This window comes from Hevea brasiliensis, chromosome 7, assembly GCF_030052815.1.
Source record: "Hevea brasiliensis isolate MT/VB/25A 57/8 chromosome 7, ASM3005281v1, whole genome shotgun sequence".
In the NCBI taxonomy this organism is placed as follows: Eukaryota; Viridiplantae; Streptophyta; class Magnoliopsida; order Malpighiales; family Euphorbiaceae; genus Hevea; species Hevea brasiliensis.
This window is the reverse complement of record NC_079499.1, coordinates 5,200,087-5,272,175: the sequence shown is the minus strand read 5'-3', so window position 1 is coordinate 5,272,175 and position 72,089 is coordinate 5,200,087. Positions and strand designations below refer to the sequence as shown.

Sequence of the window (72,089 nt, the reverse complement as noted above, 5' to 3'; positions counted from 1 at the left end):
ATAATCAAATATTTTATCATATTATTCTCATTTAATTTTTAAAATTTTATCATAAATTTTATTTAATATTTTTTTAGATATTTTAATTATAAATATACTTATAAGTTATTTTTTTTATCAAATATATTAATCGTTTATCAGTCAATTATAAATATTTTTAACTAAATATTTAACTGTTTAATGTTTATATGCTTAAATTAGCTTATAAAGTTATAAACACTTATAAGTTGATTTTTATAAGTTAAACCGAACATCATCTAAATTTTTATACAACATTTTATAAAAATAAAAATTGATGATCTCCTTAAAACTTTGTACTCTTAAATAAAATTTTAAAACTTTTCATATATTCAATGATATATTTAAGTCATATTTTCTTATTCCATTAAAATCCTTAAACTATTGAAAGCAAGCTAATATATCTCAAGTCGATCTTTACATTTTAAATATTGATATTTTCATTAAATTTTATTATCATTAAATTTAAATAATGTGGCTATTTAACAAATATATTTAACTTTGAGTTATTATTTAAATAGAGAGATAAATAAAGAGAATTCCATAGAATTTCTAAATTACAACGTCATCACCTCACATTCTTGACTGTTTGAGACGACTTAACCTCACATGTATTTTATATACTTGCCTCTCTAAATTGTCTCCATTGCCCTTCCTCCTTTGGTAAGTATTTTCATGGCGATTATTTTTTATTATTATTTATATATATTTTTAAATAATTTCAAAATTTTTATCATTTTCTCTTGGGATGATTTATTGCCTATTTTTATGAGAATTTGATATGCCTTTTTATTATGAAATTATTAGGCATTCGGTTTTATTATTTAGATAGGAATATAACGATAAAAATTAAATATTTAATAAGATATCAAAATTTAATGATTTTCAAAATATGCTCATAGAAAAATTAAGGAGTACAATAGAGATATATTATTACCGAGTAAAGCGTATTGAAAATGTTTTATTAACACGATTAAATCTTTTAAATTAAAATAATTGTTATTATATTTTTTTATAAAATATTTATTTTAATTTTTTTAATGTAAAATTATAGCATAAAATTTTATATTTCGATTTTTTTTCTAACTCTATCTTTTATTTTCTAAAAAAAAAAAAAAAAGTTGGATTGCATCCTATTGGACTCCACTATGGCACTTTTAATAATAAGTAATAATATATTATTGTATAATTAATTTCAAGAATTCAAAATTGGAAGACTTTCTCTCTATATTTAACAATACAATATTAAAATTGAGAAAAATTAATTAGATATACAATGAGTCAATTGAGTTCAAAAATAATTGATATCCCATGCAAATCGAAATCAAATAACTAAGAAGTAGAGCTGAAACATCACAAATTTAAACTAAATAAAACTAAAATATTCAAGAATGAAATGAAAACCCAACTAAAATTTAACTATATTTAATTTAATTCTAATCCTTATTGGAACCAAAACTAAGCCGAACCCCAACACCCCTCATTTGTTATTTCTCCCACTCCCACAACCAACAACTTTCTCTCTCTACTCTCAGCAATAACAAGCATCCAGACCAGAGGCAGACCAAGAAAAAAAAAAAAAAGAAAGACTAAATTTCTATTGGTTTCACTCTAAAAGGCTAGCCAGGATTCGCTGGGTAAGCGGCGGAGAGAACAAATAGGCGCTACGTGTCCATGCAAATCTGACGTAACTCTTTTTCTGTCCTTCATCTACCAATAACCGCAGTCTTTATCTGCTGCTTCCAGCTGGCTTAGGTGCACACTGCCCCTTCAACTAAGCTATCTGACAGACTGCTCGCTCAGCACCACCTGTTCTCTACGTCATATTCTATTCGTCGTCAAGCTTTCTGCTTTCCGTACATTAATAAAGCGCGTTTTGGTGGAATTTTCTTATATGGTGGCTCTTCACATGGCTCTGCGCCTCTTGTTGCTTATTGTGCATTCATGTTTTGCCACGTTCGCCTACTTCTGCATCACTTGTTTGAAGGAATCATCATTCATGAGCTGTGCCTCCACGTCAAAACATGCCCATGAATGTGTGTTACTATTACATAAAAATAAAATAGGGGCATTTAGATGATTATCCAATTACATAATTTAAAATATTTTTACATCAAATTTAATATTTAATATATATATATATATATAATGTAAGTATATTATTTATATTTTATCATTTTTATTTTATAATTTTGTTGAGCTAGATTATATGCTAATTAAAATGCCATATGATATAACACGATTTAATTTTTGAATCAAATGGTAAGCGATTTGAATATTTGAGTCTTAAAAAATGATTGAATATTTATAAAAGTAAAGTAATCAATTAAGAGACAAAGTACTCAGATAAAATACTTAGTATTCGGATAAGTCACAAAATATTTAGAATAATTGAAAAGTATTTGAATAAAAAAGAATGATCAGGTATGCCTTAAGAGTTGGTTACATGCTAAAAATATATCTAATATTTCCGCCTGGAATATCGTTACATTTTAAGTGGCACCTCCATAAAATATAAGGAAAAATGATTTGATATGAGCTGGTAAAATCCCGATCAAAGTGGAAAGCATACCATCCTTACTCTATAAATATGGCTCACAATAACATTTAAGGTGCGCATTTTCTGCACATACATTTTTTTCATTATTTGCTCTCTTATTATTAGTCATTTGTTAACTTGAGCGTTGGAGTGGTCTTAGTTTGGCCATCGAACTCACTGTCCTTTTCTGTTATAGACAATATTTGGATCATTCATTAACGGTAGAATATCAAGTAACACTATTAAGCTAAAATTAGCAAAATTTTCAATTAAATAAAATAAAAGAGTGTCGTTAAAATAATTTGATTATATTTAATAAAATTCTTATCTAAACTTGGCTCATTATAAATTTAAAATACAAACACACGGAGCTTATCTAATAAATAAATTTTATCATATATTTTATATCTTTAGTCTATAATAAATTGAATGCTGGGAAGAATTTCCCTTGCATCTTATGTCATCATCTTACAAAAACTTATGTATACCATATATAAGCCAAGTACTTAATTGGTACAAAACAAATTGAGGATGAGAAGAACTTGCGTATATAATATATGTGTGTGTGTGGATCAAGCAACAAATTTGAGCTTCAAAAGCGCATTATTTTTTGCTGTTCATGCTGCGCTTGACTGACTCTGCATTTTCTTTCACGAATTCCTTCGATTCTTCAGCTTTTCCTGAAACTTTGTCCTTAATCTTCTGTGTGGTGTCTTTAACTGTGCCCCAAGCATCTTGCATCGTTTGCTTTGCTTTCTCTGTCACATCTTGTGCCCCCTTGGATGCCTCTCCCACTGTTTGTTTCGTTTCCTGGCTCACCTGCAGTATTATTTGTCACATAATTGATAAAAAAAAATTATAATTCAATAGTCTAATTCTCCCAAGCATTACTCTATTAATCCTAACTGATTATTATCATTATTACTTCTTCAGCCGCAGAAGTAGCGTCGTTTTTCACATCTTGGCCAGCTTTCTTTGCCGCGTTAATTGCTTGTTTTGCTGCCTGAGAAGCGGTTTCAAATGCTTTTGATGCCTCTTTACGTGAACATGCCTGCGAAATATCTACAAAAAATTAGAATACAAATTCATTACAAATAATAGAAACTATTTACTTGAAAGGGTTTACCTGAAAATGCCTCCTTGTGGCAGGGACAAAAACCATGGAGCTCAATGGGCTCTTAGTAACTACTGCACCGATTCGGCAACACTTGGGAAGAATGGATGCTAACGCTAGGCTTGCCATTTTCAATTATATATATTGTTTATGTTCCTTCTCAAAAAGGGTTAGGAAATATGGGTTCTAGTTTTTGGATTATGGCATCCATTTCTATTTCAATATCCGATATATATATATATATATAGAAAGAGAGTGAAGTATGCAGATCAATGACATGTGGGTTCTTTGTTGGTTCTGTGATGCGAAGCTAGCGATATAGTCTCCAATGAGTGGTTGTTAATTCTTGTCAAAATAGAGCAGGACCCAGTATTATAGGTTGGTTTGTTGTGATCAAGTGATTAATTAATGGATTGGGTTGAGAAAATTGAGCTGGGATTACCCTTCTCCATTATTGGGCCAGACTAGTAAATTATATCTTACTCCCTTGGAAAGCTTTCAATTTAAGTGCAATGAAACCAGAGTTTGACAATTGTAGCATTTAGTTCTCCGATTATAGTTCTGGCAATATAGGTTGGGCAAGGTTGTCAAAAGAATTGATAACATTTAGCATCAATTATTCATGGATATAGATCCTTTAAAGGCCAACAGCTGGATTCCTTGACAGAACTTGGTATCAATATCATGGGCATATATGGATTTGTCAGCTTTGCTGACTTCAAACGAAAGCCCACATGACAAATGTGATTCTTTGCTCTCCTGGTGTCAGGCTCTGTGTGTCCATTCCCCACTAGGCTCACACTTGATTGGATAAGTTCAAAATTAATTTTCTCCATCCTTAGTCAAAATCAATACACCCTTCATTCACATCCTTGATTGGATAAGTTCACACTGCTAATATGTAACGCAAACATCTAAATAAATAATTTGGCACATCTGTATCAAAATAAATAAGTTAAAGAGATCTGTGTGCGTCTATCTCTAATAAAGAAAAAATAGAGGCAGGAAAGAGAGAAGGTGGTTGGATAATAGTTTGTCAGTCCTGAAGACTAATTAAATCTTTTTACAAGAAACGAGACTTTTTGCATCAACAAGCTTCATAGATGCTTGTCAACTTTTTACAAGTGTTCCTACACTTAATTTTCTCCCAAGCTTCATAGAAGTGCTTGACAATTTTCACAACACTTTTAAATAGGTTTTGGTTTCTGATTTAAAGTCAATCTTCAACTTACAATCTTGAATAGCTAATAAAGTTAAAATAGATGACTTGTCAAGAAATTACATAACTTGTTTCCCTCAAGCTCAAAATAATTTCAAAAATTCTCACAAAATAAATAATTTTTAATATTTTAAAATAGTAAAATTCATGTATTTGGTTGTGAAAATCATACCTAATACAAAATTTGATGTGATTCGGCATAAGTTGTAACGCCTTCACCGTAGGTAGTCCGTACATTTTACTGTTCCGAGGACTAATGTCTGTTCAGACAGGCAGGATGTTTGAAACTATACTTAAACTATAGTGAGGAGGTATAAATTAATGAAATAAATATTAAAAAAAATATAGAAAAAATTTTGAGAAATAAAATAAAATTTAGAGAATTTATTAATTGGTATAAAATAATAAAAATAACCCGATGAGCACCATGAAGAGCATTTTGGTCATTTCACCCCTAGAGATGAATTTTGACCTAAATGTCAAATTAAAATTAGGAAATAAAATAATTAACATAAATTAAATTTATGAATTTGAATTTGGAAAATGAGAAGAGAAAGAAGAAGAAAAAAAAAGAAAAGAAAAGCAAAGAAAAGAAAAAAAAGGAAATAGACTTATGGCAAAAAAAAAATTAAAGTACAATAATTATAGAATATATATAAACACAAGAGACAAAAAATTCACCAACCACAAGTCTTCTTCATCTTCCTCTTCTCTCTCTTTGAGCCGACACCATGGAAGCTCTCCCTCCCTCCATTTTCTTCTTTCTCAAAGCTTGATTTCCCAAGCTTTTTACACATAAAACCTTAACCTCTCTTCACAAATAATTCTCCCCACAACATAAGGAAACTTTAGATACCCATTTGAAGAAGAGAAATTGAAGTTTGCAAGTTGGGTCATAAGGTAAGTGCAAAAATACCACTCTCTCTCTTCTTTAAATCTTGTAAGAATGATGAGATAAGTGAGTATTCCATGAAAATGAAAACAAATAAAAAGAAATTGAAGAACTCTAATTTTGGCAGCCATGAATCTTGTGAGGTTTGCTATTTTTAAATGATGAAATATGGTTCCATAAGGATATTTGAATAGTTGATATGATAAGAAGTGTAAAAGAGTTGAGTTTGTGTAAATTGGGTGATTGGAATTAGGGTTTATGCATATGATGTGGGGACTTTATGTAAATGCTTGAAATTGACTTGGTTGAGTTGAGATTGATGCTTATAGAAGTGCCATATATGCTTATTTGGAGTTTGAAAGAAAGAGGAGATTGAAATTGAGAGTGTGAATTTTGTACAGATTGTGTTATTGTTGAATCCAGTAGTTTTTTATTGCCATATCTCCCTTTGTGTTGCCCCAATTGGTATGAGGCCAATTGGAGGTATTTTGGAACATCCAAATCTTCATTTTTCAATAAGGAACCCTGCCCAAATTCTGTCAAAATCATGACTAATTCTCTACCTAAACCCGGATGACCAAACATTGAAACCTAGAAAATGACCAAATGAACATACGTGTTCATTTGGTCATAACTCTCTCTATATTGGTCCAAATGACCTAAAATTTACATCAATGGAAAGCTTAGACATAGGGCTACAATTTTCATAAAGACCACTAAACCCAGAAATGCCAAAAACTAAACCAAATTGCTGGCCCAAGTTGGGTTACAAAACTGCCCAGAATTAGGTTACCAAGAAATTGTTGGACCTAACCTCACCCAACCAGTTTTGGCAAAATAACCATAACTTGGTCTACAAGAACTCAAATATAATGAAACCAGTGGCAAAATGTCCACAAGACACAGACTTACAAAATTGGTGTTTTGACAAAAACCCAGAAAATAAGAGAACTAGGTCAAACAGTTAGAATAAGTCACTACATCAAAACCTGCAATCGGACCAAACCTCACTTGACCCTAGAACAGTCTTTTAGTCATAACTCCCACTAGAAAAATCCAATTGAGATGAGCCATACCTTTCCAGAAACCTAAGAAAAAGGGCTACAACTTTTTTTTAGGAACCATCCTCAAATTATGAAATTAAGAATCTCAAAAAGCAACCTGTAATCGTTGTCCTGAACTGAGTACATGAACCTAGGTCAGTTAATTGGCCATAAATAATTTCACAAAACTTGAAAAATTATGAAATTATTCCTGGGAGTCCCTAAGACATAGAGGAATATATCTTGTGAAGGAACCTAAGTCTAAAAATGACCATAAAATAATCAAATGACTGGTCAAATTTTATTGATTAGGAATTGTAAATTCTGGACAGCTTAGAGCCAAAGGGATCAGTTATGGTATTTTGACCATAACTTGAGTTCTATAACCCTAAATTCAGTGATTCAAAAACTAAAATTCAAGTTTAAACATAGAGGAGCATTTGTTATGAAGGAAGTGTGATCAAATAGACATCCTAACCTAGTCAAATTCCTAGATAAAGATAACACATCAAAATGAACCTAAATAAAGGTTTATGGAAAAAATGCTATACATCGTGATTAAAATACTCATAAGGCTAATTAAATATTAAAAATGATATGAATATGTAAATTGGGACTAATGTCCTATTAATGTGAAATTAATGGTACCACTAAACAGTACCAGAAAATAGTAATAGTGAATAGTACTAAAATAATTAAAAATGTTTAATTGCCCATAGTATACTTAGACTTATTTATTTAGTTTGGATAAATTGGTATACCAATTAGGGACTACAGATAGCAGTACTGCCTTCCAAGAAAATTATGAACTAACAATATATGTCTGGTATGATTGTTCTATGTGACGCCTCTTACCCGTCTACTGTATAGCCGAGCAAGAAGTGCCACATTTGATGCCGGAGCACCCTATCTTGTTTTATCATATCTATTGTAAACTTTTGATGTCATTTAAAACATGTATTCTATGTGTCGAATTTTTTTTTTTTATGACTTATTTCTGTGAAGATCCGGACAGAGCCTCCCCTGTTTTATTAGCATCTGGCGGTTTCCACTATCACCTATTAACATATTCATAGTCATCTCACATATTTCCATATCATATTCTCTTTTATCATATCATTCACAACTATTTATGAGATCTCAAAATGAAGTATCATCTATTGCATTTATATAGAAATTCATAGATAATAAATTACAAGTTTTCATTTCAATCTCAAGTTAATTTCAAGTCCAAAATGAAATACATCATAAACTAGTAATTACATCATGACTAAACATAATGAACCAAAATACTAGTCTATACATGGGCCTTACCAAAATACAACTGTAGAGGTGACTAGTAAACACTGGCAGATCTGATCGATCTCTGTGTGAGCACTACTACTGCTGCTGCTGCGGCTGCTGGGACTGATCTCGCGATGGAAAGCCAACGCACTAAGCATAACGCTTAGTGGTACATAATTTATAATAACAATAATTTAACAATTGAAATAATATCTGCAAATCATAATTTCTTGGTCTTTTACTTTTTTATTGCTCATTGAAAACAATTTACATTATCGGGATCTTTTATGATTACTTATTGTATTTTAAGTCTTAATTAATTTTTATCAGTGCCCAAGAAACCTATAACAAATTATAAAAGCTGGATGCACAGGTGTATACTGGTTAGACAGCCGTATGTCTATCCAAAGATACGCCCTGTGCACGGCCACCACAACCACGAGACCCACTGTCAGGCTTGTAAAACCAGAAATAAAGTAAGCACAATGGCCAGTAAGTATTTATATAACCTGTAGAACAATCATAACAGACATATATTATCAGTTCATGATTTTCTCGGTAGGCAGTACTGCTATCTATAGTCCCTAATTGGTATACCAATTTATCCAAACTAAATAAATAAGTATAGGTATACTATGGGTAATTAAACATTTTTAATTATTTTAGTACTATTCACTGTTACTATTTTCTGGTACTGTTCATTGGTACCATTAATTTCATATTAATAGGACATTAGTCCCAATTTACATATTCATATCATTTTTAATATTTAATTAGCCTTATGAGTATTTTAATCACGATGTATAGCATTTTTTCCATGAACCTTTCTTTAGGTTTATTTTGATGTGTTATCTTTATCTAGGAATTTGAATAGGTTAAGATATCTATTTGGTCACACTTCCTTCCTAATAAATGCTCCTCTATGTTTAAACTTAAATTTCAGTTTTCGAATCACTGAATTTGGGGTTATAGAACTCAAGTTATGGTCAAAATACCATAACTGGTCCCTTTGCCTCTAAGCTATCCAGAATTTACAATTTCATGTCAATAAACTTTAACTAGTAATTTGATCATTTTATGGTCATTTTTAGACTTAGGTTCCTTCACAAGATATGTTCCTCTATGTCTTAGGGACTCTCAGGTACAATTTCATAAATTTTCAAGCTTGGTATAGTGAGTTATAGTCAGTGTATTAACCTGGACTCTCAGTCCTATAAGGGCAATAACCAACTTCAGGGCAGTATGTTTGACCCTCTTTTTAGGGTCTTTACACTTAGAATTTGAAAAAAGTGTCTAAATCAATGTTGTAGCCCTAAGTATCATGCTTACAGATCATATTGGCACATCTCAAATAGAATTTCCTAGTGGGAGTTATGGCCAAATGAACACACGGGTATCAAATGGCATTCTAGGTTCAACTTAACATTTTCCAGATTTCAATTCCTAACTTTGGCTAATATTTTCCCTAAGATACAATGATTTCTAGAGCTTGGTCAAAACATAAAAATTATTGTGCTATGTCTTATAAAATTTTTGACACTAATTTCACTCAATTTGCAACTTTGGAGACCAAGTTATAGCATTTTTGCCAAAACTGGTCAAGCATACCAAAGGAACAGTATTTTGGACAATTTCTGGGTTGGCAGTTTTAGTGACTCAATTTATGCTAACAATTTGATTTTGTTAAAAGCAAAACTGGGTTAAGTGGTCCTCATGAAAAGTGTAGCCCTATGTCTAAGCTTTCCATTGATGTATTTTTAGGTCATTTGGACCAGTATATAGAGAGTTATGACCAAATGAACACGTACTGTTCATTTGGTCATTTTCTGGGTTGGCAGTTTTAGTGACTCAACTTGTGCTAATAATTTGATTCAGGTAAAAGCAAAACTGGGTCAAGTGGTCTTCATGAAAAGTGTAGCCCTATGTCTAAGCTTTCCATTGATGAAAGTTTAGGTCATTTGGACCAGTATAGAGAGAGTTATGACCAAATGAATACGTACTGTTCATTTTGTCATCTTCTAGGTTTCAATATTTGGACATCCAGGTTTGGACAGAGAATTGGTCATAATTTTGGCAAAATTTGAGCATGGTGACTACACGAAAAATGGGCTATTTTGAGTCTATTTTTACCTCCAATTAGCCTCATACCAATTGGAGTCACACATTTTCAGTTATGGGTCAATAAACCCACTGGATTCATTGAGTCCAAACCTGTAGAAAATTGAACACTCCCAATATCTCAATTCCTTCAACTTCCTTACTTCAACTTGCATGTAATACACTTCTATAAGCAACAATTTCAACTCAATAGGTCAATTTCAACATTTACACCAAGTCCTCAAGCATTTACGCAAACCCTAGTTTTCAAAGTTTTAAATTTTTACAAACACTATATAATCAAACACCCAAACATTTCAACTCATCATATGCTTGGCTAAACATACTTTTCATGTTTAATAAAGAGAAGAAGAGGAATTAGTGTATTAACCTTACTTGAGCTTCCCTAACTTCAAATTTCTTGCTTCCAATGGGTGTCTATAGCTTCCTTATGGAGTGGGGAGTATTTTTTGTGAAGTGGGCTATGGGTTTTGGTGTGTAGAAGCTTGGGAAATCAAGCCTGAAAGCTTGACAACAATAGAGGAAATAGGGGACAAGGGTACTAGAGGAAGAGAGAGAGAAAGAGTGGAGAAGAAGATAGAGTTGGTGGCTTTTGTCTTCTAATGGGTATATATATATATATTCTATTGTGTACTTTAAATTTTAAAATTTCCATAAGCTTTTTTTTTCCCCTTTTCTTTTCCTTTCTTTTCTTTTTTTTTCTTTTCTCTTCTCATTTTCCAAATTCAATTTCATAAATTTAATTTATGTTAATTATTTTATTTCCTAATTTTAATTTGACATTTAAGTCAAAATTCACCTCTAGGGGTGAAATGACCAAAATGCCCTTCATGGTGCTCATCGGGTTATTTTTATTATTTTATACCAATTAATAAATTCTCTAAATTTTATTTTATTTTCTCAAAATTTTTTCTACATTTTTTTAATATTTATTTCATTAATTTATGCCTCCTCACTACAGTTTAAGTGTAGTTCCAGACACCTTGATTGTCCGAACAGACATTAGTCATCAGAACAGTAAAATGTATGGACTACATTTGGTGAGAGCGTTACATTGTACAGGCTATATGCCTACTTACTGGCCATTTTTCCTACTTTATTTCTGGCTTTATAAGCCTGACAGCGGGTCTCGTGCCCGACAGCTGGCCTCGTGCCCGACAGCTGGCCTCGTGCCTAACAGACGTATACTGGACAGACATATGGCTGTCTAACCAGTATACACCCGTGCATCCAGCTTTTATAATTTGTTATAGGTTTCTTGGGCACTGATAAAAATTAATTAAGACTTAAAATACAATAAGTAATCATAAAAGATCCCGATAATGTTAATTGTTTCCAAAGAGCAATAAAAATGTAAAAGACCCAGAAATTATGATTCACAGATATTAATTCAATTGTTTAATTAGTGTTATTATAAATTATGCATCACTAAGCGTTATGCTTAGCGCGTTGGTTTTTCATCGCGTAGGTATTGAAGATCAGCAGCCATCATAGCAGCAGCTGCCACAATAGTTTGGTTCATTATGTCTAGTCATGATGTATTTCATTTTGGACTTGTAATTAAACTTTGAGATTGAAATGAAAACTTGTAATTTATTATCTACGAATTTCTATATGAATGTAATAGATGATATTTTTTGAGATCTCATAAATAATTGTGAAGGTAATGATACAATAAAATATGATATGAAAATGTGTGAAATGAATTTGGACATGTTAACAGCTTATTAGTGGAAAAACCCGCCAGATGCTAATAAAACAGGGGAGGCTCTGTCCGGGTCTCCACAGAAATAAGTTATATAAAAAAAAAAATTTCTACACATAGAATACATGTTTTAAATGACATCAAAAGTTTACAATAGATATGATAAAACAGGATAGGGTGCTCCGGCATTGAATGTGGTACATCTTGCTCGACTATACAGTAGACAGGTAAGGAGCTTCACATAAGCTTACTCCACCAACAAATTCACTATCAAGAAAAAATAATTACAACCACTAATTATTTTTCTCACCCTCAAAATCACTCAAAAAAAAACTCACATAATTCAATACAACTTTTTACTTTGTGAGCTTTCTACAATACGTCCCATATAATGATCAACCAACTACACATATATATAGGCCACTAAAACCTAGTCCTTTTAGGGCTCTAATTATTAAATTTTATAATTTAAATTCTACTAAACTTCCTAAACTAATTATACTTCTTAATTCTAATTGGACTTAGACTCTAACAATCTCCACCTCAAAGTCAAATGGAATTAGTTTTCACAATTTCTACAAAAGTCAATTTTTTCTAGGGTACTTTCTTGCATTCTTGATTATTGATGTTGCCTTTTACTTCTACTCGTATTCTTCTAATCAATGTGTTTTCTTCCAATTTGTAGATATTTTTTGCACCAATCTTCTCATCCTTTATGATCACAAGAGCAACTAGGCTAACACTCATGGCTCCACCATGAATCGAACACCCATAACACAAGGAAATTAAATTCTTTGGGGTATTTGATTCATGATGGAGTCATGAGTGTTAGCCAAATTGCTCTTGTGATTATGAAGGATGAGAAAATTGATGCAAAAAATCTCTAAAAATTAGAAGAAAGTACATTGATTGGAAGAATGTGAGTGAAAGCAAGAGATAACATCAACAATCAAGAGTGCAAGGAAGTACCCAAGAAAAAATTGACTTTTGCAGAAATTGTCAAAACTAATTCCATTTGACTTGGAGGTGGAGATTATTAGAGTCCAAGTCCAATTGGAATTAGGAAGTATAATTAATTTAGGAACTATAATTAGTTCAGAAAGTTTAGTAGAATTTAAATTATGAAGTTTAATAATTAGAATCCTAAAAGGACTAAATTTTAGTGGCCTATATATATGTGTAGTTGGTTAGCCATTATATGGAATGTATTATAGAGAGCTCACAAAGTGGAGAGGTGTATTGAAGTATGTGATTTTTGTTTTAGTGATTTTGACATGTACAAACTTTTCAATTTCTTTCACAGAACAACTGGCAAAGTCTCATCCAAGACATTATACTTCACATCTAGGGCTAACGTTAATATAATTGTACTCACAGCCTTTTGTTGAAACTCCTCCCCATCATCATCTTTTATGGTTGTCAGTTGCTTCTCGTTCAATTCTTTAATTAATCCTTGTTGTACAAGAACATCCTTCACAGTGCTTTGCCATAAACTGAAATCATTTTCCCCATTTAACGGCTTCACCTCAAATTTTATACTCACCATTTTTGACATCTCGAACCACAGCTCTGGTACCACTTGTTGTGAAAATCACACCCACACAAAATAAAGAACATAAAATTTAACGTGTTTTGACATAAGCCTACTTCGTCAACAAATTCACTATCAAAGAAAAATAATTACAACCACTAATTATTTTTCTCACCCTCAAAATCACTCAAACAAAATTCACAGAATTCAATACACCTCTCCACTTTGTAAGCTCTCTATAATACATTCCATAAAATGGCCAACCAACTGCACATATATATATATATATATATATATATATATATATAGGCCACTAAAATCTAGTCTTTTTAAGACTCTAATTATTAAACTTTATAATTTAAATTCTACTAAACTTCCTAAACTAATTATACTTCCTAAACTAATTATACTTTCTAATTCCAATTGGATTTGGACTCTAACATATTTACTATGTCATTTAAAAAATCAATCGGGTTTTTTTTTTCTTGTCTAGTTCATCATAGATTTGTATGATGGGACCCACTTATTAAATACATAAATATCACATATTTACGTATATGGATCTATGATAGACCGAATTTAGGCAAGAATTCCTTAACTTTAAATTAGAAAAATAGTAAGAATTTACTAAATTAATTGGTTGTGAAGTTTCGACAAAGATATATATAAAGTTAAATGGCAGGATACCATGTCTTGCACTAGGTGTATCAGGATGTCAAAATAATCAAGAGAACACATTCATTCCCTTCCTTTTTCACTCTTGAAGAAATGCAAAAACATTCTTTTGTTATATATCAAATTCTGAGAATTTTAATCGCTTGCCTTTTAAACATTTTCAAATACTGTAAATTTTTGTAAAAATTTCCCATTTAATTGCTTGTCAAGCTCAATTCCTAAAACTATATATAGAACATCCTAACTGGTTTAGAACAGACAATGCCTGATATATATCCTCAAATGGCCTCTTCAAGTCTCACTTACTTTGCTGGTACTACTGTTATTAGCTTCTTTTAGCACAAATCCCTCTCCAAGGATCCCATAGCAACGAGACATCAGCAACTATATGCTCCAAAATAAAATGCCAAAGCAAATGTTGAAGTATTTTAACAAGAGAAGGAAGAGGAGGAGGAGGAGGAGGAGGAGGAGGTACTCCCATGCGTAAGAACTCAATAAGATTAGTTCAATAGGTTCTTGGCAAAGCAAAAGGAGAAGGAGAAGAAGAAGGAGAAGGAGGAGGAGAAGGAAGGAGAAGGAGAAGGAGGAGCAGGAAGGAGAAGAAGAACAAGAAGGAATCATAGTTTAGAGAAATAACATTTTTACTCCCATGCGTAAGAACTCAATAAGATTAGTCCAGTAGGTTCTTGGCAAAGCAATTTTCTATAGTCCTTTTTCTTCTCTAAATATATAACTAGGCCATCTGCAATTGCAATGCTAATGGAAATATTACATTAATTAATCAGCTAAGTCAAGCATATTTGAAGTCGTAATTTTTATCAGATGACCTGATTAAGTAAATGCCATCGTCTTGAGCTCTCCAGTAGCAATCCGTCCACCCCACACACATATGGACGAAACTATCTTCAGGGGAAGGCATAAACACATTAAATTAATGTTCGATCTCCACCTTTCTAAGAAAATGAACAAAAGAAAATTGTGGAGCATTGGAAGTTTACCCTGAAACTCCAGTCTTGTTCTTGGTTAGGAGAAAGATACGATGATGAAGTCCAATATCATTGTCTGCTGATTTACAATGGGGTGTGGAGAACATCTCTACTTAAACCCATTCACTACGCGTAAATGATACTTTGGAAACGGTACATATTTGGCTTTGCTCCTTCCACAGGCTAATGGAAGCGCAAGCAGATGGAAGACTACTAGACATTGAAATTGTGTCATTTTTCTCCTTTTTTTCATTTAAAAATAGAAAATTTGTTGCTAAATCTTTTATGATACTCATTATATAATATATTAAATTATCATTAATAACTCTTAATAACAAAATATTTATCACTAAATACCTAATAATTTTATTTTTTAATATTACAATAATTAAAATTTTAATATTATTGTTGTAATAATAATTCTACTTATACTAAAAACATATTATAATTCTTAATATAATAATTTTATAATTATAATCCTATAGGTATTATTACTTTTGAACTAATAAAAATATTCTTATAAATATTAATAAACTAATTTGCATTTTTTATTTTAAAAATTTTATATTTTAAAAATTATTGTACAAAAATTTTGTTATAATTTTTATTTTTAAATTAAAAACTTAATTTTATATATATATATATATATATATATATATATATATATATATATATATATATATATATATTCAATTTTAATTAAAACATGCATGATTAAATTTGAATTTATATTTTAATCAATAATGTGTTTATAACATATATAATATAATCTATATTTTAAAAATAAAAATACTTATTAAATATGTTAAATAATTAATATATTAAATAGGTTTTAATTTTTTTTTATTAAATAATATGGCAATATAAAATTTTAATATATCAATATAATAAAAAAAATTATAATAATAATAATGCAATAAACAAACAAAAACTTATTTCAAAAATTATTATATTTGCTAATTTTATAAATAATTTTCTTTCATATATTAGATATAAAATTTCATTATTCAAGTTAAGATTATTTTAAATTATAAAAAATTAAAATAAGGTATGCAAATCAAACTTTTTTAAAAAAAATAAAATAATAGAGTCTAAATAATTAAATTCAATGAGTTAATTTGTATGTATTATTTATTTTATTTTAATTTTTAAACATTTTCACTTCTTTATATTTTTAAAACTTATTATTATATTTTTTATTATATTACATTTAAGTTTATAATTAAATTAACATTATAATTAACATATAACTTTCATAAAAATATAACCAAATAAAAAATAACTTTTAAATTGATAAATATATTTATTTATATAATTAAATAAAATGACATTAAAATTAATATTTTAATTAAATAATATAATATTTATAATATTATGATAATATTATATAATATATAAAAAATTAATAGAAAATTATATAAAAAAAATTAAATCACAAATATTATAATGAGTATAATAACGTCCAACGTATGTTAGCAAAAAAAAAAAAAAAACTAGTATTTGTAAATATAGGAACATAAAATGATTCATATTAGAAAATTATAACTTGTGCAACAATATGCAAAAATTTATGTTTAATATCAAATTATTAGGAATATCACATTTAGGGTTAATTTAGAAATATTTCAAATTGTTTATCTCATAATATATAAGTTCAAAATTCAAATCTTAAAAATCTCATTTAAATATTTAATATGCAATAATTTTTAGTGATATTATATTTCTAATTTGTACTTAATTCTAATAATTTATTTGGGGTAGAAATTAACTAAAATTTTATAAAAATCTAGGAAATGCATATCAGATAAAAATTTGTTCTATTTTGTCCACTCATTAAACTTTTATTGCCATTTTATTTGAATAAAAAAATTTTCTCCTCTACCATACTTTTTTTTATATGTTTTTATAAGCCATTTTTACAAGGTTTTTTATGTCTTAATTATAAGTTTATTTAAAGGCATAAAAAATGTATTTTTTTTAATTAAAAGATTAATTAGTCTCTCACGAAGCATGACTTTTTATTAAAAATAATCCGAAGCAGAGTGCAAAGAATTAAGAAGATATTTATCTTAGCTTATAAATGAGTCAACTAACTCATAAGCTTAAAAAAAAAATGACTTGTTGGTCTATAAAATTAGAGGAGAATAGCTTTTCATTTAAATGATTTATAAGTCTTGTACTTATAAACTAATTTAACGAAATATTTTTCTCATATTATTTTTATTTAATTTTTAAAATTTCATCATAAATTTTATTTAATATTTTTTAATCATTTCAATAATAAATATATTTATAAGATATTTTTTACCAATCACATCAACTATTTATTAGTCATTTATAAATATTATTAAGCACATAACTACTTAAAATTTTCTATTTTTAATTCAAATAAAGTTTAATAATTTAATAATAATTAGGAGATTATGCAATGAAAAGTAATTATCTTTCTCTAAGAATTTTTATAATAAAAATAATAAGTCTTACAATTAATAAATAAAAAATTTAAACTCAAACCTTTTTATTTATAATAATTTTTAAGAAAAAAAATCAATTAATTAAACTATCTCTTATCGTTATATATTTATATAAATGGTCTCTACTTTATGATTTATCTTACTAATGATTTTAATACGAAAATGAATTTACATAAATACTTATTCAATGATTAACATAGTTTTTATAGTTTTATTTATTAAAAAGTAGTTTTTTTAATATATTTCAAATAAATATAAAGAAATGTTTACAATTTGCATTTCAATATAACAACTAATTAAATAATAATATTAATTAATTTTCTTATAAAATATTTTCTAACAAAAATATACAACTTAAATATAAAATTAATGTATAGAAATACATTATATTCTTATTGAAATTAAATTTATTATAAATTTAAAATATAGATATATAAAATTTATATATTTAATAAATAATTTTTATTATATATTTTATATTTTACATTCATAATAAATTAAATCTGCAAAAAAAATTCATCCACCTAACAAGTTCTGAGAGACTACACAGATCATTTTCATTAATTTGATTCAAATAATTACATAAACATCTCTCGAGACAAGGAATGAATTATGATAGTTGAGGCAGTAATAAACGCTTAGCAAACTCTGACAAAGCATTTAACGAGAGACACTCAATATTGCGGGGGTTTTTTACCGTACGAGAGTAAGTTAAAAATAAAAATTATAAAAAATGGGTGCGATATAAAAAATTTACGAGATCAAGATGAGAAAAGTTAAAAATCCTAAAAATACTAATTTTAGTAATATTTTAATGTCCAAAATACTATTAATAATAACGTTTTGTGTAAATTAAAAAAAAAAAAAAAAAAATTGGACGCTACTATAAATAGCGTTCAGCTTTGTTTTAATTTTTTTAATATTTTAAATAAAATATAAATATTATTTTAATAAATAATATTATAATAATTAATATTATATGTTATAATATTTTTATTATAAAAAATTATTTTTTAATTTAAAATTAAATTAAATTTTAATTAAATAAAAAATTAAAAATATAAAATATTATTATAATAAAAAAAATTAAAAAAATTAAATGAAAACCTGGACGCTACTGTAAGTAGTCCAGCTTCTTATTTAATTTTTAATTATTTTATTTTTATATTTTAAATAAAAATATAAATATTATTTTAATAAATAATAGTATAATAATTAAAAAAAATTGGATGCTAATATAGGTAGGGTCTAATTTTTCTTTTAATTTTTAATTATTTTATTTTATATTTTAAATAAAATATAAATATTATTTTAATAAATAAAATCATAATATTTAATAATATATATTATAATATTTTTATTATAAATATTATTTTTTAATTTAAAATTAAATTAAAATTTAATAAAATAAAAAATAATAAAAAAATAATTAAAAAATTTAAGAAAAATTGCACAGAGCATCTTAGCCTTAGCCTTAGCCATAGCCTCCCAGACTCATGTCAGTTTGCAAGCTGCCTCTCCCTCTCTCTGGTCTCTAAATGTGATCACAAATATGGCCGTGGGTACAGCTCAAGGTTTGTAGATAGATAAAGAGATCATCCTCACCTCGCAGTCTTTTTTTTTTTTTTTTTATTGTTATTATTATAAGGACAGAGAGTGATATTTAGCTAAAATCCTCCTATAACTCCAGAATTTAAACTCTGATATACAGGTAATGTCTGGAGATCAAATCCAATCACTGGTTGGATCATGCTCCTTGCTTTTTTTTGGAAATAAAGGCTCCACAATCTCAATAAAAATGAATCTATTTAAAACAAATGTAGCATTACTATCTCAGATAAAATGGTGGCTTGTTGATCCATTTCTTCTTCTATTTCTTTGACGGTGTCTCCATAATAAACTCTTCGGACAATATTAAGACACCTCCATTCTTGCAGAGGCGAGCTACGAAGCATATGGGTTCATGCAGTGCAATTAATACAAAGAACTGTCCACCACAACTAAATCTTTCCTATAAAAGGACGTCTAATTCATGGCAATATTGTAGCAGCTGATACATGCGTACTGAAATCTTTCAGAAGTACGATCCAGTGAGAAATAGGGAGAGATAAGTCTAGGTCGTTCTGTATGCTTGTACTTTTTCTGGTAATTGCTCCCCCAATTGCTAGAAATGTGCCAAAAGACACTGGTCTAGAAGCCCAAAAGAATTTTGTCGCTTATGGTGGTGTAGGTGGCTTCATTGGAGGTGGAGGTGGTGGTGGTATTGGAGTGGGTGGGCTGCCCAGTCTCGGTGGCGCTATTGGTGGACTGGGCGGTGCATCTGGGCTTGGTGGAGCTCTTGGTGCCAGTATTGGTGGACTTGGTGGACGCAAGAACTGATGGTGGTCCTGGCGGCAGTCAAGGAGTTGTTCTGATGGTTGTGTTGAGCTATTTTTCGAGTCATCGCGAAAGAAAAAAAAAATTTATCTATGCAGAGAAAATTTTCTGCATCTTGATTGGCCAGAATTAATTTTAAAATTTATTTTTTATAATAATATTATTTAATTAATATTAAATTAAAATATCTCAATTACCTACCATCAAATAAAATTAATTTATAATTAAAATATAATAAGAATAAACTTATATTACAATAAATTTCTAAAATTAAATACATCTAGACTAAATAATTACAATTTCAAATTAACACTTTAAAATAATTTCAAAAATGCATTAAAATAATTAAATTTATAAATTATTTATTTCTTAAATTTGTACGATATTACAGGTGACCTAACAATATGAATTAAAATCTTAACAATAAATATATATATATATATATATATATATATATATATATATATATATATATATATATATATATATTAAGAGAGATGGAACCAATTTTAAAATTGGATTTCTTGTACAAACTTAGCATAATTTATACATTCGGTCAATTAAAAATTATAATTTTATATATATAATAAATTTTATTATGTTTTTAAATAAAATTCATCTTAATTTAATTATTTATTAATTTTTAATTAAATAAATATTTACAAGTAAATATTTTAAATTTTGTTTACGAGTAAATATTCTATATTTTTTATATTTTACGAGTATTTTCAGCCTAATGAATTAAGTCTAATATGTTCATATCAGGTTGTCTCGTAAAGGAGTAAAGTGCTTCCAATGATTTTTTTACTATCCATTAAGATCTAACATTCGACCTCACTTAAAGTATAAGAGTGTCGAACCATTTGTATCAAACACCAATGAATAATTAAATATTCTAAATTACGACTCCATTTGCTAAACCCTTCCATGCTTGCGTCAGTGTCGGCTTGCAAGCTGCCATTTTCAATGTTGGTTGTGTTAAAAAATTTGCACTTTTATCAGAATTTACTCTGCCATTTTCAATGGAGAAAATTTTTTTTTCTTTCACCATGAATTGGAAAAATGCTCGTTGTTGGTTCTCTCCTTCACCCTTTATTTCGTGGGTCAAGCGGTTGTATGTGTTAGTTATTTGCTGTCTGTCTTCCCTGTAAAGAGTTATTAATTTGATTGATTTTAATTTCGTTGCTAAATTGTCATTTCTTCATAAAAAAAAAAACCAAAAATCTTGATTGAATTTTCAATAAAGCTTGTTTTGCAGCTTCTAGCCCTCATTTTGGACTCATATGAGCATCATACTATTGATCAATAATTTAAATTTGAATGTAAACTTTATCCATAAAGTTAAAAGAAAAACATTCCATTTAAACTAATGCACTGTTTATATTACGAAAAATAATTTTTATATAGCTCTATGAAAATATTTTTTATTATTTAGTTATAATGTTAAACCAGTAATATATGCTTATGTTATGTATATATAAGTACTTTTACATTTAATAAAATTGTCTAAGTTTTGAAAATGACTCAATTTTTTAAAAGAGATAATCATTTTCTTTAAAAATTAATTAATTTTTTTATCGTGAAAATATTTTTATTAATTAATTTTTAAATATTTTAAATATTAAAAATTATAAAACAAAAATATTTTCACAAAATAAATAGAGTTTAATTTAAAAAAAAAAAAGAAATTCAACTCAAATCATAAGAGTTAATTAAATTGATAAATGGGTTGACTGATCGCTTTATTAAACAGGGTTGAAATTCCAACGCAGGCTTGGCCACCCCAAGATCTTGACTAATTGAAGGGAAGGTTGGTCCAACTCAATTGATCCTGTAAAGCTTGCAATTTATTAAATTAAATTAAATATGCGTGACTATATTTTAAGTAGAATTTTTGTTGATTATTTGGATTACATCTCTATCAAATATTCAAAATTTTCAGTTCTCTTTTTATTTTTAAAATTTTTATATAGAAAATATATATATGTGCGTCATACTATATATACGTATATATATATTTTATCTTTTATTTTTATATTATGAATAGCTTTACCTTTACTTTAATTATTAATTATTTTTCTAATTTTTTTATTAAAATTCAATTTTAAGACTTTATATAGACAATTTTAATACTATTAATTAATTAAAATACGTTGATTTTCTTTTAATTTTTAAAAATAAATTTGAATAAAAAATTATAAATCAACTTATGATTCATGATACGCAGGACTATATATCTAGAAAATCTAATTAGAGATGGCTACAATAAGCAACACATCTCATTAAAATTTAATTCATAATTTTAATTAATTAATTTAAATTCTATTTAATAATATTAATTATTTTAATATCTGTCACCTATTTTATTAGTTACTAATTATTACATATAAATAATAAAAATATTAAATAAAAATAATTATTAAATTAATAATTAAATATTAAAATAATGATATATCTTTTTTATTCTAACTAAAATGCTCTATCGAAATAGTAACAGTTTAAAAATTACTTTTTTAATTTTTAAAAATTAAAATAAATATTATATTTTAAATAATATAAATAAGAGTAATGTTTTGATTACGGTGAAAAACAATGGATAAATTATATATACGAGCAAATGTCGTATTTTTTTAAGAAAAAAAATTAAGAAATTAAAACCTGAGGATCCATGGTAAAGATTTGATTGAAGAGAAGGGGTCCCATATCCCAAGTCACAGTCCTGTATTTCAAAACGGGTAATCAATTACAATCGGTCCAGTAGTAGTTTCCTCCAACCACTTGTCTTTATTGCAGCGACAGTGGAAATTTCATCTCCTCTTCTCTCTACAAAATGTTGTCCTGCAATTCCCGACAGATCTCTATTCACCACTCAATTTTTTTATTATTTTTGGTAAATTTATTTTTTTATCAAATATTTTAGAAACTAATTTATAGATGATAGTAGTAAAATTAAAAAATAATAATAAATTTCCTGTAATGTTTGTTAGAATCTTGCTTTGCTTGATATATTTGCATTGTTCTTCTTTTACTTAGTTTTAATATTTCTTTCTGCCAACCTATACATATGTAAGTAAGCCTGGCTCTGTTGATAACTTCTGATTTCTCTGTAATGTTTGTTAATAACCTAATCGAGACACTCAAACCAGTCCCCAAAACCCCTTAATTATATGAATCCATAAAAGGACGGTAAACGTAAACCAGCCTCGAAACTTGGAGAGAGCAAAACTATCTGAACTTGTATTTAACTCCATTTACTGCTCACAGCTGTTCCCCAACGCCCCTTCCGCCTTTAAATAGGGAGCGTCCGCGCCACATTGAGATATACCAACAAAAAGATTAACAAACAGAGATAGAGAGAGAGAGAAATGGCTAGGTGGTGTGTTAGTGTTATGGTTGTGCTCGCTTTAGTAGCGGTGCAAACTAGTGCCAGAGATGTTCCTAGCGTAAAAAAAACTGTGCCCAGTGATGCTGGTCTTAATGACCAAAAGAACTTCGTCAGCTATGGTGGTGTTGGTGGCTTTACTGGCCTTGGTGGCAATGGGCTTCCATTTGGTGGCGTTGGGGGACTTGGTGGAGTCACTGGGCTAGGTGGAACAGGTGGCGTTGGAGGGTTTGGTGGAGTTGGTGGTGGGCTAGGTGGCGGAAGTGGCCTGGGTGGTCTCGGTGGCGGAAGTGGCCTGGGTGGTCTCGGTGGCTTAGGTGGTGGCGTTGGTGGGGGTGCAGGTGGTGGAGTAGGCGGTGCTGTTGGTGGTGGAACTGGTGGTCTTCCTTACCCTTGAAATACTGGTAGATCTTTGATTTCCAGTTGTTAGTAGAGTTGATGAAGAGCTCTAGTTTATGGCAGTTAAGCTAGTTGATGGAGTTTGTGTAGTCTTTTTAGTTTAATTCATGTCTTTATCGTGAGCTTCTATTTTTCTGTCTTTAATTACTTGGAAGTTTTACTGTTATGTTTGAGTGGATAAATAGTTACATTACATAAACTTAGTAAATTTATTTATTTTGTGTTCTTGTTTAAACCCGAATTGTTATAAATTTAAGACTTATATATTTAATAATGAATTCACCGTATATCTTATATTTTGAATTAATGATAAATCGATAAAAATCCTTCCATTAAATATTAATTTTATGAAATTAACCGAAGGACAACACTAATGAAAATTTTAACATATCGGTTATACTCTTTCATTTATAAAGGGTTGAAAATATATATAAAAAAATATTTTTATTATTTATAAACTTGATCTATCATAAATTTAATGTACAAAATATATAATGAGACTTTTCTATCAAATTTAAAAATTTCATACATTTATTTTTTAAATTTATAATGAATCGAGAGTTCTGACAAAACTTACCTATGTTAGATTCTTTCAATTTCATTAGTTATTGTTAGTGAAATTCTCCTTTTCTTAAAACCTTAATTAATTTACTTTAATTCATAAAGCATGAAATCTTTTTGACTTAAGAATTTAAGACCTTCAACTCAAAATGCATGGTTAGTAAGGTCAATGCCATTAAATAAAAGGGAAAATTAAAAACATGTGATACATAGAGTTGAAATTAAAACATTTTGTAGAACAACATCTTCTCAACTTACAAATCCTGAAAAATTAATTTTGGCAAATCAAATATTATTATTACTATTATATTAAGATTCCATTTTTGTTATAATCTCATGCATTTAGTACTAAAACTTGTAAAATTGCTAGAATTAATATTTATTCCAATGGTGTATACGAAATTTAAGATTCTCATCATTTATAATGAGTAGCTTACCAGTTTTTAAGCTAGCTGGTCCTCCATCAAGATCTCACCAAAGGACATGAATGCAAACTAAGGTAAAGTCATTGTCACTCATCCATGTTTGTGAAGATATGAAGAAAGAGAGAGCAGGGTATCCGTGACAGGCTTTAATAACAATTTTGCATTAATGAGCTCACCCATGGTTAGCTTGGAGACCTGCAATAACGTTGTTGTGCAATTTACTAGAGGTGGTGCTGGGGTTTCAGAGCCATTGAATGAGTTTATTTAAGGTCTGCTAGACTGTGAAAAACAGAGCTAATTTTTTGAAAATTTTCTAAAAAATATTTAAAAATAGAGTTTCGTATTCACATATATTAAGTTTTATAATAAAAAATTAGAAAATAAGTTTTTTGATTTTTCATAGTTTTAACTAATATTTAGAAAATAACTTTATTTTCCATTGTTTTGGTTTATAACAAAAGTCATGTTTTATAACTGTTTTCTAAAGAAAAAACAATGAAATTTTTATAATTAAAATTATACTATATTTTTTTATAATTAAAATTAAATAATTGTTTAAAAAATAATTATTTATAATAATAAAAAAATTCATATTATTATAAAATATGTCAAAAATTTTAAAAATAAAATAAGTTTTTAAATATATTTTATAATTTTTTAATTATGAAAGATATGAATAATTTTTTATTTATTTGAATTATGAAATTATTTTTTATTATTTATAGATAAATATGTTTTTTTATTTTTTCTCTTATTTTTTTAGAAAATAAAAATTAAAGTTTTCATAGAAAATAAAAAATAAAAAATAAAAAACTATTTTATGTGAGTAAACAAGCCTTAAGGATCGTAAAGAGCTACCACCTACCAATTTCCATGCGTTGCTGTTAGCTTTTTTTTTTTTTTCTTTTATTATTAGGGAATTTTTTTATGTTCATTTATGATTAATAGAAGATTAATTTTTTTTTTGGAGTTCGTAGCTGTTTCTCCTAATAATATTATCTCCTATGATTGAAATTGAATTCTCTTCTTAAGAGTGTGAGTCTTACTTTTATACATAACATTTATTAGTAACTTCTCATTAATTTCGAGTTATTCATTTTGGAGTCAAAAAAGGATAATGCTAAATGGCACAAATGCTCATAAAATGAGATAATTATCCTTATCAAAATTTTGAATGGAAGATATGTGAGGATAGAGAGTGAAATTTAAATTTTTCATTATCTCTCTTCTATCTAACAATTACTTAACTAAATAGGAGAAGAGTTCCCATACTTTCCTTAAGCTATCTTTTATAATTAATATTATGTGAGTTTTAATTACCTTTTTAAAAAAGTTTAAAGAAGTACACTGTTGATTTGTTGAACAAATCCTTATTTGCATCTATCTTCATATTCTTTCTAAGAAACTCTTCATTGAACAAATCTTTTTTGATGACTTATTAGCGTTTAATTTCTTCCCCTATCACAACTAATACAATAATATTTCTGGCCCTTTGAACATGATTTTCTTACAACACTAAAAAGTTACAATCTCGCGTGCTCTTGATAAAACTCAAACATGTTGTCCACACTTGGAAACCACATACTTGGTTGTGGACCCTCATCTACAAAATTACGTTGAACATCCTCGACAAAATTCCCTTTTTGCATACATTCATTCATGGCAGTTTCACTCATACCGACACCTTCAACATCTTCATCATCTCCTTGATAAAAAATATAAAGACTATCCTTCATGGAGTTTACTTCCTCGATTCCTACATTCATGGAGTTTTCATTTATGACAGTATCTTCATCAATTATGTTATCTTCTTTATTGAAAATATTCACTACAAGAAAAAAGGAGATTTGAAACCGAATATTCGGTTTCAAATCAGTGAAAATCGGTTTCTAAATACATTTAGAAACCGATTTGAAACCGAAATATTTAGTTTTAAATCCGTAAGTTTCTAAATAAATTTGAAACGGAAAATGGCGTCCGTTTCAAATTCTGAAGCTATTTTCAAACCACTATTCCGTTTCAAATTTAGAAACCACATATTCGGTTTCAAAATCCGTTTTAATTTAAAAACTGATATTTTGGTTTCAATTTTTTTAAAACAGAAATTCCATTTCAAATCGGTTTCTAAATTCTGAAACCGATCCTTGTGTTATTGGATTAGAAACAGAAAAATTCGTTTCTAATCCGTTTAAATTACTAATAGAAAATTTTTATTTTTTTATTTTATATATTATTTCCTGTACTGAAGCATATAATATAATATTAATTTTAAATGCTCAATATCATAATATTTATAATATCAGGCTATCAAATATTAGTCAATATTATATATAAATATGACAGTGAAGGGTTATGACAATAATATACTATATGGAAAAATAAAATATTATAATAACAAAAAAACAAGCTACTTGTCATCAACAAGATCATCACTCATCACCACTATCAGCCTCTCTACCATCATCTTGATGATTCGCATCCGAGTTGGCATCATTTGTGCCATCATGTTTTGCATCATTTGATGCATGCGCTCCTCCAGTGTCTGCTCACGTTGTCTGTATCTCTCCTCTAGCATCAGCTCACGTTGTCGATCTCTCTCCTCCATTGCAACCAAACTATCCTTGAGCGTTGCAACAGTCTGATGCAATTGTTGAATCTCTTCCTCCATTGCCTCTGACTGAGCGCAATAGGATGCAGTAGAAGATGATGCAGTAGAAAAGCTATATATTTTCGAGGTCTAAATCAAATAAATTGTTGATAAGAAAGCAGCATATATATGCTGTATATACAAAAGAACTAAGGGATCAATCTAGCTTGTCACTTTCTTGAGAAACTTAATCAAATCAAGATTAAGGATGTTGATTAGTGAAAGAAAAAGGAAATAATTATTAAATGTGTTTTTGTGAACAGCATTAGTGCCATGTGAAAATCATTACCTGTCACCAAAGGATGTGGACAGTTAAGCCTGTCAAATCTTTGAAACCATAACAAAAGAGTAACAAAAACTTCAAGAAGTTTCCTTATAACTAATCAGATATCATTGGTTGAACCTACAGCCATCATTATGAGGACACATATTGGCAATCACAATATTTACACATCAATAAAAGACCTGATGATTTTCTGTTTTGTCACCTGATACTCCATGCTTCAAAAAATAAATTGTATAACCACACAACACTTTTTGGTCAATACATGGATGTGAAAGAAAAATGTGCTTGGTGAATAAGAAACAATCAAAACCAGAAAGGCAAGATAGTCCTCAAGTTCCCAATCTTGCAATTAGATTACCATTAATTTATTTCCATCTGAAAGGGAGAAAAATATCACAAAATCAAATAATATATAAATATATTCAATTTAATATTGATGAAATTTAAATTTAAAACTCCTTAATTTTAGTGTCTCAATTTTATTCAATTATTTTTTTGCTCTCCTTAACATTTAGAGAGAGAAAATCTTTTTTTTTTTCTTGGATTACAGGCATGTTCTTCTGTGACCCTGTTTCTTTCAGAAAGGGACAACCTTCCCTCCCCTTGACGTGAAATCACCTCTATCACCTTTGGATGGGTTTGTGAATAGTTTTTATCTGAGTTGTGCTAGTAGTAACATGCTATATAATTTCATACAAGTGATTTTAGTAGTGATTGTCTAAAAATATATTTAAATGAAAATTTCTAAATGAATAGTCAATATGAGACATGATGAATTAAAGTAGATAAAAATATTTAATTACATTTTATTTCATTAGGTTTTACTAAATATAACTTAAATTTATGCAAAAACTACCAGTTTAGAAATAAAATCAAGAACTATAACGTAAATAACACTTCAAATCATTTGAAATCTCACAACTCTGGACTTGCTATAAGAAAAAAAGTTGCTAGGAATCGCATCATAGCCTCGACATTGAAATTTCTAACTTCAGTTCCAAAGATGTGGGAAGACAATGGAATAAACACAAACCATGAGCCAGAACAAGCAATGCAAATAATCAGAATTTCTGGTTTAACATGAAACACCTACATTGCACAGCCAAAAACTACATGCTTAATGCCTTTGAGGCTTGGATATAGCAGAACAGCAAAATCAGCTTTCACAGTCAACAAATCAAAAATTGCAAGACCCAAACCAAAAATTTCAGCGCAGCTAAAAGTATCAAACCCATACAAAGAATTGCAGAGGGATCATTATCTGTAGGTTACCATTGTCTGTTCCCAAAACAAAAGCACAAACATCATCCAGTAATTGCAAGAATAAACCAAATGGCGGCTTCAATCAAAATGAAAAGCAAAGAAAATGAAAACCCCACCTAAGAACCAAACCCCCAAATGCGATAACAGCAAATAAAAATCAAGTCCTAAGCTTAAAAAAATTGAAAAATAATAACTTAATAAAAAAAAATTCAATCCTCCATAAATAGGGAAAAGATGAATAAGATTGAGAAACAGGCATACCTTGAGCTAAGCGCAGCTTAGAGGGAGAAGGGGAGTGAAGAAAAAGACCTAATCACGGGCAGCTGAGTGAATATTAGATGAGAGTTTTTTTTTTCTTAAATAAATAAATGGCAATTAGAAACTGACTAAAATCGGTTTCTAATTTAAGAGTTTTTTCAAACCGAAAATATTCGATTTCTAAATATACATAGTATACATAAACTTTTGAAACCGCACAAATTGGTTTCTAATTATAACAAAATAATTAGAAACCGATAAATCTCGGTTTCTAATTTCTTTTTATATTTTAATAAATAAAATAAATAATAGATTAATTTTGAAACCAAAATTAATCGGTTTCGAAATATAAATAAAAGAATTAGAAACCGATAAAAATCAATTTCTAATTTGAGTAAGTTTGAAACCGAAAATAATTGGTTTCTAAATATAATTAAATAACACTTTAATTTTTGAAACTGAAAATAATTAGTTTCTAAAATTAACAAAAAGAATTAGAAACCGATGTGAATCGGTTCCTAATTTGACTTTAAATTTAATCGATAAAATTGATGATATATTTAGTTTGAAACCGAAAATAATCGGTTTCTAAATATTACTGGAAATAGAAACCAATAAAAATCGGTTTCTAAGTTGACTTTAAATATATTAAATAAAATACACAATTAGATAACTTTTGAAACCGAAAACCATTGGTTTCTAAATTTCATAAAGGAAATTAGAAACCGATAAAAATCGGTTTCTATTTTGACATTAAATTCATAAAGAAGATAGAAATAATATTAATTTTGAAACCGACACATATCGGTTTCTAAATATAATAGAAATAGAAACCGACACATATCGGTTTCTAAATTAACTTTAAAATTTACTAAATAAAATATACAATAGATAAATTTTGAAACTGAAAGTTATCGGTTTCTACAATAAATTAGAAATTGAAAATAATCGTTTTTATTTTCACTTTAAAATTTAATAATAATTTCGAAACCGATAAAAATCGGTTTCTAAATATAAATAGAAAATACATTCATTGTGAAAACCGAATTCATTCGGTTTCTAAATTAAATTCAATGAATTAGAAACCGACGTTATTCGGTTTCTAATATGACCTAATACAATCGAACTAATTTAGATTTCGGTTTCTAAGCGGTTTCTAAAATGATGCTAATTTAGAATTTTGAAACCGATGTTTTTCCGTTTCAAATTTCAGTTTCAAATCCGTTTCTAATCGGTTTCTGATAAATTTAACTAGTTCTACTCAATTTCCGTTGCAAAAGCTGTTTTAAATTATAAACCGATTTAAATCCGTTTCTAAAGTCGGTTTCTGTTCCGATATTTTCTTGTAGTGATTGTCATCTTCACTACATCTGAATACATCAGCAACTACTCTCCTACACGCATTATTTCGTTTGTCACTTCCATTTTTAAAGAGTTATATGAATCAACAGATTCAGAACAAGATTATTGTTCTTTTAGTAATTCCATTTGAAATTATTTCATTCTGATATGTTGCTTTTATTGTAATATTAATTAAACTTCTTTCATTTAATGCAAAACGGCAGCTGACTTCGTTAATTATTCTTTTGAAACTATCACAAGCAATATTTATAAGTTAGCTGGTAGATTATTTAACTTTAATGAGTAACAATGACGCTAAGTTTGGTTTACCATTTTTCCTCCCAATATTTCCTCCGTTCATATGAAGGGTGAGTCAGACAATTTATATTCTGGCATTTTTATTTGTGCCAAAAAGCATTTCCGGTCAAAGAATATGTAGATCATCCAAATTTTTGCATATAGGTGGGGTATCAACAGATCATGTATCTAATCCCAACAAATTTTATTGGACGACTTCGGAGAGTTAACTGCCACCCCTTAGTAGTGGTCCTCATGCAATCTTTGTCACCCACATACATTGAAGCAAACAAGGGTCTGATTAAAGATTTATATTTATAATAATGGGTCATTGTTAGAACTGACCAAACATTTTGCATTTAAATGATTTAATTTGATGATCTAAACTTGATTTATTATACATTTAAAATATAAATATGTGATATTTATATATTTAATACCCATTATATATATATATATATATATATATATATATATATATTGTATTTTGAGTTTATGGTGGGCCAGAGTTTAGTAAAAAAAATTATAATGATAAATATACCTTATGTAATAAATTCATATAAAAAAAATTTAAAAATATTTACATTAAATAATAGTCGTTGGACTATGAGTTTTTTTTTTTTTTTTTTTTTTTTTCAAGAACTAGATTGGTTATTCAACTGGGGAAGATAGAAAATTAGGGATTTAAGGTTTAATTAGATTCGAACAGAGATTTTATATAATTTTAAATAAGTATTAGTTATATATTTATAAAACTACAATCTCTTAAAAATAATAATAGCGTATTGCTATTTGTGGTTTGAATTTTTTTTTATATAAATAATTAAATTTAATATGTAATATTTTTAAAATTTTTAAAAAAATTTCACTAGAATATTAAATAAAAATCTTTTATAATAAATGAGTACTTAGAATACAATTTTGATAATAACAAATTTATTTATAAAACTAAAAATATTTCTGATGTATTAAAATATTATAAAGTAATAAATAAAGAAAATATTATGTACTTTTTATGAGAAAAGAAAATATTGTTTGTTATTAACTTTTTTTTTTTGCTATTTGAAAATTCATATTATTATCTAATTATTAATTGTTTTTAGTATTTTATATTTAAATAATTATAACTGCCAAAATATTTAATATTTTTATTATATATAATTATTTCAATATGAAATTTAGATGTAACAATTATTTTATTAAAAAAATAAAATTTCATAAACTAAATTATTTCAAATTTAAAAGAAGTTAACAAAGTTAATAGAATTAATAGTCTATTTGGATGGCATAAGATCTATTAACAAAATCAAATCTCAAAAATTAAATTGTAACTTATCGTATTCTATATGACTTAATTATATAATAATTTGTTATAATTTCAAATAATATTTTTAATATAATATTTTATAAAATAATCATAAGAATTAATAGATTTACAATAAAAAAAATACAATAATTAATATAAATAAGTTTTCAAACGATCTAATTCGTAAGTTAATTTAATGAGCTCACTCGAAAGCCTATTTAATTAATCAACTTATAAACTTATTAAATAAGTTTATTCATGAGCCCTAAAATGAGTTAGTTCCCTATTTTATTAATAAAGATAAATGAATTCAAAACAAGCCTTAAATTTGTAATGAAAAAATCAAGCTTAATCTAACTTAATTCATTTGTTAAAAATATATTATTTATCTCATAGATTTATATTTGATTCTCTATTTTTTTTAATTTCTTATTAAGAAAAACAAATAAATAAGTGAGGCCCAAATTGAGCCCAAACAATGCTTCCAACAGGCTCACAGCCTCAGCCCATGGCCCATAGGAAGGATTTTCATTTTCTATAAAGAAAAGTGAAAAAATCAACCAAAGCGCACATTAGCTAGCCTAGCCTGTTTTCAAAGCCAACTCGAATCTCTCCCTCAGAGAAAACCAAGCCATGGGTCAGGGACCATCCGGCAACCGGCAAGGTCTCCCGGGAGACCGGAAGCCCGACGGAGGCGATAAGAAAGACAAGAAATTCGAGCCGGCGGCCCCACCGGCTCGTGTCGGCCGAAAACAGCGCAAGCAGAAGGGGCCGGAGGCTGCTGCCCGGCTGCCGACTGTAACGCCATTGACGAAGTGCAAACTGAGACTCTTAAAGTTGGAGCGAATAAAGGACTATCTCTTAATGGAGGAGGAGTTCGTCGCCAACCAGGAGAGGTTGAAGCCTCAGGAGGAAAAAGCGGAGGAGGACCGATCCAAGGTTGATGATTTGAGGGGATCGCCCATGAGTGTGGGGAACTTGGAAGAGCTGATTGATGAAAATCATGCCATTGTTTCGTCGTCGGTTGGGCCTGAGTATTATGTTGGGATTTTGTCTTTTGTTGATAAGGATCAGCTGGAGCCTGGCTGTGCTATCTTGATGCATAATAAGGTAGTGGATTTTTCTTGGCCTCTGGGTTATTTGTTTGTGTAATTTTTTTTGCTTTGGATACTGAGAAGTCGAGTGATTTATTAATTAGAAGTTTGATTTTGTTGGATGTATTAAACTAAGGGACAATGGGTTTTGTTAGCTTGAAATACAAAATCTATGGAGATTGATAAAGTGTATCTGATTGATCGATTGCTCACATAGCGTTACAGAATTTATTTCTTTTTTTTTTTTTTTCCTTTTTAACTTATGCAACAATAGGATTTTACTTGATGAAGTGGTATCTGATGTTCGTTGTGCAATTTAGTAAGGGACTTGTAATTTGTGTTATAATGCTAATTTATGATTTCTAGTATGAGGAGCTAGATTTCTGTCTGCTGCCACTCAAGTATTGGAGTATATATTTGCTGTCATATTGAATAGAAGGTTATGGAGGAAAAAAGAATTATGTAAGTTAATATAACGTGTTATCGATTATGTTCTGCTCTTCATTATAGAGTTGAGTAATGTGATGGTCTAGGTTGTCTCTGTATGAGATACCCATTTTAGTGAATCATTTGATGCCCAACAACATATGTTGTCACTGTTGTTTGACACTTACAGTGTGTTTGGACTTTGGATGAAATGTACGAGGTTTTTTTGAAGGTTAATGGGAAAAACTGGGGCTTTTGAAGGTTTTAAAACCTTCAAAAACTTTACGTATCTTAAAAAACCTTTGTCCCAAACAAGCATGATACTTCAAAGACCCATATCTTCTCTCAAAAAACTTCCTCCCAAACAAGCTGTTAGGTTATTCTTCATTCTATTATTTTTATCTTTGTCCAAAACTATAGAAGTTTTTGTAATGTATGTGTAGGCGTTCAAATGTTAGCGAATTTGTTGACTTTCATAATTTTTGTTTGAGTTTATTTTCTACTGTTATCTTAGTGATGAGGGTTTTTTCTTTCTTTTTTTTTTTTTGTTTTTGTGATAACTTATTTGTGGCTCCTCGTCAGGTCCTATCTGTTGTTGGGCTTCTTCAGGATGAAGTTGATCCAATGGTGTCTGTAATGAAGGTTGAGAAGGCCCCACTGGAGTCTTATGCTGATATAGGTGGTTTAGATGCCCAAATACAGGAAATTAAAGAAGCAGTTGAACTTCCTCTGACTCATCCTGAACTGTATGAAGATATTGGTATTAAGCCTCCAAAAGGAGTTATATTATATGGAGAGCCTGGAACTGGAAAAACCTTGCTTGCAAAGGTGCGTACTTGATTTTTTTTCCCCCTATTAGATTGTTGCACTTAAGTACGTCATCTCTCATCATTGACTACAGTAGCATTTGGTTTCTCTGTTTCTTAAACTTTCAATATGCTCCAATAGAGAGCTCTTCACCTGTAAAATGTATTTTAGTTGCTGTGTCTCTCTTGACATCAGAGATGCTAGCTGCAGATGACTAATTCAAAGCAATAAGCTTGTTGCTCATATTAACTAGGTTTGAATTCATCCTGTTTTTCAAGAAAACCTTGCCAAGATTAATATTTTGGCTCTGTTTCAACTACATCCAAGGTTTATACCTTAATTTGTAAAAGAGCAGCTTTCAATGCTGATCTAGATCTACCAAGTAGTTTTGATATGTAAAGTGATTTCTTGTTCTTTGCCTTTATGGTTTATTTCCAGGCAGTGGCAAATTCAACATCAGCAACTTTCTTACGTGTTGTTGGTAGTGAATTAATTCAAAAGTACTTGGGAGATGGCCCAAAATTAGTGAGGGAACTTTTCAGAGTAGCTGATGATCTCTCACCATCAATTGTGTTCATTGATGAAATTGATGCAGTTGGTACAAAGAGGTGAGCCATTGGGCAGTTATGATTCACTTCTAAATAAAATTAACAATAGAGAGGAAGAAATGGAATATTTATGGTTAAAGACGTAATATTGGTACATTTCTAATGTAATATTTTTTATAGGTATGATGCACACTCAGGTGGTGAACGAGAAATTCAGAGAACCATGTTAGAATTACTGAACCAATTAGATGGTTTTGATTCAAGAGGAGATGTCAAAGTGATTCTTGCAACCAACAGAATTGAAAGTCTTGATCCAGCTTTGCTTCGACCTGGTCGAATAGATAGGAAGATTGAATTTCCACTTCCTGATATCAAAACACGGAGACGTATTTTCCAGGTATGTGTGTGACTGTTTGACTGATCCTATAGAAGTACATTGAAGATATTCCCTCTAAATCTCCAATTTTTGCTATATTATAACTTGTCCCCATCTTTTAGTGATTAGTGAACCTTTCAAACTTTGCTTCTTTATTTGAACTGGTAATCTAATATCTGATGATTGTAGATACACACATCAAGGATGACACTGGCTGATGATGTCAACTTGGAAGAATTTGTTATGACCAAAGATGAGTTCTCTGGAGCTGATATAAAAGCTATATGTACTGAAGCTGGTTTGCTTGCTTTACGAGAGCGACGTATGAAGGTGAGGCTGAATTTTAGTTAATTATTTCTGTTAGTCTTTTTTTTTTTTTTTGGAAATCTCATGGCATAGAATATTAGATTGTTCTTTGCATGGAAGTTTTATTAGATTTAAGTCCATACCTTCGACAAGTACTTTAAATAGGAAAAAAGACTGGGGGATACCTATCAAGTTTCTGGGCACTAGACAGTAAGACTTCATCATCATGGCTAATTTTCAATGCTATTTTGTGAAGAAGGTTTGACTTGAGAGTTTATATTCTATCCCTTGGACCCTTAAGTGGTGGATGCAGAGAGCTGGAAGCTCCTTTTCTTTCCGAGTTTGAAGAATCAAACTGTTTCTTTCACCTCCAAATTTTGATTCATGTTCTAATTTTTTTAGATGGAACACTGCACAATAGTTAGTTCAATACTGTTAGCATTAGATATTGGCTTCTAGTGATGCACTTCCTTTTAAGTGCCATAGAACTGGGTATTGCAGAATTAAAGCATACAGCCATTCACCTGTATTTGTGTGCTTTCTGTGTTGTTCATCAATAAGTGCTTGTAATGCGGTTGTCCAGATCCTTACTTATTTACTTTGGTCCGAATTCTATATTTCAGGTAACACATGCCGACTTCAAGAAGGCAAAAGAAAAGGTGATGTTCAAGAAGAAGGAAGGCGTACCAGAAGGACTTTATTTGTGAAAAAGATTGGTGATCTTGTATTGCTTAGAAAATAGAGATCATTCACTATCTGGTTTTCTAGCTCTCTGTTAATTTCTTGCATCCAAAATCTGTTTTATATGTTGCAAGACTTCAAATCCGAAGGTTGTTCTTTGTGTGCTTTTTGTTGAAGTAATGATAATTTTACTAGTTGAATTTCATTACATTAAGGTCTCCTTTGATCTCTTATGAGCTCAACGGTCAACAAGTCCAGCTTCTGGGGGAATCTGAGGATCTAAAAGAACTTTTAAGTGAAAGTTTTTTTTTTTTTTTTTTGCCTTATCTGCTAATTACATGATTTAGCCATTTAAATTTTACAATTACAAATAGTGGCTCAAGAGCCTGATATAGCCAATCTTTCCCTGTCTGACGAAGAGGATGCGGCACTTCTGGTGGGCGGTGCCATCCGGGCTGAGCCTACGCCACCAGCGAACTGTGAATTGTCTTGTGCGGAGATTGTTTACGCACGGGAGGATAAATGTTAATGCCATGAGTATATGTTGGTGAATTCATGGAGGTCTGGTAGGGGGATTTTTGTGAAGGAAATTGATCTCCAATTGTTTTTATTCATTTATATATATATATATATATATATATATATATATATATATATATATATATATATATAGGTATGGAAGGTGGTCGATGGTATAACCATCTTCTAGTTCTGTATAAGATATCAGATGGGGAGGAATCTGTTTCAATTTCGCTGCACTTTGCAGAATTTTGGGTGCAAATTTATGGTCTGCCTTCTGGAAACAATTGGGTGACTTTTTAGGTTGGTTTATTGCCTATGATCCTAATAATAATGCTGGCAACTGGAGAAAGTAATGCAGATCAGAGTTAAAGTGAATATTAGGAAGCCATTAAAAAGGTGAAAGAAATTGCAGAAGCCTGATGGACCATTGGTAGCAGCTCATTTCAAGCACGAACGTCTTCCCATCTTTTGTTTTGTGTGGTCGACTGGGGCATGATGAGAAATTTTTTTTATTTCAAACAAATTCAACCAATAGAATCTCATCCCAAAATCAATGTCAACAAATTCAAAAACTAATAGCAATAATTTCACTGAGATCAACTAAAATCTAATAATAAGAGATCATCATTAATTTGCTTCGCGATTTTGAATGAGATATAGCATCAGAAACATTGGTTATAGGAGAAGTTAAAATACAAGATGGTATAAAACTATATAGGATATGAGAACTGATAGTTATTTTGAGAAACCTTGAATGGCATTTTGAAACTCACAAAAAAATAAGAGGATTTTGATCCAGAAACGAAAAGAGAACTCGCAAGCAATTGCCATCAATAAATCTTACTCAAAACCTAATGTGCAATTGGAATTGATGACTCGATTGTTATGATGGTGCTGCTTTGGCTTGGGCCATTTACAATGGTGAGCAGCGACAATTACCTCTTCAATCAGGGGTGAAGCTAAGAGATTAAGTGGAATAAAAAAAAAATATATGTTATACATAATAATAAATAATTAATTTTGAAAAAAAAAATATTGTTATAAATTTATATTTATGATAAATGACTAATTGTATTTTCAATAAATTTATTTTTTTTTTATAAATTTATTTAATAAAATATTTAATAGTATGTCTTTTTTTTTTTGAAAAATAATAGTATGTCTCTTAATATATAATTTATAAGCTATAAATAGAATTTTTTTAGTTTTATAGTGATCATCTTTTTAGATTCATGTTTCATTCATCTAATAAAATTCTCTCCATTCTCTCTATATATATTCTTAACTTTTATTATTTTATTTTATAACACATAAAATTTTCCTGAATTAATGGAATAAAATCCTTTAAAACTTTTAAATATATTTAAAACAAAATCATTTCCTCAAAAAAAAAAAATTATGAACAATTCAAACCATAAAAGAAACCTTCCTTTAAAAAATCTTGCCTTTTTTTAGGAAATTAAAAAAAAAAATGCTTACTTTATTCAAAGGGGGGGTTTTTGCTGTTTTGGCAACTACCCTCCTTACGGCCTTACTTTTATGCTCCAAAATCGAAGCTAGAAGCAACGAGCTCGACAGAGTCCGATCCGTTCTGCCATCACTATTCGATTTGAGGTTTTATAGTTGATGCGAAGTTGTTGTGTAAACAGAAGAAACGATGGCGTTTTGATTGAAATGAACAAGTGAGATGTTGAAGATTTTAGTGAGTGTAGCATTCTAATAAAAGCAGGAAAGAAGTTATTCTATTTAGGAATTGTATACGTGGCGCGAAGAGAACAGATTAGTTAGTTTTTGTAGGAAATCAATTAGCTGTTCTGCTTTGTGTAAGCTCATGTATTGAGCTTAACTCTTGTAATTGGGTTGTGATTGAAATAATAACTGTCTTCTTCTTCTGGATCTATTTTTCTTCTGTTCTTCTTCTTTTCTTCTATTAAAAAATTCTTTTCTTTGCAATATTGGTATCAGAGCTGGTCATCCTCGGCCATGGCAGAGGGTACAAGAGCGCAGGAATGGAGACGTGAAATGATTTCTTTGTTGCAAGATTTTGAGCAAAGATGGGAGCAAAAGCAATCGGTTTTGCAACAAGAATCTGAGACTCGTAACAATCAGATGATGATGGACATAAAAGCTATGGTGGCTAGATTGAGTTTGCAGAACAATGAGCTTGCTAGGAACAGAGGCTAATCAAGTAATACACCTGCAGGAAACAGGTTTAATTCACCCAACCCTCATTCTTGGCATCATTCTACAAAATTAGAATTTCCAAGATTTGATGGCAATGATTTAGAAACATGGCTGTTAAAAACTGAGTATTATTTTGAGGTAGTGAATGTGTTACCGAAGAGTAGAGTGAAAGTGGTAGCCCTACATTTAGAGGGTAAGGCTATCTTGTGGCACCAGGGGTATGTTAAAATTAAGGGACCTGATGCATATGATAATTGGCAAGAGTATGTAGGAAGTTTGAGGGCAAGATTTGGGAAGCAAGGATATGATGATCCTTTGGCAGAGTTAAAGAACTTAAAACAAACACAAGGTCTGCAAGAATATCTTGATACGTTTGATGCATTATATCCTAAGGCAGGAGTGAGGGAAGATCAAGCCCTTAATTTCTTTCTTTCTGGATTGATTGATGAGCTTCAGATGCCTGTTAGGATGTTCAAACCTCAAACCTTAGCTGAGGCTTATGCATTAGCCAAATTACAAGAAATAACTATTGCTGCAATCCAAAGCAAACCCAAACCTGCAGTTAAGACCTATACTTCCTTCACATCTCCTGTTAATTCCACTGGCAATCACAAGAATAATATACCAAACCCAAAAGACCAACCCGGATTATTACCTACACCTGACATCTCCAAATTACCTGTCACAAAGAAACCACAGGAGTTAACTAGTAAGGAATTCAATGAAAAAAGAACTAAAGGGCTATGTTTTTGGTGCGATGAAAAATTTACTCCTAGGCATAAGTGTGCTAAGAGGCAAGCTTTTGTTATGCATATTAGAGTGGATGAGGGAAGTGATGATGAGGAAGAAATGTTGGGTTGTGAGGAAGAACTTGTGACTGGGCAAGAGTTGCAAATGTCACTTAATGCAATGAGAGGCACACCTGGAGCACATACTATGTGTGTTGTAGGAACATGTGGTAAAAGGAGTTTGCAGGTTCTAATTGATGCAGGTAGTACTCACAATTTCCTTGATTCACATATAGCAAGAAAGGTGGGATGTGAATTGGTGAAAGTGACTAGAGTTGTGGTTAAGGTTGCTAATGGTCAAGAACTACAGTGTGAGCATTTTTGTAAGGAATTTACTTGGTGTATGCAAAATCAAACTTTTACTACTGAAGTTTTTATTCTACCATTGGATAGCTATGATTTGATTCTTGGGGCTAGTTGGTTAGCTACTTTGGGAGAAATAACATGGAATTTTCAGACTTTACAAATGAAATTTTGGGTTAATAATAAGGCACATGTGTTTCAAGGCTAGAATAAACAGTACTTGGAGTTAACTGTAAATAAGCAAATTCATAAATTGCAGAAAGCCCATCAAGTGTCTTCAATGCAACTTGTGTTGCATAAGGAATATTGGAATTCCTCACAACCAATTCAATTGAATGCTTTGCATGCTACTGTTTCTACCTCGTCCAAATTACAGCAAACACTCCAAGACTATGCTGATGTTTTCAAAGATCTTAAAACGTTACCACCCTCTCGAAGTCATGATTATAGAATTATATTGAAAGAAGGTGCAACACATGTTAATGCTAGACCATACAGGTATCCTGTGATGCAGAAGAATGTGATAGAAAATATGATTGATGAAATGTTACAGACTGGAGTTATACAGCATAGTCAGAGTCCATTTGCAAGTCCTGTGGTTCTAGTGAAGAAAAAGGATGGGTCTTGGCATATGTGTATTGATTACAGGGCTCTAAATGATATTACTGTAAAGGATAAATTTTCTATACCAATCATTGAAGAACTTTTGGATGAATTGGGCAAGCTACAATCTTTTCGAAAATTGATTTGAAATCTGGGTATTGGCAAATCCGAATGCATGCTGATGATGTTCCAAAAACAGCTTTCAAGAGTCATGAAGGGCATTATGAATTTCTTGTCATGCCCTTTGGCTTAACGAATGCTACTTGCACCTTTCAAAGCCTTATGAACAGTATTTTTAGACCATTTCTTAGGAAATTTGTTTTGGTCTTCTTTGATGATATTCTGATTTACAGTGCTACTAAAAGTGATCATATTTTGCATTTGCAACAGGTGTTGAATGCTATGAGAGCCAATCAATTAGTAGCCAAGGAAAGTAAATGCTCCTTTGGTTTTGCTCAGGTGGAGTATTTGGGACACTTGATTTTAGCACAGGGTATTCATACTGATCTTAACAAAATTGCAGCAGTTAAGAATTGGAAGACACCAACTACTGTCAAACAACTCAGAGGGTTTTTAGGCCTTACTGGGTATTATAGAAGATTCATTAAGGGATATGGTCATATGGCTAAGCCTCTCACAGATCTTTTAAAGAAAAGCTCTTTTAATTGGATTGACCAAGCAGAATTTTCTTTTCATGAATTGGAGGAAGCACTTATATCAGCACCTGTATTAGCTTTGCCTAATTTCCAAAAAGTGTTTGTTGTAGAAACAGATGCCTCAGGAGGGGCTATTGGTGTTGTTCTTATACAAGAGGGTCATCCAATAGCTTATATCAGTAAAGCTTTGTAACACCCCTAAGTTCGGTAGTGCGTCATTGCTCGGTGACTGTCTTTGTCCGGACAGCTAGGATGCCTAGAACCACACCTTGTTATGAGAGAGGAGACATAAATAATGAAATACAAAAAAAGAAAATACAAGAAAAACAAAGGAAAAATCATAGCAAAGAAATGTAACCGAATAAGTGAGCCGGGAAACCTAGCGATGGGTGACCGCACAGGGAAGTCACGGAGTGGACCGTTGACTAGCCGTTGACTGAGGGGAACCCTGGAAAACATTTTTAAGACTTAAATAGACCCTTATTGAAGAATAAATATCATTAGAAAGATCAAAGAAAAATTAAATAATTAGTACAAAGAAAAGTGAGAAATCGAAAAAACAGACAAAATACGGTGTTACCGAAAAATTGGTAATGCCACCCGAACAGGGGCATTATGGTCATTTGACATCCCGAATTGTCTTTTGACCTAAATTTCCATTAAAAATAAATAATATTACACTTAGAAAATGAAATGAAAAATTTGTTTAGTGGTACCTAAAATAAATAGCCAAAAATGGAGTGGAAATGGTGTAAATAACACATTAAACTTATAATATGGTTAAATAATGTGAGTGGGCCACTAAAGGAATAAACTAAAGACATAGTGGGGCAGGTGTACATCCATTATCCAAGGCAGAAACTTCATCTTCTCCATTGTACCAAAGTTGCCGTGAATGAAGGGAGAGGAAACTCCATGGACATTTTCATGCAAGCTTGATCCATCCCTCCATTTCAACTCCATTCACTTGGGTTCCTTCATGAAACTTTGTCTACTCATCACAAGGAAGAGTTTGATACTAAATTTGAGAAGTTTAAGCAAGGTTTAACAAGCTCCAAGCATAAGGTAAGTCCATAATTTTGAAGATAGCTTTGTTAAGTTTTGTGTGCATGTTATGGGTGTTGGTTTTGTGAAGGAAAATTTTGAGTTTGAAGAGTTATTGTTGTTTTCATTTTGGACAGCCATGGAGTCACGTTTTTGATGAGATATTTATGCATATAATTGATGAGAAATAATGTTGATCATGGTGATTTAATATCCTAGAGGATTATTTCACATATATATGGTGATTTATGCACTTGGATGGGAATTGGTAAATTGTAGGGCACTTTGATGTTGAAGAAGGTTTTGGCAGCTTGGGGACCCTTGAATAATTGTATGTATTGATGGAAGTATTGGCAGAATGTTGACATAGAAGAATTGATGAATGTGTATGTAAATTAGTAGTGGAAATTATATGTAATGATTAGGTGTAATTATGTACATATATTGCTAAATTTGGACTTTGTGGTTTAGGGTTGTAATTGATGTATTGAGAATGTTTGTATTCTGTCCAAATTGACCATAGTAAGAAGTGATAAATGAATATGGAATGGTATAACATCAGAATTGGGTATGGGGATTTAAGGTAGAGCAAGTTAAATGTGTGTTTGAATTGGGGTTTGAAAGACACATAGAGGACAGTGTGCAAATAGACCTATAACTTTAAATGTGTAACCTCAATTGGTATGAGACCAATTGGAGGTGAAACTAGGCACAAAATGTGCCAACTTTCATTGAGAGAACATACCAAAATTCTGCTTGCAAGGTGATGTGAAAAATGACCAATTCGGATTAGGTACAATTGAGACCTTAAAAGTGACCATTTGGGCAGCAGTTAGTGTTTAGGCGATAAGTCAATCATAACAGGTCCAATTGACGTGAAATTTTAACCATGAATTGTTATGACCCATACCTACAAGTCTTATGAATATACCAAAGCTCAGAAATGACCATAAGCAAGTCAAAAGCTTGCACAAGTTCGGGTCCAAAACTGGCCGAACCAGAGTTGACCAAATTGACCAAAAATTGACCTAAATTGATACCATTTGACCAGCAATAGTGTAATGACCATAACTTGGTCTACTTAACTCGGATTGACCTAAAATTTTGCCCGCGTGCAATAAGACATAGATCTACAAGTTTGTAGTTTTGACCAAGCCCGAAAACCGAGGAACTAGGCCGTCCGGCTAGGTCAAACCAGTATTCCGAAATCCCGCACGTTGGATTAATATGCACTAAGCATGGTAAGGACTTTGGTATAACGTACCAAACCTAAAACCCTATCGAATTTGACATGTTAATGAGACTAAAACCTAATTTACCTAAAAGCATAGCGAGGGTCGGTATATTAGGTGATTAAGTGAATAATTGAGTTCAGTGCATTATTAACTAAACACCATCGTTATAGTCAAATTAAATTAGCAATGAAACACTTAAAATTGTTTTTCTAAGTTAACAAGGACTAAGCAAAAGGGAAATAAATAATGAGTCAAAACAAGGAGACAAATATCAGATGTATGTGCAAAACAAATATTTCTCTTGAATTTTAAATTTAAATAAATATTTACTATTTTTATATTATTGTTTTAAATTGTTTTTTTTCACAATAACTATTTCTTTTGAATTATTTTAAATTGAAATAAATTATGACTACTTGTATATTAATGTTTTAAATAGTGGAAATGTGTTTTGTTGACACTTATTGATAGAAAAACATTGTGAATGGTTTGAAAGCGTGAAAAATTGTTTGAATGATATTGATGGATACTTATTGATTGAAAAGCAACGTAAATGGTTTTGTGGAAATTGAAGTGAATTACGAATTGTGTTGCCATTTTGTGAATGAAATTATAACTTTGGAAATTTATTGGATTCTTACGGATCATTTGAATAAAATGTTTGGAATTGTTTTGACTCACAATTGGCATGACACCGATACTATGTTCTGCTCCATTAATGGGGTGAGTGTGATTATTCCTCCCTCTTTGACTTATCGATGCAGGATGAGTATGATTATGTTCCTCCCTCTTTGACTTCCTAGTCTGAGGTGAGTATGGATGAGTACTCATTAGATAGCTAGCTTCCTCCCTCATTGATTTCGATTATTGGGGTGAGTATGTCTTGTCGTGGTGTACAACACGGCATATATGGAAAAATTGTGTCATGACTTAAATTGTGATATTGATTGGCAACATTGTATTCTCGATTATTTGATCGAATGGTGTTATTGATTTGCAAAGCGATATTATTCAATTATTTGATCGAATTGTGTTATTGATTTGCAAAGCGATATTATTCGATTATTTGATCAAATTGTGTCATTGATTGGAAAAAAACTGTGTTATTCAGTAATTTGATCAAATTGTGTATGAATTGGCAATACGGTATTCTTAAGCTATTTGACTAAATTGTGTTATTATGAATTTTGATAATTTGTGAATTGGAGTTTAAATTCCTTATGACATTCATTGTCTTGAAATCAACTATGGTTTTAAGTATCCACTAATGATATGATTTATGAATTGTGATTTAAAATTGTATTTGGTTAATGTTGTGCACCATCGAGACATTGTCTCAATGATAGCTTTATTCTTTATCGCAGTAGAGAGATAGGCAGTAGACTAGGTCCTACAATGAGAGATTTTGGGTATAGTGAGTATACCATATGTGGCATTTTGTATTGTAATGTATATTCACTGTATGTATATTTTGTTCTTGGTTTTGGCGATTGTAAATTTAAGTTGTACAATAAAGTTGTAAAATAATTATGAGTTATTTGGCTTGTAAAAATTGTGTTATATTTTTGTATCTTAGTCTTTGAAAATCACTGTGGATTTGACTTGAGAAATGTGTTGTGTTGATAAAAATGTTGGAGTTGAGATTTGAAAATATATTGAAGTGCTTTTTACAGGTTTTCTGAAGAACTGTTTTGTCCAAAATACAAATGGCACCTTGCCAAAATTTTTACAGATACTCCAAATAAATCAAATGAGTAAGTTGATTCACTTCAGATAACCAAAGACTTTCACACATGTAAATAGAGCTCACCACTGTAAAAGAAGAAAAGTTTTTAAAATCCCTTGTAGTGTATTTAATGGATTATCAGTAGACGGAGTTGGTAATTCATTAGGTATGCTACGGGATCATGTTATGCCTTACAGAGGGGTAGGGTGTGACAAGCTTTGTCTCCAAAGAATCAAGCTTTACCAGTATATGATAGGGAAATGCTTGCCATTTTGTTTGTAGTCAAGAAATGGGAGCATTATCTTCTTCCCAAGCACTTTATCATTAGAACGGACCATCAACCTCTCAACCATTTAGTCGAGCTGAGGGTGACAACCCCAAGTCAGCAAGCTTGGCTAGCAAAATTGCTTCAGTTTGATTATGAAATTGTCTACAAGAGAGGCCTAGAAAACACAGCTGCTGATGCTCTTTCTAGAATGGCTACTGAGGAAATTTATGCTATTACTGCTATTGTATTACGTGCTGATTTACTAAAGCATATTCAACAAACATGGCAAACTGATCCTCATTTGTAGTATCTAATCCTTGCCAAACAACAGGATTCTTCTTCTCACATTCAATATAATTGGATCAGTGGTTGTTTAAGCAGAAAAGGGAAGTTGGTTGTAGGGGATAATGCTTCCTTGAGGTTGCAACTACTTAAATTTTTCCATGATTCTCCATTGGGTGGCCATTCTGGTGTTCATGCTACATTTAAAAGAATGAGTGCAGTAGTTTATTGGAAAAGGATGCTTAAGGCTATGAGGCAGTACATTAGAGATTGTGCTATTTATCAACAATACAAGTATGAGGCTATAGCTACTCTGGGGCTTTTGCAACCATTACCACTTCCTCATAGTATTTTCACTTATTTGACTATGGACTTTATTGAAGGGTTGCCTAAATCCCAGGGGAAGTCTGTGATATTGGTGGTAGTTGATAGATTAACTAAATATAGCCACTTCCTAGCCTTACCTCACCCATACACTGCTGCTATAGTTGTTAAAGTTTTCTTTGATAAAATTTACAAGTTGCATGGGTTGCCACACACCATTACAACTGATAGAGGTTCCCTTTTTGTCAGTATTTTTTGGAAGGAGCTATTTGCATTACAAGGGGTCGGATTATAATATTCAACAGCCTATCATCCTCAGACTGATGGCCAAACTGAGGTGGTCAACAGATGCCTTGAAACATACTTGCGCTGTATGGTGGGAGAGATGCCTCACAACTGGTCTTCATGGCTTTCCTTAGCAGAATTTTGGTACAACACTTCTTACCATACAACCATTAAAATGTCCCCTTTCCAGGCTTTGTATGGAATTCCTCCACCAGTGCATATTCCATATTTTCCTCATGATTCAACTGTAGAGGCTGTTCACATTTTGTTACGGGATAGGGAGGCTACTATCAATTTGCTGAAGCATCATTTGGATCGGGCTAATAATCGAATGTAGCAACAGGCCAACAAGCATAGAACTTACAGGGAATTTAATATTGGTGATATGGTTTATGTTAAGTTGCATCCTTACAAGCAATAATCTCTTAATTCTGGTTTTGCCAAATTTCAACCTAAGTACTTTGGTCCATATCCTATTCTGGATGGTGTTGGTAAAGTTGCTTATAAAGTTCAATTGCCTCCTGAAGCTCTAATTCACAATGTTTTCCATGTATCCCTCTTAAGATCAACTTCTGCCACTGTTCATGTATCTTCACAGTTACCTCCCTTACCATCACTGGTTTCAGACTACCCTCAGGCTATTTTGGACAAGAGGATAGTTAAACGCCAAAATGCCGCTGCTACGCAATTATTGATTGATTGGAAGGGACATTCTCCTGCTGATGCTACTTGGGAGTTTGCGGAAGAGATGAAGCTTCGATTTCCAGTTTTTTTCCTTGAGGACAAGGAAAGCTAAGAGGGGGTATTGATGCGAAGTTGTTGTATAAACAGAAGATACGATGGCGTTTTGATTGAAATGAACAAGTGAGATGTTGAAGATTTTAGTGAGTGTAGCATTCTAATAAAAGCAGGAAAGAAGTTATTCTGTCTAAGAATTGTATACACGGCGCGAGGAGTACAGATTAGTTAGTTTATGTAGGAAATCAATTAGCTGTTCTATTTTGTGTAAGCTCATATATTGAGCTTAACTCCTGTAATTGGGGTGTAATTGAAATAATAACCGTCTTCTTCTTCTTCTTCTGAATCTATTTTTCTTCTGTTCTTCTTCTTCTCTTCTGTTAAAAAATTCTTTTCTTTGCAACATTTAGCTGAACAGGTTAATGGGTCCTAAACAATGCCTAGTCTGCAATGAAGCACAATCTAAGTACAAGTGCCCTTCATGTCTTGTTCCTTAGTAAGAAAACCTAAAACAGGACAATACCCATCCATTTTTCTACTTGTTTCTGTTCAGTTTAGTTGCCAACTTTCCTTTTTTTCGCAGCTGCTCTCTGGTTTGCTTCAAGAAACACGAAGGTTCTTTTTTTTTCTTTATTTTTATTTTTATCTTTCTGTTTCATTTATATTTCTCAGTAGAACTTTGAAGAAATTGAATGTGATTAATAGATTTCACGAACAACTGGAAAGGGTGCTGAGAGGATAAAATGAAAAAATGATTTTTTTGGGTTTATTTCAATTCCTAATCAGAACGTCTCCCTATGTGCTATTTTACAATGAATTTACAGCTGAATTTTTGGGTTCCTTGATTATAGTTATACACACAATGAGAGAGAGAGAGAGAGTGAGAGAGAGAGAGTGTGTGTGTGAGAGAGAGAGAGAGAGAGAGAGAGAGAGAGAGAGGAATTTTTGTGCTTCTGCTTATATTCTTAGTGGATTGATGTGAAAAAGAATTTGAAATAGGATATTTGCCTATATCAAGCTTCAAACTGGAGTAATATAATTGGACTTGTGAATTTCTTACTTCATTTTCTTGTCAAAATTTATTTGTTGCAAAATATTTTTGCGGATTTTCTGACGAGGGGCACAAATTATGATATGCTATAGAATAGAACTAAGTGATGGCAATAAAATTATGATTTCTGGAGCTAAATGGTGATGATTGTTGGCTAATTTGTGACGTGATGTTCTAAACATAAGGAATCGCCGGCAAGATTTAAAGAAGAATTAACCTTCCTATTTTGATAAATTAGAATTCATAGGTGCATACTTGTGTGTGTATGTGTTCTTTGAGTGAAAGTGTGAGTCTATTCTAGTTCTTTAAGTTCAACAGAGTTGTACCATCAAAGAGTGAGCATCAATGATTACTTTCATTTTTATCTATAAGTTCGCTATAGGAATCTAAATATATTTTGTAATATGCACTATAATTATATTCTCATCGTCGATAGCATCATGGTACTAGGAATATAGACTGATTCAGTGTAAATGCATCATGCTGAAACCCCTTGTGCTAAGCCAGTGTCAACACAGGAAAAATCAAGTAAGAATTCTGTTACTCAACTACATGTTTCTGGTACATTCCTTATGTTCTTGTAATGATTAAGATGTTTTAATTTGTTCATTTTTAGATCTTAGTCTAAATTGATCTACATGATAATGATAAGTTATCTTTATTCTTTAAGTAAATATTTTCTTTCTCACTACCTGATCCTTGTGTGCTGTTTTATCTATGTGCTAAGCCACAATATTCACTGCTTTGCTTGTAGCTTCCCAGCTGCAGATAATTTTAAGGAAATTAAAAAAATTACTGGTTCCCATTTTTTTAAAGAATTAAATTGTTATGGAAGCACTTATTCATGCTCTGAAATGATTTTCTGCTCTTTATAATTCATTACTCTAATTGCAGGGAAATTAATTCAAGAATATTTTCTTGGAGAACTTTAGTGATTGTAACTGCATTTATTTTCAAATCTGTCAGCTGCTGATCCAGAGTTGCCTGTAGAAAGGCCATTAACAGTTGATGACGCAAGTGAGGTGCTTCTAAGGCCGCAACTAGAATCTATAGGTACAACCATATGATAAGGTTGAAGATAATACCTTTAATAGTTATTTTTCTGTCAAATTCCTTTAATTTGTTTACAGCAATAAAAAGGTAATGCTCTCATCATCACTTTTTTTTTTTTAAAGAACATTTTATAGAGCGGGGAAAACTTCTGTTTCCCCTTTCTCAGTTGTGTTATATCATAAGCAAACATATAGTGCAAGTATTTATGTCGATGCCCAGATCAGTAAGAATTAAACTTGTAATAGCATATGGAAGTATGGAACATTATGATAAGTTAGGACATGTAAGAAGAGATGGGGCTCCTTTTTCATGTATGATTTTGTAGATGAAAGCAAAAGGCAAGCATAATTGGTATGCAAAGGTTTATGCTTCTTGAAGAGCATGTTTCATCCTCAGAATAGGAAAATATTCTGTGGCAAAACATGAGAGAGACCTCTAATTGGTAACACTTATTTAAAAGGAAGAAAGATTAGAGAATTATGATGAACTGGCCTAAATTATGATGAACATCATTGGCCATTGGATCTTCTTGGTCTATATATTCCTTGCCGTTGGTAGCTAATGTATTATGATAAACACCATTGACATTGGATCTACTTCAATTGCTCTTATTATTCAGTCTTAGTCAAATTTCCTGTCTTATAATTTTATTTGGATGGCGAAAGTTCCAATCTGCTTCACACACCTTTCACATGATGGGTCATATGCTGTTTAACATAAAGAGCACTGGTTAATAAACTTGGACTCTGTATTATTAGCTTCTTTTTTCCCTTTTTTTTCCTCCCTCTTTTGCTATTATGAAAGCAAGAGGAATGTTTGGGAAAAACATTAGAAAACAATTTTTAGTAACTACAAAAGTTGAAAAGCTATATTTAATTCTTTGTTGTAGTAGCCTTCTTTTTTCTCATGTGGATTGAAATATATACATTAATTAAATATACTTTCTTTTTTTTGCTTTCTAGCAAAACAGAATGTGGAAAGTACTTTCAAAAGGCAAAAATCAGTAAGCAAACTAACTAAATGAAGCTTTAATCCATTTCTATTAAGCAATTGAAGCTCATATATACCCCCAGAGGGAAAAAAAAAATAGAGAAGTTTCTTTGATGCAGCTTCTTCCAGTGAAATTCCCTATGCTTTGAAGGATGAAAGCATTCGGAAAATTATGCATAGTATCGATTGTGCACAAGATCCATAACATGTATGTATTCTAATTTCACTTCTAAAATCTGTTGTTTACCATTGGTTAGGAACTTGACAAAGCTATGGGAGTGGAGGCATTTCGCATCTTCCCAGACAAGGTATTTTACAGTTTTATCTTATTATCATCCTGAAGTTGAATCATTGCTTTCATAATTCTTAAGTATTGGTGATGATACACAATTTGTTACTTAGATATTTGAATGTTCTTGTGTTATTAAGCGGCACTTATGTTTTCTCTGTTTGCAGATTTTATCCGTGATAGGTCAATAACTGAAAGCAGTCATCAGCAGAAGAAGAATATACTGGTTGCATTAATATTCTGTAACAAGTGCATGTATAGATATAACTTTCGATTTTTGGTCTACGTGCTCTTTAAGCTAGTCAAGATTCTACAATCCTAAAATCTCTATTGCTCAGAACAAATTGAATTGCTGTAAGGTAGAAGAAAATGGTGTAGTTTCATTTTCTTGTCCACAGAAACTTCATTTACTAGGTTTTGCTGTACTATGACTAAAGACTATGCTGAAGATGGGTTGCGTTGTATACAAACCACAACATAATGTAGAGATTTCTTCCTAATTCTCTCTCTCTCCTCTTCCATTTTGTATGTATATTCGCTTACGGGAGTTAACTCCGCCTAAGTAGTTTATACTTAGCCAGTTCCAAGCCTAGATAGAGGGGATTGCAGTAGATGACAACCAGCATAAAAATTTCGTTACACCCTCATGATATGGATTGTTATGATATAAATGTTGGGGCATCCTCTACTTACGACACGCTACATTAGAGCCTGGGTGTAGTGAGAAATATGCAAGGGTGTAAGGCGTTCACTGAAAGCGACGCGTCATCTGGCGCCCGAGTGTGGTGTTAAATGAGCAAGGGTTCACACATCATGGACGGGTGTAGGTAAAGATGTTAGTCCATAGGATAGATAGTAGAATAGATAGTGGAACAGAACACAAGATAAGCATAGAGAATAATAGAAGATATCATAGAAGGAGATCAATTAGGACGGAACAGGATAGGAGAAGAATCATGATTGATACTTGGAATGTCGGATACATAAATATTAATGGAGCTTGTGGATACCTTAGAAAGGAGAATGGTGAATATTGCTTGCATTCAGAAGACTAAATGGGTAGGAGAGAAAAACAAGGCAGTGGGTAATTCAGGATACAAACTGTGGTTTACTCAGTCATCAGCAGAAGAAGAATATACTGGTTGCATTAATATTCTGTAACAAGTGCATGTATAGATATAACTTTCGATTTTTGGTCTACGTGCTCTTTAAGCTAGTCAAGATTCTACAATCCTAAAATCTCTATTGCTCAGAACAAATTGAATTGCTGTAAGGTAGAAGAAAATGGTGTAGTTTCATTTTCTTGTCCACAGAAACTTCATTTACTAGGTTTTGCTGTACTATGACTAAAGACTATGCTGAAGATGGGTTGTGTTGTATACAAACCACAACATAATGTAGAGATTTCTTCCTAATTCTCTCTCTCTCCTCTTCCATTTTGTATGTATATTCGCTTACGGGAGTTAACTCCGCCTAAGTAGTTTATACTTAGCCAGTTCCAAGCCTAGATAGAGGGGATTGCAGTAGATGACAACCAGCATAAAAATTTCGTTACACCCTCATGATATGGATTGTTATGATATAAATGTTGGGGCATCCTCTACTTACGACACGCTACATCGGAGCCTGGGTGTAGTGAGAAATATGCAAGGGTGTAAGGCGTTCACTGAAAGCGACGCGTCATCTGGCGCCCGAGTGTGGTGTTAAATGAGCAAGGGTTCACACATCATGGACGGGTGTAGGTAAAGATGTTAGTCCATAGGATAGATAGTAGAATAGATAGTGGAACAGAACACAAGATAAGCATAGAGAATAATAGAAGATATCATAGAAGGAGATCAATTAGGAAGGAACAGGATAGGAGAAGAATCATGATTGATACTTGGAATGTCGGATACATAAATATTAATGGAGCTTGTGGATACCTTAGAAAGGAGAATGGTGAATATTGCTTGCATTCAGAAGACTAAATGGGTAGGAGAGAAAAACAAGGCAGTGGGTAATTCAGGATACAAACTGTGGTTTACTGAAAAGAAAAGAAACAAGAACGGAGTGGGCATAATCATAGGTAGGACATTGAAAGATGCTGTAATAACTGTGAAAAGAGTAGGAGATAGAATTATACAAGTAAAGCTAGTACTAGAATGAGAAACAATAAATGTATTTAGTGCTTATGCCCCACAAATAGGATTAGATAGTGAGAATAAACAAAGGTTTTGGAAAGATATGAATGATCTAATGCAAAACATACCGAATGAAAAGAATGTTTTCATCAGTGGAAATTTGAATAGACATATAGGAAGTGATAGGCAAAGTTATGAGAATATTCATGGAAGTTTTGATTTTGATAGCCGAAATAAGGAGGGGAAAAGCATCCTAAATTTTGCTATGGCGTACGACCTAATGCTAGCAAATACCTACTTTATAAAAAGGGAGTCACATTTAGTGACTTTCAAAAGTGGGCAACATAGAAGTCAAATTGACTTCCTCTTAACCAGGAAGACAAATAGAGCTCTATGCAATAATTGCAAGGTCATTCTGGAAGAGGCTTTAACAAGTCAACATCGATTAGTAGTCTTGGATGTCAAGTTTATGAACAATTCAAGTAAGGCTAGAAGAAATTTTGTAGCTCGAACAAAGTGGTAGAAGTTCAAAAGAGTAAAGTAAGTGAAGTTCAAAAATAAGCTTCTCGAATCCAAAGCATGGAAGCTGGATGTGAAGGCCAATGGTATATGGATACAGATGACATCAAAGATTAGAGAAGTAATTAGAAAAGTACTTGGAGAGTCTAGAGGACATGGACAATACTCAAAAGAGAGATAGTGGTGGAATGAGGAAATACAAAAGGCAGTGAAGAGAAAGAGAGAATGGTATAAGAAATTATCTAAGTGTGATAATAATGAGGCGTATAAACAGTACAAGATAGCAAAGAAAGAGGCAAAAAATGCAGTTAGTCAAGCAAGAGCGCATACCTTTGAAAAATTATATGAGAAACTTGGAACTAAAGAAGGGTAGAAAGATATTTATAGATTAGCAAGGAGGAGAGAAAAGAAATGTCAAGATTTCAATCAAGTTAGGTGCATTAAAGATAAAGAAAGAAAAGTGTTAGTGAAAGATAAGGACATTAATGAAAGATGGAGAAATTATTTTGATGATCTCTTTAATAATAGTTGAAGTGGTAATAACGTGAATATAGACTACGGAGCAATAGAAAAGAATGTGAATTATATTAGAAGAATTAGATCTTCAGGAGTAAAGAAAACACTTAAGAAAATAAAAGTGGGTAAAACCTGTGAACTCGATGGAATAAAGCTTGTGGATCTGATGGAATACCAATTGAAGTGTAAAAGTGTTTGGGAGATATAGGAGTGGCATGATTAACTAAATTGTTTAATAAGATTCTAAACTCAAAGCAAATGCCTGATGAATGGAGGAGAAGTATTTTAGTGTCTATTTTTAAAAATAAGGGAGACATACAGAGTTGCTCAAGCTATAGGGAAATTAAACTCGTGAGCCATACTATGAAATTGTGAGAGAGAGTTGTGGAACATCGACTACGTCATGACACTTCTATCTCTCCCAATCAATTTGGCTTAATGTCCGGTCGTTTAACTATGAAAGTGATCTTTCTCATTAGAAACTTGATGGGGAAATATAGAAATGTGAAGAAAGTTCTACACATGATTTTTATCGATTTGGAGAAGGCTTATGATAGTGTTTCAAGAAATGTCTTATAGAGAGTGTTAGAACAAAAGAGCGTATCTATTAGGTACATACAAGTATTAAAAGATATGTATGAAGGAGTGCGCACAGTGGAAGGAGACACAAGAGATTTTTCCTATCTCAGTTGAATTATATCAAGGTTCAGCTGTAAACCCTTACCTTTTCACATTAGTTCTAGATGAATTGACGAAATATATAGAGAGTATCCCTTGGTGCATAATGTTTGCAGATGATATAGTTCTGATAGATGAGATGCGAGAAGGAATCAATAGAAAGCTAGAGGTTTGGAGAAATATTTTAGAGTCAAAGGGCTTTAAGTTAAGTAGAACGAAGACAGAATACATGCACTGTAAGTTCAGTGAAGGCCGAACTGGTGATAGGGAAGGAGTTAGTTTGGATGCAGTAGTGTTACCCCAAAGTAATCACTTTAAATATCTTGGCTCAATCCTTTAAATAGATGGTGGATGTGAGGAGGATGTTAGTCATAGGATTAGAGCCGCGGATGGTTGAAGTGGAGACGTACCAAGGTAGTTTTATGTGATCGCAAGATTCCCAATAAGTTGAAAGGAAAATTTTACCGAACAGCCATACGAACAATCATGTTATATGGTAGTGAGTGTTATATGGTAGTGAGTGTTGGACAATGAAGTAGTCATATGTGTTTAAGATAAGAGTTGTAGAGATGAGAATGTTAAGGTGGATGAGTAGCTATACTAGACTAGATAAAATCCGTAATGAAAGTATTAGAGAAAAGGTAGGAGTGGTGCCAATTGAAGATAAGTTGAGAGAAGAAAGATTGAGGTGGTTTGGTAATGTGAAATGTAGACATACGAAGGTTCAAGTTAGACAAGTAGAGCACATTGGGTTAGAGTAGGGGTGAGTAGATTTCGTTTAAACTGAAAAACCGAACCGAAACAAATCAATTCGGTTCAATCAGTTCGGTTTTAAAATTCAATCGGTTCGATTCGATTTTATATTATAAAAATTTCAGTTATTTCAGTTCGGTTCGATTTTGAAGGGAAAAAATTGATTAAATCGAATAGAATCAAATAGTAATTTTATCTATTCAAATCGAACCAAATCGAACCGAATTGATTATTGAATTGATTTATTTTTATGGAAAATTTATGAATTATATTTAATTTTTTATATATAAATTGTTTACTTTTATTGATTAATAATTATTAGGTTCAAACCAAAATCAAAATTAGACCAAATAACTTGAAAATCAAGTCTAAATTAAAAAATCAATAAAAAAATAAAACCGATTGGTTTGAACTAAACCGAACCAAAATAGAGCTGTTTGATTCGATTCGATTTCTAAAATATATAATTTGATTTTCACAATTTAATTCAGTTCTGTTCGATTCAATTCGGTTTAAACCGAATACTCACCCCTAGATTAGAGGATAGAAAGAAAAAAAATAATAGACATAAACTGACTTGAAGGGAAGTAATACAACATGACCTAGAATTATTATACATTTTCCCAATAAATTTTTAGAATAAAGATTTAATTGAATTGAGTATTCACTTATAGGAATTGATATTTGAATGGTGGGTACTGGTTGCTAGTCTTCATGTTTGAACATGGTAGAAAAACATGATCTTTCTCCTTAGATAAACACTGAGAACCCTTTTGATTTGAAAGAGTATAACCAATACAAAAGCTTGTCATAGCTGCATAGAATTGCCGCACAATGTGCTCTTCAGATTCTTGGTGCTCATGTAAAATGTAGACATACGAAGGTTCTAGTTAGACAAGTAGAGCACATTGGGTTAGATTAGGGGTGAGTAGATTTCGTTTAAATTGAAAAACCGAACCGAAACAAATCAATTCGATTCAATCAATTCGGTTTTAAAATTCAATCGGTTCGATTCAATTTTATATTATAAAAATTTCAGTTATTTCAGTTCAGTTCGATTTTGAAGGGAAAAAATTGATTAAATTGAATCGAACCAAATAATAATTTTATCTATTCAAATCGAACCAAATCGAACCGAATTGATTATTGAATTGATTTATTTTTATGGAAAATTTATGAATTATATTTAATTTTTTATATATAAATTGTTTACTTTTATTGATTAATAATTATTAGGTTCAAACCAAAATCAAAATTAGACCAAATAACTTGAAAATCAATAAAAAATAAAACCGATTGGTTTGAACTAAACCAAACCACAATAGAGCGGTTTGATTCGATTCGATTTTTCATTCATTTCAGTTCGGTTCGATTTCTAAAATATATAATTTGATTTTCACAATTTAATTCAGTTCTGTTCGATTCAATTCGATTTAAACCGAATACCTCACCCCTAGATTAGAGGATAGAAAGAAAAGAAATAATAGACCTAAACTAACTTTAAGGGGAGTAAAACAACATGACCTAAAATTATTATACATTTTTCCGATAAATTTTTGGAATAAAGATTTAGTTAAATTGAGTACTCACTTATAGAAATTGAGATTTGAATGATGGGTACTGATTGCTAGTCTTCATATTTGAACATGGTAGAAAAACATGATCTTTCTCCCTAGATAAACACTGAGAACCCTTTTGACTTGAAAGAGTATAACCAATACAAAAGCTTGTCATAGCTGCATAGAATTGCCGCACAATGTGCTCTTCAGATTCTTGGTGCTCATTCTAGGTGTAGGTGCACAGAGGGCTTATCTGTTCATTACTCCAATAAGTGGACTGAAATGCTAGGTTGAAAAGGACTATAATAAGAATACGAAGAAATAATGCATCTCTTTCAAAAACTACAAGTTGACAAGAGAATAACAATAAATGGGGAAGCCAAATATCAACATCCTTCAGCCTGGACTTTCCTATTCAACATTAATTCAGCCATGTTTATATTCATCAAATTCTATCCTTTAAACATATTTCACAGGTTTGAATAAAAAAGAATGTTAATAAAGAAAATAAAATAGAGGCAGATGATGACAACCAGAATACACAGAAAATTTCAATTTTACTCGGGGGGGGGTGGTGGTTATAATAATTACAAGTTAGATGTGTTACTGCTGTATTAAACAGTCGCAAAAGCTCCTCTGGGATGTTGCTCCTCTTACAAAACAAACTTGCAGGGCCTTCCATAAGAGATCTGCCCAAAACTTTTGTAATATTTTCTTGACCAGAGGTAGTCAGTCTACTAGCAATTCTTCAACGAAACAGTGATACCATAACGGACCACCATGCAAGTCGTAAATCTTTTGCCAACCAGGGATTCTATCATCGGCATGTCATGTCCCTACAGAATATCATCCACAAAAAAGGTTTAGAGCTGGACCATGAAGGTTATATTGTTTTTTAGAACACTGTTATTATATCAATCAAAATGAAAAGTGGATTTTTTTTTTTTTTAAGAATATTATGTTCCACTTATTGTGATGCATCTGAAATTTGTACATGTCGTCATCAAGTCTTGGATCCCAGGAATGAGTAGGGAAATGAAATAGATGAGAAAAAGGGCAAATGGAAAACAAAAGTTTATTAAGAAGTAGAACAAATGAAAACTGATTTTCAATAAATTAAAACATATTTAAAATTCATTTCAAATAAATTCTAATTAAAATTTTATTATTTGATATGATACAAAATCAAATATAAAATTTAATTAAATTACATATAATTCATGTTTCGTATAATTTTATAATTAAAATTTATTTATCTTCACCTCTTAAACTACTCTTAATAATAAAATTAAAAATATATATATATATTTTTCTCTAAAAAAAATATTGTATCTAATAAATTTATAATAATTAATAAACACAAATTAATTAATCATATATTAGTAACATATATTGGTCTAGAGAAAGGTAGGACGGACAGGTAAAGAAAGATAGAAGAAAGAGGGTGGAGAGAAAGGTAGGCGAAGAGAAAAAAAAAAGAGAGAGAGACTGTGTTTGTGAGGAATACTGGCATTTTAGTCAAAAAAATATAGTCTAAAATTTGTGAAATTTATTTTAAATTCTATCAAATTTAATGGAACTGGTTTTAGTTATAACCATTCCATGGAGTTTAATTTTAAAAATTTTACAAATCAAAAACAAAATTTGTTGAATTCATTTTAACCAAGTAACTCCTAAGTGAACTGCAGAAAGAGGGGGAAATCTACATGCGGAAGGAGCATTATTGAGATAGAAAGGGACACTTTTATAAAATACAACAATGGTAATTCCTTTCCTTTTTCCTACTCGATTTTCAGCCCAATTTGGGAGAAAAAGAGATGAGCAAAGTCAGGAACCTAAACTTCATTTTGCAACGCAACATAAAAAGAAAAACCACAAACCACTCTTCCCATTGTTCTCAGCCATGTTTGCCTTGACTCGGAAATGGTATCAAACACCTACTCATGATCAATAAAGAAATTTTAAGTTTTAAAATTTAAAATTTCATATGCTGCGAGTATCCATTAGGGTGTAGCGAATAGTCATAGTAGTAGAACTTTCTCTCAGTGATCACAAGCAAGAACAGTATCTGCTGTGTCACTAACTGATATATTCCTGTTTGAACTGTCTTTCTTTTATTATTATTATTACATTCTTGTGACCAATAAAAACCTATAATTAAACAGATTCATGAGATAGAGCAGCCTACCTGATTGGTGATTATCAAGATTCTCTGCTACTTGACTGGTACCTGGTTTGCTGGTGCTTGGTTGAGTCATTACTTGGTTCTGTAGATATGAGCAGATTTAATTAGTATTAACTAATAATGGTCCTTAAATGATAGATGATGAGATGGGTTAAAGTAAATTAAGCAGGAATATGTAATTTTTACATATCTTTACAAATATAACAGATTAAGAAAAATGGAAATGACTTGGGAAGTTTAAAATCAGCCCAGCCTAGGCATGTCCTTTTAAGTAAACAAGCTCAACCCTTAAATGGGCAACTACTAAAATAATTATAAAAACTACATCAAAGGTGATAGACATGCAAGACAATGAGAAATTAAATCTGTGCGTGAGTGCGCAAACTTGCACATGCATATGTATGTGCATGTATACTTGCACACACAAGTGCAAATTCCTCAAAAGTAACACTAGGATGCAACACAACAGTGGCTAAGTGTCATAAAGACAACACATCAAGATTTTGTCCAGATGAAAATGAGGAGGTTTAAAGGTAAAATAACACATTACCTGTGATACTGGTATTTGCATCTGCTGCAGACCAAGGTACTGTTGATAAGGATCAGCAAAATTTGGTACTCGTGGCTGGTTTGGATTCTGTGTGCTTATCATGGGATCTGACTGGTTGATTGCTTGGATTCTGGATTGATCAGGGGCTGGGGAAGGGACAGGGGGCATATGAAAAGCAGGCATAGGGAACCTGGGACCCAAATGAGCTGCTGCAGCCGGTGTAGGCATGGATGCACCAGCTAGAACATTGGGAAATGGCATCATGGGTCGATTCATGCCCATTTCCATGCCCATGCCCATCCCCATTCCAATCCCCAATGGTGGCATATGCTGCTGGATGCCAGGAAACATCATTGGGACTATGCTGCATCCCATGGACATCATCTGTGGAAATTAATCATAATCTAATTTTGTCATAGATAATACATAAAATCAGAATTTTCCTTTCATAAAGATATAAAAGCATGCTAGGCACCAATTTGCATAATCAAGAACTGATAATCTTTCGTACAATCTTACTAGACACTTCAAACCAAGGAAAGTGTTGATGCGAGAGTAAGCTTGGTAAATATCTTGAACATTATACTTAGTTAAAACAACTGCTTGGGGGAAGCATATTGAAAGGTTAGTCACTGTTGGCAAGGATTATGATCAAGTTGATTACCCAAAGGCCAGCATCCAATTTTATTCCTGCAAGTATGGGTCCAGAGAGGAAGAATTTGGGGACAGTCCTACCCCTTCAGCAATTTTGCACTAAATGGCTACTCTCAAAAGTCAAGCCTGCATCCTTTTGGTTGTGAGCCCAAAGTTTTTATTATTTGACAAAACTCTTTTCGAATTTCATCAACATGAAAGAAGCTTTGAAATTGGCTTGTTGGTTTTCTAGTCTCTGACATACAAACGGAGGACTTACTAACTGGGAAGTATCCACTAAGATACTATCCTCTATTTGTTAAAGTTATATCTTATATGCTTTTCCCTTTTCCTCCTCAATCCATCCATCAGAAAAGCATCTACAACCTCAAGTATAGAATTATAGACGCTGAATTCAAATATCATCCCACATAACAAGAAAATCAAACCCAATCCTTCTCCTTAGAGCAGTTAAACATCAAAATTTAGGAACAGCTCAACCTTAAGCTACAAGCTGATTAAGGCTTAAATTAAGTATGACCCTCTTCTCATTAATTCCATATGCAATTATGAAATACAAGAAAACTTTCATCATGCATTTGGTGGATGGACGTGAATGAGGCATTCTTAACGTAGCTAGCTAAACTCATCATCTTTAAATTCATGATCATGATGTTGATAATACATAAATGATTTTTAAGGCATGGCACATAACTATCAATGCAAAAACGGGATAAAAGCTAGAGCTCAGAACAAACGATTAATTAAGAATTTAAGATTCCATATTCCAAAAAGTTTAGATTTTTATTGGAGGTGGAATTATGTCAAACCATATCCAATAAAACCACATCACAAAATTAAATAGGAAATATTTACCTGTACTTGCAACTGAAGTGATTTCAGGTACTCAATTGCCTCATCCAACATAGAAGCTTTGTCTGACTGTAAATCAATGAACAACAAATTTATGGAGCAGAAAAATAAGAAGAAGAAGAGGAAGAAGAAGAAGAAGAAGAAGCTAAAAATATGCCTACTAAAAATAGAAACGTACAGAACCTTGTTGCATCGAGGTATAAGCTCTTGCAAAGCCCTCATCTTTTCATTTATCCGGTCTCGCCGTCTCTGAAAGAATGCAATAACATGCACGTTAAGGGAGTTGACAATATGGAGAATCAGCTAATTTAGCCACAATTTTGCAACACAAGTACCAACCCTTTCTGACAGGTTGTGAACTTCCGCAGCACGAGATCTCTTCGTAGATGTTGATCTTCGTAGTTGTCTCTTTGCATCAGCAGATTCAAACTCAAAATCCTTTGGCAATAATAAAGAAATAGGAAATTAGTTACTATTTAGAACTCTTGATGCAGGAACAATGATAAGATACAGGACTTTTTGCACCTCAGTAACAGCACAATGCAATATCTCTTTGCATCTGCATGCAAGCTGTCTTTTGTCTAGCATAACTTAATTGGCTTTGACACCTCTTCTAATATCATTGAGGCACAAACAAACGCCCTAATAAATGCAATTTGAAGCCTGCATCCCAGCAGCAGGATGTCCACCTGCTGTGATTATTCTTTCATCAAACAATTCATATTTCCCATCATAGATGTTGTGCTTATATTGAACCCCCTCCAGTCATTATTAAATTTTGTTATGGAAAGTCAATCACTATATTATTTTTCTGTATATTCTGTATTCTGTATTCCTATTTAGGATTTATTATTTAGAATTTCTTCCTAATTAGTAGAACACAATTATAGGAATCAATTGTATATATATATACCCATGTACAGATTAATTGATATTAAGAAGAATCATCTTTTTCTACACGGTATCAGAGCAAGTCATCTATCTAAGGTGACTATTTGTTCTCACCACCCAGCTCAGGAGAGACCTTAGCCGCCGACCGGCCGTTTCGACTCCGATCAATATCGCCAGCGTCGCCTCAACCCTCCTGAGGTTTGACTCTCAGATCCTATTTCAGTATTTGCTTGATTTGTGATTTTGGGTTATTTTGCTGCTGTAAGCACTTTGGATTAACGTTTCGGTTAGTTTTCTCTGTCTCAACAAATGGCAGACAATAAGAATGTTATTTCTGATGTGATTCAGGTGATGACTAAGATCACGGAACACAAACTTAATGGTTCGAATTACCTGGAGTGGAGTAAGACTGTTAGGGTATATTTGCGTAGCCTTGATAAGGATGATCACCTTACTAAAGATCCACCTACGGATGATACACGACAAACTTGGCTAAGGGAGGATGCTCGGTTGTTTTTGCAGCTTCGGAACTCGATTCACAGTGAGGTAATTAGTTTAATTAATCACTGTGAATTTGTTAAGGAATTGATGGATTACTTAGATTTTTTGTATTCTGGTAAAGGGAATATCTCCCGTATTTATGATGTTTGTAAGGCATTCTACCGTGCTGAGAAAGAGGATAAGTCTCTCACGGCTTATTTTATGGATTTTAAACGGGTACATGAGAAACTTAATATATTGTTGCCTTTTAATCCTGATGTGAAAGTTCAGCAGGCCCAACGGGAGCAACTGGCTGTTATGAGTTTTCTTGCAGGCCTTCCTTCAGAGTATGAGACTGCTAAATCTCAGATTTTCTCCAGTTCTGAGATTTCCTCTTTGCATGAAACGTTTACACGGGTCCTTCGTACAGAGAGTACCCAATCTTCACAGCCTGCAAGTAGTGCTCTTATTAGCCGTAATCCAAATGGACAACAAGGTAATAGAAGAGGAAGTAGAGGAGGAATTACAGGCAACAGAAGTAATCAGCGTAATGGAGAGGCTAGTTCTAATCAGACTCAAGAGGAGTCATTTGTTATTATTGCCATGAGCCTAGCCATACAAAATATAATTGTTCGCAACTTCAAAGGAAAAATCAGCGATTACAGATGGCAAATATGGCAGCAGAGGATTCTACAATATCTTCCTCTGAGAAAACTATTTTGGTATCTGCAGAGGATTTTGCACAGTTTTCCCAGTATCAGGCATCTCTAAAGCATACCAGTTCCCATATCACTGCAATCGCTGAGTCAGGTAAATCCACTATATGTCTTGTGTCTTCCTCATCCAAATGGGTTATTGATTCTGGTGCGACAGATCACATGACAGGTAATTCTAGTCTTCTATCTGCTTTTTAGTCTAATCTCAATTCCTCTACTGTTACTTTAGCTGATGGTTCTACTTCTTGTGTCATGAGTTGTGGAATTGCGAACCCGACTCGTCAATTTCTTTGTCATCTGTTTTGTGTCTACCAAAATTATCTTTTAATCTACTTTCTGTTAGTAAACTTACTCGTACCTTAAATTGTTCTATTTCCTTTTTTTCTTACCAGTGTTTGTTTCAGGATCTTACTACGAAGCAGATTATTGGTAGAGGATGTGAGTCAGGTGGTCTCTACATTCAGGAAAATCATGTACCGCGGTCGCTTGTTTGGTCCAGTACCTTAACACCTCTTGAAGCTCATTGTAGATTGGGTCATCCTTCTTTGTCTACCATGAAGAAGCTATGTCCTCAGTTTCAGTCTTTATCAGTACTAGAATGTGAGACGTGTCAATTTGCAAAACATCATCGTTTGCCTTCTGTGTCTAGAGTCAATAAACGGGCTTCATCCCCTTTTGAGTTAGTTCATTCTGATGTTTGGGGTCCTTGTTATGTTACTTTTGTTACTTTTGTTGATGATTACTCTCGTGTTACTTGGTTATATTTAATGAAGAATCGTTCTGAGTTGTTTTCTATCTTTTGTGCCTTTTGTAATGAAATCAAAACTCAATTTAATATTTATGTGCGCATATTAAGAAGTGACAATGCCAAAGAATACTTTTCAGCACAATTTCAGTCTTATATGACATAAAATGGCATTCTTCATCAGTCTTCCTGTGTGGATACCCCATCCCGAAATGGCGTGGCCGAAAGAAAAAATCGGCATCTTCTTGAGGTAACTCGTGCTCTTCTTTTTCATATGAAAGTTCCTAAACACTTTTGGGCGGATGCAGTTTCTACGGCATGTTTTTTGATCAATCGTATGCCGTCTTCTGTCCTTAATGGGGATATTCCTTGTACTGCTTTGTTTCCTACAAAATCTTTATTCCCTGTTGAACCCCGTATTTTTTGTTGTACCTGCTTTGTGCGTGATGTTCATCCATAGGTTACTAAATTGGATCCAAAGTCTCTCAAATGTGTCTTCCTTGGGTACTCTCGGCTACAAAAAGGGTACCGTTGTTTCTCCTACTCTTAATCGTTATCTTGTTTCTGCAGATGTCACATTTTTTGAGTCCACTCCATTTTTTCCTTAATCATTTGTGTATGACAGTCAGGGGGAGGAGGATGATCTCTTAATATATACTGTCCAACCAATGTCTAGTCCTCTCCCACAACCTATTCCTTCTGTTTCTAGACCTACTCGACCTCCCGTTGTTCATGTTTATTCCAGGAGATTGGAGATTCCTGACTCAAATCCTCCACCAACTACTTCGTTGGGAGATCCAGTATCTCATACTGATCATGATTCTGATATAGACTTACCTATTGCTCTTCGTAAAGGTAAACGTTCATGTACTTACCCTATCTCTTCTTTTGTTTCTTATAATCAATTGTCTTCTTGTTCTCGGTGTTTTGTTACTTCTTTAGACTCTGTTCCTATCCCTAATACTGTTGGTGAGGCACTGTCTCATCCTGGCTGGTGTGCTGCTATGAAAGAGGAAATGGAGGCTTTAGATGCTAATGGTACATGGGAACTGTTGCCTTTGCCCACTGGTAAGAAAGCTATTGGTTGCAAATGGGTATTTACAGTAAAGGTAAATCCTGATGGTTCTGTAGCTAAGTTAAAAGCACGCCTTGTAGCAAAAGGATATGCTCAGACATATGGGGTTGATTACTCTGACACTTTTTCTCCTGTATCTAAACTTACTTCTATTCGCTTGTTTATCTCTTTAGCAGCTACATATAATTGGCCCCTGCATCAATTGGATATCAAGAATGCTTTCCTTCATAGTGATCTTCAGGAGGAGGTGTATATGGAGCAACCACCTGGGTTTGTTGCTCAAGGGGAGTTGGGTAAAGTTTGTAGGCTTCGGAAGTCTCTTTATGGCTTGAAACAAAGTCCTAGGGCATGGTTTGGGAGATTCAGTGAAGCAGTACAGGAATTTGGTATGCAAAAGAGTAAGTGTGATCACTCAGTATTTTATAGGCAATCTGAGGCTGGTCTAATTCTCCTGGTAGTCTATGTGGATGACATTGTCATCACTGGGAGTGACTCTGCAGGTATTTCATCTCTTAAAACCTTCCTCCAAACCCAGTTTCAGACCAAAGACTTGGGATTGTTAAAGTATTTCTTGGGTATCGAAGTTATGAGAAGTAAGAAGGGTATTTTCTTGTCTCAAAGAAAATATGTCCTCGATCTATTGACAGAGATAGGAAAATTAGGTGCTAAGCCTTGTAGTGCACCAATGACTCCAACTTTACAACTGTTAGCAAGGGATAGTGAGTTGTTTAAAGATCCAGAGAGATACAGGAGATTGGTAGGAAAATTGAACTACCTTATAGTCACTCGTCCTGACATTGCTTATGCCGTTAGTGTGGTAAGTCAGTTTATGTCTTCCCCAACTGTTGCTCATTGGGAAGCCTTGGAACAAATCTTGTGTTATCTGAAGGGCGCTCCAGGAAGAGGTTTGCTATATGATAATCATGGGCATTTGAATATTGAATGTTTTTCAGATGCCGATCTTGGATCTAAGATTGACAGAGGTCAACTCTGGATATTGCGTTTTGTTGGAGGAAATTTGGTATCTTGGAAGTAAGAAGCGAGTGTAGTTTTTCGATCTAGTGCTGAATCGAATCTGAGCCATGGCACAATCAATATGTGAGGTAATGTGGATACTTCAATTACTAGATGAGACAGGTTTTAAGACCTCCCTGCCTGCGAAATTGTGGTGTGATAATCAAGCTGCTCTCCATATTGCTTCTAATCCGGTATTTCATGAGCGGACCAAACATATTGAGATTGATTGTCACTTTATTCGTGAAAAGATTCAACAACAGATTATCTCAACAGGACACATCAAAACTGGAAAGCAGTTAGGAGATATTTTCACAAAAGCTCTGAATGGAGCTAGGATTGACTACATTTGTAACAAGTTGGGCATGATTAACATCTATGCTCCAACTTGAGGGGGAGTGTTATGGAAAGTCAATCACTATATTATTTATCTGTATATTCTGTATTCTGTATTCCTATTTAGGATTTCTTCCTAATTAGTAGAACACAATTATAGGAATCAATTGTATATATACACCCATGTACAAATTAATTGATATTAAGGAGAATCATCTCTTTCTACAAATTTCAAAATTGCTCACTGTGCCCCTACTCTTCACAAATAGCAAATATTTTCAAGTTTTCTGACACTTAGCATATCAATGTCAATCTTAGTTTCTTTTTTCTTCAATTTATGCATAAAAGCTTCCATTACAATAAATGTGAGTTTTGACAAAAATGAATAGGGTCAATTGAATATGGGGATATAGATGAAAAACAAGTCCTTAACCTTTCATTTGAGAATCATCACATAAATTTATTTTATCATGAACCAAACAACCATCAAAATGAGTTATTTTTTTCCATGATAATTATGGGAGGGGATTTTTTTTTTTTTTTTGGTCCTTTTCTTTTTGCTGAACCAGAATCTCCCATCCAAATAGTTCCACCTTTACAAATAAACTTGGACATTCCCTTTTTCTGTTCTTTATTGGTTTGATGGAGACTGAATGCTCAGCGAAACAGCAACCCTACTAGGCCATGAAACCCCCGGCAATTTCATCTCTGAAATCTCCCTAAAACCTTCAAGGACTTGCTGGAGAATCTGAAACCTTCAAGCATGGGTACGTGAAGCTTTAACTAAGCAATATGCACAGCGCTGATTCCCTCCCCATACACACGACAAAAACCTAACCCTCCAATCTCTAGTCATGAACAAGTTATTAACAAATTATTATACATTTGAAACTAATGAACTTTTGATCAATGGTATTGAAATTGTCTCTATAATCTTACAATGTTAAGGTCTTAAGTTCAAACCACAGCCTCTAAGGTCATTGTATTAGAGTCTATGTGGTTGTCCTAATGACCTAAATTGTACAAAAAGGGATGTAGAAACTTTCACTATAATTTACTGCAAAGGCCCACCTTACCCATACATACAAGTTGTCATTTTTTAATATTCATGTGATTTAGAATTCGATATTTTTGGTATTTCAATGAAATTGAATTACAAGCCAAAAGCTAAAGTAAACAATCTCCACAAAAACCAGGAAATTCACATGAAACGTGTGAATATACATATGCATACACTTTCAAAATTTTAAAAGAGGTAATTGTTAAAATTTGAACTCCCAACCTTTTACACTAAGAGACATGCGATCAACCTTTTTAAAAAAAACACTATTTGACTTTTTTTTATAGGCCTATAAGCTATAACATGTGAAAAGTAATTTTAATAACAACCTTAAAATTTTATTTTTTATTTACATAAGAAACTTCTATGTAAAGAAAATAAGGTTATTGGGATTTGAATTCTTAATTTATATATTCACGCACTTGGTTTTATTATAATAATAATAATAATAATAATAATAATAATAATAATAATAATAACAAGTCTGAAAGCATCTTTTAATTTCTAAACTTTACATGAAAAGTCACTTGGCAACCTAGAATTGTAACTATTTAACACCTCAACTTTACATAAAAAAAATCACTTGGCATTCACTTTTAATTGCATCCCATTCGACACTTGAAGTTTATGAAAGTGTAATTATTAAATCTTTGCAATCCTAGTTAGTAAAACGTGTAAATGCTGTTCAATTAGGTAAATATTATTATTAGGATGTATATAATTATAAAATTAAATAAATTATAATAATTATTCTAATTCTCTCTCTCTTGTCATAAAAAATCCACCAAATCGAGCACTGTTGATCAGCAAATGAAACTAAGGGCCTGTTTGGTTTTACTGTTGAATACAACAGATAGCTGTGAGCTGATAGCTGTTACTGTTAGCTGATAACTGATAGCTGATAACTGATAGCTGATAACTGATAGCTGATTATAGCTGTTTTATGTTAAGTGTTTGGTAAAATTATTTTTAACTGTTGCTGTTGATATGTGAAATGACTAATAAGGGTATATGTCATATAATTTATTTAATTTTTAAATAAATATAAAATTATAAATTTATTATATTATATTATTTATTTTATTATTAAATTAAATATATAATTATTAAATTAATATATTATATTATTTAAATAAATATATAATTATTAATCTATTATATTATATCATTTATTTTATTATTGAAATAAGAAAATAATTATTTTTTAAGATAATTAAATAATTTTAAAAATATAAATAAAATAATAAAATAATTATTATTGTTAATAGAAAATTTTATAATTAATTTTAAGTTTTTAGATATAAATAAATATTTTATATTTTATGTTATTAATAAAAAATATTTTAACAAATTTAAAATACGTTAATTAAAATGTTAAAATTACAAATAAAAAATAAAAACATTAATAATATTAATTTTCAAGTTAAATAAAAAAGGATAATATGGTCAAAATTAAAAACAAAACCAAATCAGCTATCAACTGATGAGAAACTGCTCTAAAAATAGAGCTGATACAAACTGCAGCTGATGGGTCTCATATCAGTTGCCCATCAGCTATCAACTCTATTTTTTTAAGCTTGTCAAACACTATAATTTACCTGTTTTGATGTCCATCAGCTATCAGCTGCACCCAATAGGTAAACCAAACACCTCTTAAGACTGAAGAGAGTTGATTGGTGTCTGTCTCGCTTAAGTTAGTTACCAGAAACAATCGAAGTGGCCATCCAAAAATCTAATTCTACCTTGACTAAGAGAGAAAAATGTCCTTAACGCCGTTGTTGATGCCGTTTAAGCATTTCCCTATCTTCGTTGATGTTGCCAAAGAGCATAAATACAAGTCAGAATTAATATCCATGTCAAAGCGCGTGCAAGTCACCAATCATATAAGTAAATAATTATATTTTTATAAAATTTAAATATCAAATAAAATACAATTAAAAATAAAAATATATACCATGTAAATTTTTTTTATAAAAATTTAAAATTAAATAATTATACTTTTATAAATTTCAAATATCAAAAAAGATACCTGTACCACCGAATATAGTGATGTCAAGCAACTTTTCAGGCAAAGGTTGCATTCAGTAATAATAATAATAATAATAATAATAATAATAATAATAACTGAATAAGAAGCACCCAAAAATGATCCTAATATGGAATAGACGCTAGAACATAAAAAGAATATAATAATAATTAAACCAGAAAAAAAATAGCGTGGCCCAAACAAAATCCAAAAGAAAAATCATATATCCAAAAGCAAAAGGACAGGCGGGAAATGGGAGGAGAAAACGCAGTCCCTGTGACACGCGCCGACGGGCGGACATCCCAAAAAAAGAATTGTGGAATTTTTATTCTCTGTGGCACATGTTCACTGCAACCTAAATCATCGCTCGTCAATCAACCGGATCGAAACGTTTTGCCATTCTACCGCTTACTTCACGGACGACGGACTGAAGTAGACAATACTCCAATCGCACGCACCACCAAAATTCTATTAACTTGCACTGAAAGCCCCTTTTTTTTAATTTCCATTTTATTTATAAAAAAATAAAAAAAAAAAACTAAAAAGAAGAAATGCACAGAAGAATGGTGCTCACGTCTACCAATGTCACTATGCCAACGGCCGATAGCCGAGAACAGTAAAACACAAACATGCCAAACATGGTAGTTAATACAATATACTTAACTCGGTAATAAACTCGAGAGTCGAGACTCACCTCGCTGTGATACTCCGTGTCCACTTCCTTTCCCTTGCGCTTCCGGTCCTCTGCTGCCGGCTTTTGAGAGGGCGGTTCGGTGCTGGAGCTTGAGCCACCGGGGGACGAAGTCACGGTCATCTCACACGTCATCTTATCCTTACTATTATTACTTGCACCTGCCTGGGAAGAGGTGCCTGCTACTGCAGTGCCGCTCATGGTCCCGCAGGCATTATCGCCGCTAGAAACAACGGTAGTACTCCTAGCGTCTGCCGCCTCTGAAATTCTAGACTCAGACCCCATCGCCGGTGTATCATTGGAATCTACAACTGTCAACTCTCTCAGCACGGTTTTTAAATTAGACGGTCCTGATTCGGACTTGCCAACCGTCGCTCTATGCCTGGAGAAGTACCCGAAGTTCTGCACCACCTCCGCCCTCCTCGTCGGTGGTATCGGAGGTCTAGAAGCCGCGGCGGTAGCAGAAACCGCCGGCTGTGGGCGAGTCTCTGGATCGAGATTTGAATGTATGGGAGCGGCGCTGGTATTTGTGGTGGTGGAAGTGACGCAGGCAGTGGAAGGATAAGGGAGATCGGCGCAGAAATCTTGGTCAAAATTAGTGTCGTTGAGAGGGTAGTGAAGCCAAGCGGCCATCTCGTCTTCTTGCATGAAAAGAAGCTGCTGCTGCTGTTCATGTGATGATCGGATCTCCCTAGGGTTTGATTGGTCGACAGGGGGCACAGCGTCGTCGTATTTGTGATGCTGTGATTTCTTGAAAGGCGTCTGGGTTTGGCTCTGGACGACCACCTGGCCGTTCTGCCATAGCAGTTCCATGATCTCGTCCTCCGACCTATCAATTTCAAATCGTTAGGATTCAGAAACGAATAATTTCATGGAAGAAAATAGAAATAGAGAGAGGCGGTTTACGTGATTGATTTTTTAGGGCGAGTTAAGGTTGGAGAAGTGGGAATTGCGCAGTCTTCGTCCAGTTTGAAATCGGGAACATAGTGATTCATTTTACAAGTAAAAATCCAAAAACTAGAAGAAGAAAAATTAAAAAACAAACAAGTTAGATAAAAAAAAAATCGTCGAGCAGTTTGAGAGGTAGAATAATAGAACTTACCGGTAACAAGCCTGAACCGACTTAGAGAAATAGAGGAGGAGCCAGGAGACAATTGTCAAGGTTTAGAGATGCAGCAAAGGAACACATGTTGGCAAGTTGGATGATGATTGATGATGTTAGGCAGCAGCTTTCGAGTTGGTGTTCATGCGTGTGAAGAGTGATTGGAAAGATAGAAAATGTAAAACTTTTTTCCTCAGAATATTTTCTGTCGGTTGTTCGTGTTCTTCTGCTTTGCCTTTTGAGTTGATGTCAACTTGCAGACTGAGGCAGCCAGCCCCCAAAGATAAGGTCTCTCTTTCCGAATAATGTGAAGAAGAAGGACGAAGTGGATTTTTGACAGCAGATGCTCAACTCAAATGCACTGGGTAAATTTTAACAATTGAATTTATATAACTGCAATATTAAAAAATAACATAAAATTTTTTTAATTTTAATAATTAATTTTTTAATTTGATATTTATCTAAATAATTTTAACAGAATAATTAGTTATTATTTTTTTTTTCTCTTAAATTACATATAAATTAAAAATTTTTTTATTTTTTATGTGTTAAAAAAATAATTTTATATTTTATATAAAAAAAATATTCACTAAGTGCTACATTGAATTCATTTATAAAAAAATTTAATTGAAAAATTAATAATTAATAATTAAAATAATTTTATTATATAAAATTTAAAAATTAAAAAAAAATTTATATTACATTTTAACATTAAAAAATAATTATAATATTATAATTATATAAATTTAAAAATAATTATTAAAATTTATTCAAAACGCAATGCATCCTCTGTTTTTCCTTTAAAAAGAAAAATAAAAAGAAAAAAAAATTGTGGCCATAACTATA

The 72,089-nt window shown here is 31.8% G+C and overlaps 4 protein-coding genes and 1 pseudogene across 5 annotated transcripts; 3 read left to right on the top strand and 2 right to left on the bottom strand.

Moving 5' to 3' along the window:
- Positions 1–2,948: 2,948 nt before the first annotated feature.
- On the bottom strand, positions 2,949–4,042 carry LOC110651221 (uncharacterized protein At4g13230). The gene is made up of 3 exons (XM_058150506.1): positions 3,684–4,042; positions 3,483–3,608; positions 2,949–3,376 (listed from the first exon to the last, which is right to left on the bottom strand). The coding sequence occupies exons 1-3, from the start codon at positions 3,798–3,800 to the stop codon at positions 3,161–3,163; spliced, it is 459 nt and encodes a 152-aa protein (XP_058006489.1). The 5' UTR covers positions 3,801–4,042; the 3' UTR covers positions 2,949–3,160.
- A 15,613-nt stretch (positions 4,043–19,655) lies between these two features.
- Positions 19,656–23,971, top strand: LOC131181629 (glycine-rich protein 23-like). Its single transcript, XM_058150490.1, has 4 exons — positions 19,656–19,678; positions 19,767–19,945; positions 20,740–20,747; positions 23,328–23,971. Exons 1-4 carry the CDS (start codon positions 19,656–19,658, stop codon positions 23,751–23,753), a joined length of 636 nt encoding a protein of 211 aa, XP_058006473.1. The 3' UTR covers positions 23,754–23,971.
- An 8,726-nt stretch (positions 23,972–32,697) lies between these two features.
- LOC110643387 (26S proteasome regulatory subunit 4 homolog A) lies at positions 32,698–36,585 on the top strand. The gene is made up of 6 exons (XM_058149859.1): positions 32,698–33,249; positions 34,242–34,487; positions 34,905–35,074; positions 35,195–35,411; positions 35,580–35,720; positions 36,320–36,585. Exons 1-6 carry the CDS (start codon positions 32,773–32,775, stop codon positions 36,401–36,403), a joined length of 1,335 nt encoding a protein of 444 aa, XP_058005842.1. The 5' UTR covers positions 32,698–32,772; the 3' UTR covers positions 36,404–36,585.
- Positions 36,586–47,757: 11,172 nt separating this feature from the next.
- LOC110643382 (uncharacterized) lies at positions 47,758–50,909 on the top strand (annotated as a pseudogene).
- Positions 50,910–57,239: 6,330 nt separating this feature from the next.
- LOC110643374 (transcription factor PIF1) lies at positions 57,240–71,586 on the bottom strand. Of its 2 annotated transcripts, XM_021795728.2 has the most exons (9): positions 71,244–71,585; positions 71,048–71,158; positions 70,145–70,970; positions 61,447–61,545; positions 61,291–61,356; positions 61,111–61,176; positions 59,602–59,985; positions 59,055–59,133; positions 57,240–57,702 (listed from the first exon to the last, which is right to left on the bottom strand). In XM_021795728.2, exons 2-9 carry the CDS (start codon positions 71,134–71,136, stop codon positions 57,695–57,697), a joined length of 1,617 nt encoding a protein of 538 aa, XP_021651420.2. In that variant the 5' UTR covers positions 71,137–71,158; positions 71,244–71,585; the 3' UTR covers positions 57,240–57,694. The 2 variants fall into 2 exon arrangements, with proteins under 2 accessions (XP_021651420.2, XP_021651421.2); XM_021795729.2 differs by lacking the exon at positions 71,048–71,158 and having other exon boundaries at positions 71,244–71,586.
- Between the last annotated feature and the right edge of the window lie 503 nt (positions 71,587–72,089).

Excerpts from the sequence above, each read along its gene's own strand:
- LOC110651221 (XM_058150506.1), bottom strand. The coding sequence starts at position 3,800 with ATGGCAAGCCTAGCGTTAGCATCCATTCTTCCCAAGTGTTGCCGAATC. Across the intron at positions 3,609-3,683 it reads CCACAAGGAGGCATTTTCAG|GCATGTTCACGTAAAGAGGC; the intron begins GTAAACCCTTTC and ends GATATTTCGCAG. Across the intron at positions 3,377-3,482 it reads CTACTTCTGCGGCTGAAGAA|GTGAGCCAGGAAACGAAACA; the intron begins GTAATAATGATA and ends ATAATACTGCAG.
- LOC131181629 (XM_058150490.1), top strand. The coding sequence starts at position 19,656 with ATGCGTACTGAAATCTTTCAGAA. Across the intron at positions 19,679-19,766 it reads CGTACTGAAATCTTTCAGAA|AAATGTGCCAAAAGACACTG; the intron begins GTACGATCCAGT and ends CCCAATTGCTAG.
- LOC110643387 (XM_058149859.1), top strand. The coding sequence starts at position 32,773 with ATGGGTCAGGGACCATCCGGCAACCGGCAAGGTCTCCCGGGAGACCGG. Across the intron at positions 33,250-34,241 it reads CTATCTTGATGCATAATAAG|GTCCTATCTGTTGTTGGGCT; the intron begins GTAGTGGATTTT and ends GCTCCTCGTCAG. Across the intron at positions 34,488-34,904 it reads GAAAAACCTTGCTTGCAAAG|GCAGTGGCAAATTCAACATC; the intron begins GTGCGTACTTGA and ends GTTTATTTCCAG.
- LOC110643374 (XM_021795728.2), bottom strand. The coding sequence starts at position 71,136 with ATGAATCACTATGTTCCCGATTTCAAACTGGACGAAGACTGCGCAATT. Across the intron at positions 61,546-70,144 it reads ACACGGAGTATCACAGCGAG|GATTTTGAGTTTGAATCTGC; the intron begins GTGAGTCTCGAC and ends TTATTGCCAAAG. Across the intron at positions 59,134-59,601 it reads TGCAAATACCAGTATCACAG|AACCAAGTAATGACTCAACC; the intron begins GTAATGTGTTAT and ends TCATATCTACAG.